Source organism: Salvia splendens, chromosome 17 (genome assembly GCF_004379255.2).
Source record: "Salvia splendens isolate huo1 chromosome 17, SspV2, whole genome shotgun sequence".
Classification (NCBI taxonomy): domain Eukaryota; kingdom Viridiplantae; phylum Streptophyta; class Magnoliopsida; order Lamiales; family Lamiaceae; genus Salvia; species Salvia splendens.
Window position 1 is genome coordinate 20,474,778 of NC_056048.1, and position 72,089 is coordinate 20,546,866.

Below are 72,089 nucleotides of genomic sequence, written 5' to 3' on the forward strand. Positions count from 1 at the left end.
AATAAGAGAGGGAGAATAAGATAGAGATAAAAATATTTTTATTATTAGTAATGAGTCATCTTAATTGGGACAAACCAAAAAGGAAAGTGAATCATCTTCGATGAGACAAAGGAAGTACTATTTAGCATCTTTGCGCTTCATAAGTTAGATCAATTTAACAATCATATGACCGTCGAAATATAAACACCATTTGATAATCTTTTTGTAATATTAAAAACGATAATTATTCAATAAAAATAAGAAAAAAAATAAAAAAATAAAAGTATCAAAGATAAAATAATTATTATAAAAATTTCATTTTAAACATCATTAAAAGATGACATTTTGTAAGTAAATGATATAAATTGAAACTTCATAATTTTATATTGTAATTTCAAATATAATAGGACAAACAAAAATTTTGACTAAATTCCATGTTTAATTTGAATGGCTATTATTAAAATACTATTATGCTATAAATTCCCTTAGCTTTAGTACAAAAGTTATAGCTATTGGATACAAAATGACAGTATTATTATTAACAGTAATTATGCTAAAGTTTTTTGGTGTTTTGAACAAAAATAATGTAAAAATGATTGTTCTCGTCGTAAATAAAAGTGACAGTAGGTACCACTAGCTATGATTAAAAGTGACAATTATTCTTTATTTGATTTTATAAAAAGAATTAAACATCGGCCATTTCGTTTTTTCTGTTTTGGTTTATATTTATGGTTGGAGTATATAGCAAAAATTGAGGGTGAGTGAGTGGCCTTCATTATTCAGTAAGAACGGGCCACGTGAACGGAGAAAAAATTCGGTGGTCCAAGTATACTACATCGCACTCCAATTTGATATGTCCCACCAATATAATTTTGCCACGTGGAAATATATACACTGGGCCCTGCTTCTAGCTGGAATTATAAAGAATTTAGAAAGAAAAAGGCAATCTCCAGTGTTATGAAACTATCCCAAATTTTTGGGCATGTATACAGACTTCTCAGTTCTCATATACATATATACACCTGGTCTTGTTAGATTGAGATTTTTGGGCCTAATTGAGAACTAAGATTCATTTTCAGCCACTCATTCATAATTTTTGCTCGATGTCAACCACGAAGACATTATGTCAACTAGGGAGTATAATTGTCATTTTTGCACGATGTCAACCACGAAGACATTATGTCAACTACGATGTCAACAGCAAACGTTAAAATGTCAATAGCTTTCATATCAAATGTCAACAACTTATATAAAAATGTCAACAGCTTGTCAATCTCTTGTATATTAAAATGTCAACATAGCAGTATTTAATATATATCAAATGTCAACAACTCAAAAATAATTCTTGCAATTAAAAACTAACAACTATTTTATCTTAATTTTTTTTATTTGACACAAGTTCTGGCATCATGATCATACAACACATGTCCCATGTCAATAGCATACATATCAAATGTCAATAACTTATAACAAAATGTCAACGGCTTCTCTTCACCGACGATGACTTCCATTGGCGTGCAATCAACGATTTCTCGGTCAACAAATCGAATGAAATTGAGCTGAATCAGCAGATGCTGAAGATTAATACGGCGCACGAAACAGAATTTCTAGAGAGAGAAACAATAAACTAATGATCTCTCCTACGAATTGAACCTTCACTCATAGGAAAACGCAACAAGATTTCTCGAAATCCGAACAACTGCATAAAAAATTCAATTCATCCAAACAAAAATTAATAAACAAAGAAGAAGGAATTTGCAGAAAGATCAAAGCGACAACAACTGGTATATCCAAACGAATAAAGAAGCCTCAGATCTCGGAAATTTATGCAGAAACAAAACCTCTCTTTACTGTAGAAGTATTCAATTGAAAACATAGGATACCTTCAAAAATCAAAATCAGTGAGACAAATCTGAAATTGAGAACAGTTGTTTCTGATGAAATTGAGATATAGTTAGATGGATTTAGTTGCTTCTAATCATGAAGATCATCAACTCCACATTATCATCATGGTAATTGATCGAATTAAACGATTAATTAAACTCCTAATTCATCAAATTTGAGATTCAATTTACAGCAGGAGGTGTTCCTCGTCGGATCGGAGACGACGAGCAGCACGATCGAGTTAGCGATGGTGGAGCTCCTCCGCCACCCGGCGGCGACGGAAGAGCTCCGCCGGAGAAGGCAACATATTTAAGGAAGCACAGAACGACGATCTGCCTTACCTTACCTGCAGGCGGTGGTGAAGGAGACACTGCGGCGGAGAAGGAGCCAGCCTCGGTTTCGTCGTCGAAAGAATTTGGATTGGAAGATTGGGGATCTGAATCGTCTCCTCCCTGCAATTACCATTCTGCCCTTTCATAATTAATTAGTCTAAAAATATTTTCTATGTGGCAAATTCTGGACTACTCATTTAATAAAAATGAATGGCTAATAATGCATCTCAATTCTACATTAGGCTAAAAAATCTCAATTGATCACAACCCTATATACACGTGTATACACACATTAACATGTAATGTATTTTCATAGTGAACACTAATTTATTCAAAAAAATGGTTATAATATTCCACCGCCAATTTTTTGTTGAGACTGCTTTTATTTTATATTGATATATATACATAAATTAAATTTATTTATTTGATGGAATTGTTTTTTTCTTTTTATTGATATATACATTAATTAAATTTTGTTAGCATTGCACACAATAAGTTAACTATACGAATGACTATACATTGTATCATTACATATTTTAATATCAATTTAAGAAACATCAACTATATAAGGATACTGATTCAAATATAAGGATAACAGTCTTATTTTTATACAATTAATGAGATTATGTTAACAATGAAACATCAACTATAAAACTAAGAAAATAAACTTTAGTAGACATAATTTTTTATATATAGTCTTTTATAGTAACTTAACTATAAAAAATAATTAAAAAATAACGAAGATAAAAAAAACTTGAACATGCATAAAGACATACTCAATAACATATTTGCTTAGCTAAAATTATGAACACCAAATTTTGATGCATACGATTCTACAAAATTATGACGTGAAGTACAAAATATGAATAAATATGTACTCAAGTTGTAACTTATGTACTGAAGTTATAAAATATGAATAAATATGAAGCTTGTGCATTTACTCCGTATGTATATATGGTTGTATACATAATACTATTAGGTGACGTTCGGTAGCCATGACTAATATTATGAGACTATCCATCTAGGATTAAGTTATGGGATTATTTTGTTAGCCATCTTTCGATGTTTTACTGATTTCTCTACCGAAATCACATTCTAAATTCGTATTAATTCAACCATAACATGTATCACATCAAAGAGATGATTTACCAACCTCCGTCCATAGCTTTTATTTGGTGTATGGTTGTATTACACATATTTATATCATCTATGCAAGGCAAGAGAAGAGGGTTATCAATACACCCGATTCTAATTCTTTAATCGAAACCGATCCATCACGGTATCGACTTTTATATTAGAATCCAACTGATATGTTTGAACTTGATCTTTACTATAAAGGTTGTGTCCATTCGCTCGCACCTTTTCATATATACACATCAGATTTATCCTACAGCTTTTCCTACAGCTTTTAATATTCTACACACATTAATATACACATATTTATATCATCTATGCAAGGCAAGAGAAGAGGGTTATCAATACACCCGATTCTAATTCTTTAATCGAAAACGATCCATCACCGTATCGACTTTTATATTAGAATCCAACTGATATGTTTGAACTTTATCTTTACTATTAAACCAATCCATCACGGAAAAAGGAAGGCACCGAACTCAGAATCGGGCAAAGTGGCTAAGGGAAAGAAGAAGAAAAGGGCAAACAAGAAGCCCCCGGGGAAGTGTTTCAAGTGCGGAGAAAAGGGACATTGGAAGCCAGACTGTCCTAAAAGGGGCAAGGCTACCGTCGTGTGCGCTACTGGCCGAGGACCGCGTCACCCGACGTGCCGAGATGGCCGAGAAGCGTCGGCAACGGGCACTCGCAGCTGGCCGAGACGCGTCGGCACCCGACGGTCGACAAGACCGAGACGGGCGCTCGCCGCTGGCCGAGACGCGGCGACACCCGATGGCTCAACGGGCCGAGACGCTGGCGCGCCACCTACGCGCCAGTGGCCGAGACGCTGCGTGCGTCGTGATTCGACGACGAACTCGTCGGATCTTCGTCGTTCATCGTTCGTGCGAACCTCGTACAATGAGATAACGATGAAGGATTATTTTAATGATTATTTAACTATTTTATTAAAAGATATCATTAAAATATTATTATTTAATGGAAATAAAATCTTTTTGAAAGATTTTTCTAGATTTTAGGAATATTTTTATTATTTTCTATATCTATGGAAATAAATAATATTATTTTATTCCTAGATGATATAGATGAGAATAATTTAATAGTTTTCTAATATTTATCTAGACTTAAGGAATATTTTTATTATTTTCTATATCTATGGAAATAAAAAATATTATTTTGATTCCTAGATGATATAGATGAGAATAATTTATAGTTTCCTAATATTTATATATCAAAGATCCTAAAAAGGATAGATACGTATGAATACATTAAATAATGAAATATCTCTTCCTAATCTTGAACAAGGAAATAATTTGAATTTATTTTTCATGTCTTATTAAGGATTAAATAATTTATTTATTTTAGATATACCTTATAGTAGACATGAATAAGAATTAAATTCTAGAATAACAGTTTCCTAAAGGAAGATAACAACATTAAACTAAAGATTTAATTATCCAGCAAATTAAATACCAACAGAATTTAATCAAGCATTTCTCTGCCCTAAGGCTAAGGATAATTAAAGAAAAATCATAACCCAAATATCTAAGCTATAATTACGAACTCAACGTTTGTATATGGTCTCCACCAATTGGTCTGCAATTTATGAAGCATTTTTCTAATATTATCGCCACCTGCACTGTGGGGACAATAATCCTAAGAAATAGCAAGTTCATATGGCGGACTTCTCAAATATAAATGGTATGAACTAGAATGTGGTTTCCAATATTATCGCCACCTGCTCTGTGGGGATAATAATCCTAAGAAACTACGAGATTCAAAAGTTCACACAGGATTTATGAGATAGCTTGATCTTTTTAGCAGCACATAAGCATTGTTATGGGAATGTATTGTAGAAATGAGATTCTGTAATGCTAAATTCGGTGGTCTTGCTTAGACAACATTAGGCGGCCATGCCACTCTGTGGTCTCTGGACTATTCGTCGGTGTTGTGACCAGTAATATTGTAAGATTTTAATGCGTATTGACTTCCTCTGGAGGGTACAAAATTTTAATTTTACAGTAGTAAGATTTTGAAAAGTTTTATGGTTAATCTAATCAAATTTCTTACATAAGTTTATGACAAATAGTAAAATACTTTGTTTTATAGTGCAATTCAAATCGTCACAATGTCGTTCAATCCTCTTTCTGCAATTCTCAAAGAAAACAAACTCGAGGGCCAAAATTACATAGAATGGAAACAAAATTTGGACATCGTTCTTACAGCTGAAGAGTACAACTTTGTGCTCACAACCCCGCGACCTCCAGTACCGGCGGCTAACGCTGCGGTAGGACTCAGAGATGCATATAGAAAGTGGCATAAGGCGAATGAGATGGCTAAGTGCTACATGTTGGCATCTATGTCTTCAGTACTCAAGCATCAGCATTCTGTCATGGAAACTGCCACTGAAATTATACAGAATCTCAAGAATCTTTTTGGTACTCAGAATCGAACGGCTAAGTCTCAAGCCTTTCGGAGTATCATGTCGAAGACAATGAAGGAGGGCTAATCTGTGAGGGACCATGTCCTCGAGATGATGGGCCACCTCAACCAGATTGAGGTGTTGGGAGGGACGATCGATCCCGAGTCCCAGGTAACAATCATCCTTCAAAGTCTTCCCTCTAGCTTCCAGCAGTTCAAGCTCAACTTTGAGATGAACAAAAGGAATTACACCTTGGCAGAACTATTGACTGAACTCCAGTCAGCAGAGGACCTTATGGTCCAGGCTAAGGCTGTCATGATGACTTCGGCACCTCGTTCCTCTGTCTTCAAGCCTAGCAAAGGAAAAAAGGAAGGCGCCGAACTCAGAATCGGGCAAAGTGGCTAAGGGAAAGAAGAAGAAAAGGGCAATCAAGAAGCCCCCGGGGAAGTGTATCAAGTGCGGAGAAAAGGGGCATTGGAAGCCAGACTGTCCTAAAAGGGGCAAGGCTACAGGTATGCACCAAGCTTTAGTAGTTGAGTCATGTTTGACTTTGACATCTACTTGAACTTGGGTTATTGACACCAGAGCCGCTGATCATATTTGTTTTGATCCTGAGTTAATGCAGGTAACAAGATGGCTGCATGATCGTGAGATCGAAGTCCAGCTGGGCGACGCTACCAAAGTGGCGGCCGTTGCAGTGGGAGACATTTATTTGCGTTTTTAGTAGTGATAGATTTTTTATTTTGAAGAATGTTTTGTTGATACCTTCTTTTAGAAGAAATTTAATTTCAGTTTCTAAATTGGTCTATGATGGATATTCGATTTCTTTTAATGACAACCGTGTTATTAAGAAAGATGGTTCTTATATCTGTCGTGGTATCATGGAAAATAATCTGTACACAATCATTTCTACACAATTTAATAATCGCAAATCAGAACTCAATACAACATCGAAAATTTCAAAGAAACGAAAGGAACCTTCAAGTTCAATGAACGAAACGTACTTATGGCACCTTAGAATTGGTCATGCAAATGAAAGGAGGATCCATTCTTTTGTTCAACAAGATCTTATCAAAGGTCTAGAGGAGGAACCTTTTCATAAGTGTGAGTCATGCTTAGAAGGCAAGATGACCAAGAGGCCTTTTAAGGCTAAGGGCAATAGGGCCAAGGAAGTACTTGAGTTCGTTCATTCCGATGTATGTGGACCAATGTCTACGGAGGTAAGAGGTGGTTTTCGATACTTCATCATATTTATTGACGACTTCTCGAAAATTGGATATGTCTATTTGATGTGTCACAAGTCAGAGTCTTTTGACAAGTTTAATGACTTTAAGACTCTTGTGGAGAAGTATCATGGAAAGAATATCAAAAGCCTACGATCTGATCGTGGAGGCGAATACCTCAATGCCGAATTTTTGGACTACTTATCGGAGTCGGGAATTGAATCCCAACTGACTGCGCCGGGCACACCCCAGCAGAATGGCGTGGCTGAAAGAAGGAACATGACCTTGTTAAATATGGTTCGATCGATGATGAGTTATGCACTTCTGCCTATTTCGTTTTGGGGACATGCCTTGCTTTCTGCAACCCATATTTTAGACAATTTACCATCAAAATCCGTACCTACTACTCCTTATGAGTTGTGGACTGGGCGCAAGCCCAATCTAGCACATCTCAAGATTTGGGGTTGCCCGGCTCATGTATTGGAAAAGGATCCAACTAAGCTAGGATCAAGGACGACGGTATGTTTGTTTATAGGTTACCCCAAAGGGACGAAAGGTTATGAATTCTTTAGTCTCCGAGACAAGAAAGTCATTGTGAGTACTCACGCGACATTCTTAGAGGAAGACTATGTAATGAATCATAAACCCAACAGTGAAGTGGCTCTTGATGAGCTAACTTCTGTCACAAGTTCCATTAACCAAGAACGAGTACCAAGTGTACAAACAATTCCCAAAACTTCAACTTCTACTCAAATTATTGTAGTGCCGTGCCGCAGTGGGAGAGTCTCGCATGAGCCCAACAGATACATTGGTTTGGGAGAATCTATGGATCACTCCTCGGACAGCAATGTATTAGATCCCTGGAACTTTGCGGAGGCGCATGCAGATGTCGATCATTGCGAATGGGTGAAAGCAATAGATTCAGAACTACAATCTATGATAGACAAAGACGTCTACGATTTGTCCGTCCTACCCGAAGGCTGTACTGCCATAGAGAGCAAGTGGATATAAAAACGTAAACATGGACCCGATGGACGAGTTAAACTCTTTAAGGCAAGACTAGTGGCCAAGGGGTATACCCAAAAGGAAGGCGTAGATTATGACGAGACCTTCTCCCCAGTGGCCATGCTCAAATCGATCCGGATACTATTGTCTATTGCAGCTTATATGGATTCAGATGTATGACAGATAGACGTTAAGACTGCGTTTCTAAACGGCGGTCTTGAGGAGACCATAAAGGGCAAAGAACACATGGTTTGGAAGCTTAAGAAGGCCACTTATGGCCTCAAGCAAGCATCTAGATCGTGGAGCCAATGTTTCGATCAAACTGTTCGCAATTTTGGATTCGAAAAGTGCCCAAGTGAAAGCTGCGTGTATAAGAAAGTTGATAAGGGGAATGTGGTGTTCTTAGTTTTATATGTAGATGACATTCTTCTAATTGGAAACAATAAAAAGATGTTGTCATCAGTACGAACATGGTTGTCGAACCAGTTCGAGATGAAGGATAAGGGAGATGCGGGACACATCCTCGGGATCAAGGTTCTTCGGAATCGAGAAAAGAAGATGTTGTGCTTATCTCAAGAACCTTACATCAACACAGTACTTAGTCGTTTTAGCATGCAGGACGCCAAGAAAGGTTTCTTACCTTTTAGACACGACATCCATTTATCTCAAGAGATGTGCCCTAAAACGCCGTCTGAGATACAAGCAATGAGAAGGATTCCATATGCTTCGGCAGTTGGAAGTCTCATGTATGCTATGCTTTGTACTAGACCTGATATTTGCTTTGTTGTTGGCATGGTGGTAAGATATCAGTCGAATCTGCCGTAAAGAACATACTCAAGTACCTTAAACGGACTAAGGACTATGCTCTAGTTTACAATGCAGTCAAGTTCTGTCCTTTGGGATATACTAACTCAGACTTTCAAGCTGATCAGGACTCGAGAAAATCTACTTCAGGATATGTGTTCACCTTAGGAGGTGGAGCCGTAATTTTGAAGAGTGTGAAGCGGAAATGCATCGCGGACTCTACCATGGAAACCGAGTATGTGGCCGCTTCGGAGGCTGCAAAAGAGGCTGTATGGTCCAAGAACTTCCTTATGGATTTAGGTGTGGTTTCGAATCTGCCCAAGAGCATCACCATTTATTGTGACAATTCTGGTAACGTGGCAAACTCGAAAGAACCAAGAGCTCACAAAGCGAGCAAACACATAGAGCGGAAGTATCATATCATCAGGGATATAGTGCAGAGAGGAGACATACAAGTGGTCAAGATTGCATCAGAGAACAACCTGGCAGATCCTTTTACAAAGGCTTTGGCGGTGAAACCGTTCTAGTGCCACGTTGAAGGGATGAGAGTTCGACTCATTCAAGACCTCAACTCGCTTTCAGTATAAGTGGGAGAAATTTTAGACGTGTGCACTACCATTTTATATACTCGAAAGCTGTTTTGAGCATAAGTGGGAGATTGTTAGGGTTTTGTATACTAGAAATCACCTTTCGAGTGATTGGATACTATAAAACTCTAATTGTTATTTTCCAATAAATGCAACAGATTATTTTTTGTCATAATGTTGTTATGTTTAACATTTAATGGTTGTTTATTGCATATTTAAATTTATAAGCAAACGTAACAAAGTCTAAGTCTTTGTTTTAGTAGACCGGTTGTGGGCGTCATCCAATTTCAGGTAACACGGTCAGTTCTAAACAAGGAAAAATAAGAATTTCACAACCTAGATAGGCCTAGACTACCTATCACGAAAGGTTGCAATGTCAGTCCGATTATTTCTAAGCCTTATTGAAATAAGATGACGTTGGTGTGGTATAGCACTGAATGGATCTAACAGCAAGACGAGTCTTTATGCTATCTACTGAAAGATGAGGTCTTGATAATTAATTTCTTAATCAATGTACGTTAGCATTGAGCATAAGATATAGAGTATCTACTGCTTTGACTTACCAAAGGTGCGGGTTTTTCGTCACCCAACGATCCAGGTATATTGGGTAGTGACGATCATTATCTAGCGGTGCTAGGATTGCTATTGCGTTGAATCGTGCACGAGGAGAGTCTCGTTTGATAACATCCACAAGAGGAGCTCGAAACAAGGTTTTATTATTCGGAACCTAGCTAGTTGGAGTTTAATTACTCTATGAATAATAAATAAGAGTTTCTTGCTAAGTCCACTCTTGGAGATTAAAATATGTTAATTAATTAAGTCCATAGGAGACAATAATTAATTAATGGATGTTTCTATCTTAAGCGCGAGAAATAAATTAAATGCAATTAAAGGAAACCCGGAATACTTGTAATTTCGGATTTGGAAGGCAGTGCAATATTATTTCTGTAGTGGCTGCTTGTAATATTCCAATATAATCTTATATTAAATTGTGGGATCAATTTAATTAGTAAAAAGCTAATTGGGTGAGGCCTGTTCCAAATTCTTCCTTAGATCCCTGACTGGGCCCAATATGTGACTTAATATAAATAGGAGAATAAAGGAGACAGAAAACACAATTATTATTGTTGAGAATTTTCGTCCCCCTCAGAGAAAGAGAGAGTTTGAAATTTTGCCTCCTCCGTGAGCTGAGTTATGTCTTCGTTATTCAAGTCCTAGTACGTTGGTGAGAATCCGCTAGATCACGAGGTCTAGGAACTCAGAGGATATCAGAAATCTCAGTCGTTGGACACACTGATTCCGCGTTCAAAACCCTCAACCCGCTATACTATGAATTAGTACAGGGAAGCAGGGATCGATCCCACGAAGATGGACACGTAAGAAAGCATTTATAAGACCTTGGAAATGGTGAATGGTTGCTGCCACGCAATTTTCGCTTGAGGTAAAACTACTACTAGACCTAGGAACGAATTAAACACTAGACCTGTGAAACCGAAAACATCATGCTGACATCGAACATCCTCATAACTACGAGATATTAAACTAACTTCTTAGACTGAGCAAATAGCTTCCTAATCTAGCTAGACAGAAAGTGAGTAAACAACGAGGACCATTTTTCCAGAAACAGCAAGTACGGAATAAAAGCTGCAAATAACAAACTAAGGATTTAACTAACAGCTACCTGCATTTCATTACCTAAATCACACGCGAACATGAAGAAAACAGAGCACATTTCCAGATTCAAACAGAATGTAAAAGTGCGGACGTCGGAAACTTGCTATTAGCCAGAAATAAAACAGATCTACATGTACTAGACGGAATGAAACGAAAACACGAAAACTAGGCATCAACTTCGATCACTCTGTTTCAGATCCAAACGTCAGATGCTTAATCCACTCCGGATCCAAGCATTCTGAACCCAACAACCAACAAAATCAACTCCATAACTTTTGATTCAACCGATCTATCCCGATCAGCACACGCTTTCAACAATTCTGTGCAAACTCAGTAAACCAACGCAAAAATCACAGTAACTACGGCAAACTCAAAACCAAATGCATCCATGATCGAAATCAACATTAGCAAAGTAAATTCAGAAATAGAAAATTGCATAGATAACAGAAATTCAACAGAAAACAGAGTCGAGCTTCGAACGGCGAAGCTCGGTGAAATTCACGATAACAAACTAAAATGAAAGCAATAAATTGTATCTTCGCCCTTTTCAAGGACGGTGTTACTCAACTACGTAACAACAATTGAAACCCGAAAACCCCTCAAGTTCCCGATAAAAACAAGTGTGTAGTGTATGGCGAGTGAGCTAAGAGAGCCAACAGTGTCGAGAGACGAGAGCTCCCTGTCTAAAGTCTTCTCCCTCGATAACTAACTCGCTTTTCCGATTCCCCCTCGATAACTAACTCACTTTTACGATTCCCTTTTAAAATGCATGCTATCCTTCTTATATAGGTGTGGGTTTGATCTTCTAGAAGCTTTCGCAGAAATCTCCGTTCTGCCCTTCAGCTTCTTGATCTCCTCCGTCTGGTCATTTTTCCACAATGCTCACTTTTATCGCCATTTCCTTGCGCCATGAAAACATCCTTCTCTTTTTCCTGGACCTGGCAAATTCTCTACACACCTGGCTTAAAAAGATGTGTTAGACCCCGTAAATGCATGAATTTAACCCCTTAATCAATGCATGAAATTAGTCTTATCACTGCATTTAACCAATTTTTAGAATTGTTACTTTCCATGGCTTGTTGGAATGAGATCGGGTCTTCATCAATGTTCAAGTCACATTCACTTTCAACAGAATATACCACATAGTCATCTGATATGGCCGACCGACGTTCCCTTACTGATCACCTTAAAGGTTCTACTGGTTCATTATTCTGTTCTTGAATTATGATTGGTTCATCTTCAATCTCAACAAGTGGGTTATGCACTTCATGTTGTTCAATAGGAACAACAACTTTAGGTGCAACAATAGGTGGATGAACAACTTTGTCTTGAACTTCATTAAAGTCCACTCTACGAAGTTCACCACTCCCACTAGTTTCATCGTTTTCAATAAACCTAGCATTTCCCGCCTCAACTATCCTCGTACTATGGTTAGGACAATAGAATGTATATCCCTTCGACTTATCTGGATAGCCAACGAAGAATCCACTGACCGTCTTTAAATCCAGCTTCTTTTCATGTGGATTATACAACTTTACTTCTGCAGGGTAACCCCAATTACGTATATGCCGTAAACTCGGTTTCCTTCCAGTCCATAGTTCAAAAGGGGTCTTTGGAACTGCCTTACTAGGAATCCGATTAAGCATATACGTTGCAGTCTTTAATGCAAAAATCCACAGCGAAAGAGGCAAATTACATCCACTTAATATGCATCTAACCATATCCAAAAGAGTACGATTCCGCCTTTCCGCTACACCATTCTGTTGCGAAGTACCGGGCATTGTATATTGTGCACAAATACCCTTACTTTCGAGGTACTTTGCAAATGGGCCCGTACATTGTCCAGACTCATTAAATTTTCCGTAGAATTCACCACCTCTATCTGATCTCACAACTTTTACTTTTCTATCTAGTTGTCTTTCTACTTCATCTATGAATATCTTCAAGACATTCACTGATTCAGCCTTTTCACGCAATAGATATATATAACCATACCGTGAGAAATCATCAATAAAGGTGATAAAATAATTTCTACCATTCCACGAAGGTGCATCAAAAGGACCACATATATCGGTATGAATTAACTCAAGAAGTTGAGAACTCCTTGAGGCTGATTTCTTTACTATGTGTTTAGTTTGCTTCCCATTTATGCAATCTATACACATATCTAGATCACTAAAATCTAATTGAGGAAGAATTTCATTCTTTACCAACCTCATTATCCTTTCTTTGGATATGTGACCTAGTCTTTGATGCAACAAGTAAGCCGAACATTCACTTGACATATTACGTTTTATGCCTCTACTTTCAATATTAAACAAGGATTCAGAAAACTTTGCATCAAGATTGAAACTGTAGAGTGAATCAAACAAAGTATCACTTCCATAGAAGTAATCATTCCTGTACAATGTGAATACACTATTTACAAACTTGATTTTAAAACCTAATCTATCCAACCTACTAACAAATACAAGATTTTTAGCACAATCTGGTACATAGAGACATTCCTTAAGATCTATATGACAGCATGTGTCTAAGATCAGTCTGTAGGTTCCGACGCCTTTAATTTGTGTCTTCATCCTGTTTCCCATGAACAAGTATTGTTCACTTCCTTTTATAGGCTGGATCGTACTGAATCCCTATTCAATATGAGACACATGAGTAGTAGCACCAGAATCTAACCACCAAGTATTATTAGGCACTTCAATAAGATTCGATTCAAAGCAAACGTAACTGTTATGTTTACCTTTCTTATCAAACCATGCCTTTCTTTTCGGATAATCCTTCTTGAAGTGTCCCGTTTCTCTACAGAAGAAACACTTTCTTTCCTTCTGGATCTTCTTTTCAGGGCCTTTAGGTAAAGAAGAATCTTTACGTTTGTCCTTTTTACTTGACTTCCCCTTACTGGTGCTTGCTCCTCCATGACCCATTAGATTCACAACTTGGCCACCCATCTTCTTTAGTCTCCCTTCCTCTTGAACAAATATGGCCTTTAGCTCTTTAAGGTCCCATTTTTCTTTTATGGTATTATAATTCACCTGGAACTGGCCGAATTCAATAGGAAGAGAGTTTATAATGAATTGAACCAAGAACTGTTCGTGAACCTCCATTCCTAAGGTCGAGAGCCTTGCTGCCAAGTTTGACATGTGTGTTACATGATCGTGAATAGGTTGGGACCAGTCAAACTTTCTTGTAGTGAGTTCACTCATTAAGCTCCCTACAATTGACTTATCGGCCAATTCCGATTGTGAACACTCCTTTATCTTTTCTATGAATTCCCTTGCATTCTCTGTCTTAGGCATGGATGGCTTAAAACTTCCCGTCATCGTCATCCTCATAAGATTTAGACTTAGCCTGTTAGAGCGCTCCCAAGTCTCAAATCGAGACTTGTCCGTTTCAGAGCTCTCTTCCGTAATGGCTGCAGGCTCATCTTCCGTAAGTATGGCATGGTCAAGTGCCATAACACCCAGTGAAAACTGGATCTGTTCTGACCATTCACCATAGTTCTTCCCATTGAACTTTACGACAGAGTTTGCAGATGCATATATATTAGATGAAGCTGCAACATTTATACATGCTTACAATTAGTGCTTTGAACTTTAAACACCGATTCAGATAACTGTAATAAACTTTAAACAACATACATTCAAGCAACCTTTGGGCAATACTTAAAACACACATACTTTCATTGATGCTAGAATAAACTTTAATGATTAATTATATCATACACATATCAAATAAGAATGTTGCCTTTGGGTATATATACTACATATGATACTGTAGACAAAATTAATCCTTTTCGTTTTATTAACATGTACACAATGATCCACCTTTGGGTAATCTCCAAGTATATAGATAATAAAATTATTAATCAATCAACTTTCATGTCATTTATAGCATTCGTTTAATCATGATCAATAAATAACCTTTCATCCTTTTCCATAATCATAATATCATACAACAAGACCACTTTGGTGAAATAACTCTCGAAATTTCCAGAGAGTTTGCCCGGTCGGGCGTTCTTATACCGACTGAACGCCCGCCCGGGCGTTGGCATCGGTGAGTCCAGAGAGTTTGCCCGGTCGGGCGTTCTTATACAGACTGAACGTCCGCCCGTGCGTCGTCAACCGACGTATCCAATGATAACGCCTGGCCGGGCGTCTGTTTGCTCGGTCGGGCGTTTTCTCTGTACTCAATTTATTCCCTTCGATTTTATGTTTCAATATTCCATGAAACTATCACCGAATGCGCAGCGGAATTATATAACATCAAAATGAAATAAAGACATTCATATTTCACTTTTGAACACTTAAAATGGTGAATTAATCAAATCTAGATTGGCTCTGATACCAACTGTTAGCCATCTTTCGATGCTTTACTGACTTCTATACCGAAATCACATTCTAGATTCGTATTAATTCAACCATAACATGTATCACATCAAAGAGATGATTTACCAACCTCCGTCCATAGCTTTTATTTGATGTAGGGTTGTATTCCACGAGTTGATGTTTCCCCTAAAAGCTGTGGTTGATATTATCGTCTCTTTCGCCTATACTTTTCGGATTCTTTTGATGGAGAAGAATCTGATATATTTATGACTTTTCTGTATACTTTATTTATGTGTATTCTGTAGATTTTCAGCATTCCAATCTGTAGAATCTGATAGCATATATATACAAGCAACTCACCCTTTTGTTAAAGGTTGTGTCCATTCGCTCGCACCTTTTCATATATATACATCAGATTTATTCTACAACTTTTCCTACCGCTTTTAATATTCTACACACATTAATATACACATATTTATATCATCTATGCAAGGCAAGAGAAGAGTGTTATCAATACACCCGATTCTAATTCTTTAATCGAAACTGATCCATCACGGTATCGACTTTTATATTAGAATCCAACTGATATGTTTGAACTTGATCTTTACTATCAAACCAATATCTACATAGGTCACATATAGGAATAAATATTCCTACATATTTTAGTTGGAGGGGGAAGGCTATGACTAATTATCATGAGACTATTCATCTAGGATTAAGTTGTAGGGTTCAATCTTATTAACCAAACATGATACATATTTAATCATGAGATTTAATCTTGGCAACCGAACACCCCATAGTATATGCGAATTATAGAAATTTCCATAAATAATCACATTTTTTTCCTTTAAAATCCATTTGGCCATGTATGCTATAGCTGGAAGTGGGACCTAATATAATTTCATTTGGCAAAAAAGTATTGGTAAGAAACATCAAATCAAATTGGTTATGTGGTATACCTAGATCATGTAATTTTTTCTCCACGTGAAGGGAATCCCGTGGCGTGCTAGTTCAATTATCTCCTCCCCACTATGCGATTCTCTACGGGACGAGACACCCGCAATGGAAATGAAGCCACCGTTGTGGATGCTCTAAGTAGCTTAGATAGGGTAAAACATGCGAGAGGCGTCATTGTACTTACTCTTAATTTAATGAAGGTGGCTTTACTTGTTGCCACGCCAATGGATACGTTAAACCATTCTTTTATAACATTTCTACAGTTTACCCTTATCGAACGACCGAATGTCCACTTTTAGTGCTTCTGTGATTTTTTTGGTCGCTCATATATACATCCACGCCCATAAATATTTTTATTTTCCTCATCAATATGGAGTATACTAGAGTGAAATAATATCTTTCACAAAGTGGATTACTATTATATATTGTATTTATATGGAAGAAATTATAATTATTAGAAACATCTATATCCAAGTAGTTAGTTTATATTCTTTCTTGGGTTGGGTTGGGTGTGTGTATTTTTTAAGCATTCAAAATTGTAATTTGATTGCGAAACAATCATTACAATTTTCTAACAAGATGATTAATACTACATCCGTCCCACGTTAAGTGTCATATTTAGTGTGGACATGAGTTTTAAAAAATTTAAAGAAAAGTGGGTTGAATAAGTTAGTGGATTATGAGTCTCATTTATATATATTTATTTTATAATAAAATGTGAGTAGAATTGATTGGTGTAATGTGGGATCTATTTACATTTATGGTAAAAGTGAAATATAACTTTTATTTTGTAACGAACCAAAATGACAAAATTTGACATTTATTGTGGGACGGAGGCAGTAGAATGAAGGATATTTAATTGAAAATCATTTATAAAAAAAGATCCTATAAATATTCTTCCGTTAAATTGGCGAAGGACATTTCCGTCCATCCACACGGATCTACACAGTCCTTCTCTTTTTGTTATTTAAACAGAACGCTTTTTTGATCAAATTCTGGATTTAGCACTCTTTCTCCATCAACTTGAAATCAAGAAATCTGTTCATTAAAAAAAATGTTGTCTGTTTTCGACAAATCGGTGGCGAAAAGCCCAGATGCATTGGCGCAGCACCCACAAAATGAATCGCTCCCCGCACTCGAAGACAAATTTTTGGCCACCTATTTCTCGTCCGTACATCCTGGCTCCGTCGTCATCAACCTCGCCTCCGCCGGATTCATGGCCTACTCTTCCGACAGAAAAAACCCCGTTCTCCCCAGGTTTTCTTTCTTTCCCCTTTTCGTTTTTCTGAGAAATATTGATTCCCTTTTGCCGAAGAGACTCAAAACTTGATCTTTACCTATTCAATTTGCGTCATTGTTCAAAGATTGGATTTTTTTTATTGCGTCTTTGTGAAGGTGGATTTTCTTCATGATTATATGCCATGTGTTTGTAGTTTTAGCTAACTGAATATTTAATGCTGAGTTTGTGGATTTTTAGATTTTCATCTTAGGAAGTTTTTATTTTTATTTTTGTTTTTTTCTTACCATTAGATTGTGCATGTTGAAGGGTATTTCTAGTGAATTTGATAGTCTCCCAATTGGCTAAAATTCTTGAATTTGATTCTGTTAATTTGGTTGTAGTCCAAACTACAGCAATGTTTAATTGCAAAAGTTTCTTACTTGAATTGTAGTTAGTTAATTCATTTTAGGTAAATTGATTTGTTTGGATGCCTTGCAGGTTGTTTGCAGTTGTGGACGACATATTCTGCTTGTTCGAAGGCAACATCCAAAACGTGGCTCACCTCAAGCACCAGTACGGGTTAAGCAAGACTGCGAATGAGGCGATCATCGTTGTTGAGGCTTACAGGACGTTGAGGGACAGAGGGCCGTATCCTGCTGATCAAGTGATCAGGGATATTGAAGGGAAGTTTGCGTTCGTCCTCTTTGATAGTGCTTCCAACAGTGCATTTGTTGCATCTGTGAGTAAAAAAGCTTTAGTCCAGCTGTCTTTACTACTCGTATCTTGTTACAATACATCTCAGGTTGAACGATTTGGGACAGGATGCTGATGGAAGTGTTCCCTTCTTTTGGGGGACAGGCGCGGATGGCCATCTCGTTCTCTCTACTGATGGAGAAGTCATGAAGCAAGGTTGTGGCAAAACCTTTGCTCCCTTCCCCAAAGGTACTCTTTTCAATGTCGTATACTTACATGTTTACATATGCCTAACCAATCTGGTAAAACTGGAATTTTTCGATAATGGAATGAGGTGAGAACTGATTATTTTCACACAACATGAAAGAGTTGAGAGTATTTGTTTGACACACATAACTATACTATACTGCTTAAGTTGCTGATTGATCGTCTGTCCCGTGCATCTCCGGTAAAATCAAGAATCGTATTGTTCTTATCGTCACTTTTGATTATTATCATAGTGATGAGTTTGTTAGAGTCGGATTTGTTATCACGAAATTGGTTCAAAAATATTCCTACAAAATTCCTCTTCTTTAATCTTTACTACTATGTATAATCAGGGTGCTTCTACACATCTTCTGGAGGTCTCCAAAGCTATGAACATCCCATAAACGAACTGAAGGCTGTGCCAAGAGTCGACAGCTCAGGCGAAGTGTGCGGTCTGACCTTCAAGGTGGACGCAGAGTCTCGCAAAGGGAACACGGGAATGCATAGAGTTGGAAGCGATGCGAATTGGTCCAAAAACTACTAATCTACTTACTGACTTCATCAAATTTATCTACTATGGTGTTATCAAATTGAGCAGTGTCACGTCTTTAATGCTTTGTAGAACAATGCCAATTTCTTACTGTTGCTGAAGCCATTTTGTTGGCATACACAAAAGCAATAATAAAGACTCTTTTCGAGCCATATTTTTGTTACAGATTTCAATTTGACATAGGACTCGAAATATTCAGCAAGGATATTCATGTGTTGATTAAATTATTAGAGAAGAGAGCGGTGGCGTTGTGTTTTGAGGAGAGAGATCGTTTCTCTATGTGAGACAAACCTTGAAAAATTAATGATAGTACCTCCGTCTCATAAAAATAGGCACACTTTCATTTTTCGTCCGTCCCATATTTAAAAGTAGTTTATTTTCATTTATAAAAAGTTATCCCAACTCATTACTCATATACATCACAATCATTAAACACTAAAAACAATATGGATCCAACTATCCGTTAACACTATTTTAATTACTCTTCTTATCCCTCTTACTTAACCAATTATGCATTTTCCTGTGTTGTCCTAAATGTTCATATTTTTATGGTTATATCTTCATTATTGTAATTAGATTCTACGTATATTTATAATGTGCAGTGCAAAACTTCTATAATTATAAAAATAAATCAAATATAAATAAACTAATCAAATTAAATTTTAACAAATTAGGGAAATAAATAATGGTACTCTCTTTGTCTCATTAAAAAATATAAACTCTTTCCACATTCGTATGTTTCATGTAGCACACTTCTATTTATTATAACTCCTTTCTCTCTAATGGGATGAGCTCCATTATCTACCAACAATACTCCAATTACTTTTTTTACTTCTCTCTAATAAGATTCATTTCATTCACTCTCGGCCGCCTCCTACACTTCCACACTCCATCAAGAACCCTTTTTGGTGAAGAATTAAAGAAGTTTCCACTATGAACATTTATCATGCAGGAGTATCTAGTTGCTTTTATTTATGTATTTGATTGAATTCGGTGTTTTAGGCTTGGTTTTCCTGAAGAACATCGGTAACTAAACCTCCATTGTAGGATTCTTGATGAAAATGCACTAATTTCATAGTTTTTCCAATTGATTTCGTATTTACCTTACTCTTGTATTGTTTGATTATTCTTGAACTTTATTCGTTCAATTGAGTAGCTAACTATTGAATGTGTTAGGGTTAATTATATTAATCGGGAGATGAAATAGTTAATCTTAAAATAAAAATAATTCACATCTTAATTCAATAGAGCTTGGAATAGTTGAGCTTTTGTGTGAGGTCTTAGATCTTTTTTATTCTTTTGGGAATTAGAAAGGGTTGGAAGGGGATTACAATCTTAACACATAATCTACGGATTTCTCACCTCAGGATGAGGTTTAATATACTATTGTGATCAACTTAACAACCTTAGAGACACTAAAAGGTAACACAAATTGATTGGATAAGAGCTTGGAGTTATGCATCGGATCGTCAAATTCTACTTTTCTCCATATTATTTTTCTCTTCTTGTTTATTTATTTAAATTCTCATTATTGCTTTAGTAGTTGAATTAGAACAAAATCCCTTTAGATTGTTTAGATAGTAGTCAAAGTTGGTTTGTGGTACTTAAGTTGGTACAGATTGTCTCTGTATGATATGAAGCTTACTATTTGCTACACTAACCTCATACACTTGCGAGTATTACTTGGGTTAAAAACTAAGATGAGTCAAGCTTATAATAGAAGGAAAGTTGGTGGATAAAAATGATGAGAAGTGGGTACCCTTTTTTATAAATTTGTTTAAGTAGTAATAAAATATAAGAAGAATAAGTTAGTGGAATGGTCTACTTACTATTTATAGTAAAAATGAATCGAGAATCATAGTCGCAGACAGACCAAAATAGCAAACATTTAGAGTATATAAGGTGGTGAGTTGTAGAGGAAAATACAACGAATAAAGCTCCCAAACACCTTTTATGTTTCATGCACACTATCATCAGCAAATTTTAGGAGAATTTTGATGCTCAGTTCTCAGAACCCATCAAGATCGACAATGCTTAACAACGTTCGATATGTTTCTACTCGCTAGGAAGAAGTCGTTTGTATCATCGACGACAGTACATCAATTTGTGAGACCCACATATTTCGTTTTGCCGATGGAGTGGTTACTTAATCAGACTCGACTTGTATCACCAATCAGTTTATTGTATTACATTTAGTTGGTTTTTTCAATTCTTTGTTTGTTTTTCTATTTAATTGTAACAATTTCTCACTTACATGTGCGATCGATACTAGGTTGCAAGCCCCTATGCACCAAACCGTTGCAACCCGTGAATTGCTGCCCTTGTCACTTTTTATCAGCTAGTAATTAATTTTGTTAGAACTTTTACCTTTGATTAATTAATATCTAAAAGAGCCCTTCACTTTAATCATGGAGATTCTCTTTTGCTTGAACCAATCTGCTCCCTCCAAACCTCTCATTTCTCAATCTAAATACATGTTTTAGTTAGTATCTTCTTACTTGCAAATTGCACAATTAATTGATGCAATTTGTTTGTATCTTATAAAGTCTAGAAGATTCTATATATATGCATAACCCACTATCAATATGGATAACATTTGTGGAGTATAATCTATTAATATGACGATGATCAAGATGCATTGTAACCAAAATGTGACGTGTTATCCTTTCGTATTCCATAAACATCAACATCTATCTTAAAATCCCTCTTAAGAGCTAGAACTTAAATAAAATATATTATAGTGTCAAGACTATATTGGTTTATGTAAAATCAAATCATGTGCAATCTATCGTGTGTGTATGATGATAAGAATCATTTTTGGGATATCATAATAAATGGAACATTTACAAAAGATCAATATTTAAGGGAGAAAGCTAGGTAGAGTAGGAAAGCAACGCGAGTAGAAAAAAGAACGTTTCTTAGTTCCAAACGAATAGAATTTGAATTAAAGAACAATTAGTTTAGTTTAATTATTCTTGAATGCTTAGTCCCAATCTGCACACCTAGCCTAGCTACATGAAACAAGTCATTTTCTTGATTTTCTAAATTGAGATTGGTCTAGCTGGATATATTTTGAATTTCTAACAAATTTTGATTTCTAATAGCATGAGATAGGAATAGAAACAAAGAGAAGATGCTAAAGCAACTGACTTAATTTGTACATCACAGTGATTCGGAAGGAAAACAAATTGAACGTTGTGATGAGGTGAGATGCCTTTTCAATTGCCACTTTTATGGGAACATTGCTATGCATCACTTTTAAACAAATTAAGCCATGAAAAAACTATATGGTCCCCCTCTTATTATTTTTTAGAGATGATTAGTAATGGTTCCCCATCTACTCCATGTGATGACTCAAACTCCCGACCTATTAATTGGAGAAGAAGTGTGTTAACAACTGAGTTGCACTTTCGTTATATGGTCCCCCTCTTTTTGCTAATATATGAGATCCCTCTTCTTTTAATGTGAGAATTGTGAATATAGCACATTTGATCATTTGTCTGAACTCAATGGTAGAGTTTGGGTGCTAAATCATTAAAAGAAAAGAAGAAAGCATAGATTAAACTTAATTGAAGGTGAAATGTGATTCTAGTCTTTAATATGATTCCCATATTTTTTTGGCAGTATTTCAATCAACTGATAAGATAGTTTTTTATGTGAGATTTCAGAAGTTATGTATAATTTTCTTCTAAATTATTATATGTTAGTTTATGTTCAATGTGGTTATTCCATGGATACAACAACAAAACACACATTAGTGATGCTTATGCATATAGGAACATGTAAATACATATTTATATACATATATGTCTCATTGTAGGTGTTTGAGAGAGAAAGGGTCCCCCACTCTCCAAGCCTAAAGTGAATAAATGCTCTTACAGAATATAGAAACTCTCACTAGCCTGTCATGGTGGAGGTGGAGGCGTGACATTTTTTAAAATTGCACCTAAATTTATATAAATATTGGGACCACTTACTTACTAATTCATCCTTCCTCACACTTTTATTACTAATTATAATATATTTGTTTATCCCATAGCTTTTTCCTTCACAAACATCTTATCTTTTTAGCCCTAAAACCATTCCCCCTCTTGATTCCTCTTACTCACCACCTCTACTTATACCCCCTACTTTGCCACTCCTTAATTCATCCATTACACAAACTCTCTCTTGATCACTTATTTTCCCGCTCGTGCAATCGAGTCGGGTAAAGCTGCCAGCATGATCTAAGCTACTCTTGCTAGTTTGGAAGGGAAGATTAGGTCATGTGGCAGCTTCATCCTACACCGTTTAGCACGAAGAAGCAAAACACACTTATTCTTTCTCTTTTTTTAAGAATTTTGTTGTGCATATCTCATATCTTGTGGTAGTTTCAATCAATTTTGTTTGCATAAGAAAACCCTAATTCTTTTTTTTCAATTTTAGGGTTTGTTTTTCAGGTGAACAAGTATGTGTAAGGCCCTCTTCTTGCCAAATATAGTTATTTTTCTAGACTTCAATGCTTTTGTTTTGTCTGCTTTATGTGGTTTGGCAGCTCAGCTGATTAGGGTTTCTGCTTTTGTTCCATATTTAATTTCCTACTTATTTCTTTTTATGGGAAGTTTAGGAATTCTCATGTATTCCAGAAAAATCATTTGATTTTTAACAAAAAATCTTGAATGGTTTTCCTAAAATTGTTCTAAATTCTTCCTTATTGTGCAGTAAATTTAATCTACTCTGGATTTGCTTCACTAATTCTTTATGTATATACGCATATGTTTCAAGAAACTCTTTGCTCTTCGCAGCTAATTCTTACCCTATTTCGTTTCAATCTTAATTTTACAGATTAGGAATTTCAAACAAAATTCAATCTTTCTATCTAGGGTTTTGTTAAAGAAAGATATATCTATTTCATATAATCTCTTGACTTGACAATTTTCTATGAAAAAAATAAATATTGAGAATTAATGTTTAAGATTTTTTTTTGGCTTCCATTTAATTCCAAAAATTGGATGGGGTAGCAAAATATATGTATATTTTCTTGTTGCTGCCCTTGTGCACTATATATAGTTAATTATATAATTTATTGAGCACATTCATAAATCATAATCACGGTTTTCATAGAAGTTTCTGCAGTCTGTGTTATTTAAACTGATTGATCAGAAAATTGATAAAAAGTAGGCACAGTCTGTCTTCTTCTCTCTACATTTTCATCTAATGCATCTTTCATTTTCATGTTCTATTTTTCACTTGTCACCATCCATATTTAATTGCATTTTAGGTAGCTTGATTTAGAAAACTTTTCAATTGCTCATTTTTGAAGTGGTACGTACAGTTGCTCAGACACTCTGTTCAAGAATTTTAATTTTTTCTTGATGGAGTATATCAGATCACTAGAAGAATTTAGAATTAGGTTGAAAACTGAATCTCATTTATCGAGAAATTCATTGTTTTTCAACTAACCCTTTTTACTTAAAAAAAAGAAAGGCAATGTGGCTGATTTAAGCTATATTTCCAAATGCCAATTGCGAGTGACTATATTCGTAAATATATGTTACTCATCATAGTGATATATTGTTATAAAAAGTTTACATCGATTTTTCCTAGCAACTTCAGATTGTCTTATATTGAAAGTTTCAATTGGTTATCAAGATTTCGTCCTTATTTTTGCATATTTGATATCAAAGGCATATTTATGTTTTGGCATCTATCTTCTATGTATGTTTCGAACTACTTTTAAACTTGATATGAGACTTCCTTCGATCCTCAGCTAATGTGATAATTAATATAGTTTCGGAATAATCAATACAGCATAACAAGATAATTAATATAGTTTCTGAATAATCAATATATAGTGCTATATGATAATCAATTACTCACTTAGTCCCAAGGTAATTGAGTCATTTCTTTTGAATACGAAATTTAAGATATTGATGTGGTAAAGGTTGAAGTGAAGAAAGTAAAGTAAGAGAGATAAAAAGAGAGTAAAGTATAAGAGAAAATAATTTTTTTATCGTAAAAGGAAATGACTCAATTACCTTGGGATAATCCAGAAAGAATTTGAGACAGAGGGAGTATATAGTTACAGAATAAACAATACTACTATATGATTACAAAATAAGTTGAAATATTGGTCACTGAGTTATGGCAACTACCAGATTATCGTGGATTATAATATTAATATGGTCAAATATACCCATATAATTTTGATCTAGTACAATTATAATGATGGATGATTTATTAAATCTCATCCAATCCGATATTCTAATCTAATAATTAAATTTGGTTTTAATTGTATCTAAAGGTCTATTTTCATCCTATGAACCCCTATATGTATAAAGTTTATAAACAATTATTATATTATTGACATTTTGAAGTTTGCGAGCACTCTTGAATTAACTTGCCAAATTCACAATTTTAATTTTTGTGTGACTAATTTCTTATAAATATATTTAATTATTTATAAATTTATATAATTTCAAATATATTTGTACATAATTTAATAAATTAATTACGAAATGTATTTGTATTATTAAATAATATGTACAACTATATACTATACAAAAAAAATCATGTGTGTTTGAGATTGAATATTAAAAATCATTTGAGCTTGGAGAGGGTAAATGGGCTTTCATCTTATCCTTTAGGGATTGGATTGGGCTTTCATCACGGTCATTTGCACTTCCGTGTGAAATAAGATTAGTTAAATTCATACTCCCTTCGTCCCCAAAGATTATGAACTATTTCGTTTTTCGTATGTACCTGAAAAGTATACACTTTCTAATTTTAAAAAATTCAAACAACATATTACCTCCACATCATTTTATTTACAACTTATACCATTACCATTAACAACTTATAACATTATAATAACGTAGACTCCACTCTCCACTAACATTATTTCAGCTACCCTCTCTCTCTTACTTTTCCCCTTATTTATTAAAACTCGTGCTGAACATATTGTTCATACTCTTTGGAGACGGAGGAAGTAATATTATTTATTTAAATAATATTGAATAGTCCTATTTATTTCTAGGTTGTAGTTGTAGCAAACATTTTTTCTTAAGATAAATTGAGATTTTTAAATTGTTTATTTATGAATAGGGATGTTAGGATTTATTTGAAAGAGTTTTTCAAGTTAGAATGTACGCTCCTTGGAGTATTCCTCTCCTTGTTAGGTTGAGATAGATTTCTTTAATTCCATGGTTTTGGTAGCTATGGTTAAAGTTTGCCCTAGTATAGTGTAATTACAGGTGGAGATTTGTATTACTTGGATGAAAATTGTCAAGAATTGTCACCATTGTTCTTGGTGGAGGTTCCTAGATCTTCAAAATGTCATTTATGCAACACTCTTTTCCCATTCTTTGTATTTTAGTCCATTCGTCCTATAAAAATTAGCAAAATTGTATATGACACAAGTTTTAATGTGTAATTGGTAAAATAAAAAAGAGACATAAAAAAGTTAGAGGGGGGAGGGGGGAAGGTAATGGAAGTAGTGTTAGTGGATTGTGGGATTCATGTTATTAGTAGTTCAAAACTTTCTTTATTTAAACTTTATCTAATTTTAGTAAAATAATCCAAAATGAAAAAATTAGTCTAATTTTTGGGAGGGAGTATTAATTTTATGTTTGTTCCAATTTTTTTTGGGTTCAGAACTCATATATCTTTTATATAGTTCTACATCTTATTGTTTCTTATAAGAACAAGTTTTGGTTATTTATCTGGTTGCCTTTATTTGTATCATAAGTTTGCATGTGTGTATATATAGCGATGAAATTAAAATTGATTTTTATATTATAACTATTAAATAAAGTTTTATTTTTAAACAAAGATAGTACTCAGCAGATCATTTTCATATAAATGCATAACTGTTGTTAAATTTCTTTTATCAGCAGAAAAGCCTGGCCAACATACTTAACTCAATCATAATATTTTTAAGGGTTACTAGTTCCTAAAATATAAACCTTATCTATTTTCTTTCACAAATTTTAAAAGTGATACCCCCTCCATCTCACTCTAAGCGAGACATTTATTCTCTCTCTTACCTTATTTTCTATTCACTTTAACTATTTTTTACTTCATTCATCTCCTAAAATTAGAAACTTTATATTTTAAGAAATGTATTTCTTTCTAATGAGGTGGGCCCATTTTCTACAAAAACACTTTTCTTTTAAAATGGTCTATTACTTTACCAATTTTTTGCATTAAAACTCATGTCGTTTCAAAAGTTCTTATTTTTAATGGACGAGGTAGTATCATTTTTTCAAAACACGTGCGAAAATGAAACGTCTCTCTTAGGGTGAGACGAAGGGAGCACTACAAAAAACTTATCTTTTAAAGACATAAAAATTGAAACGCAATTCCTTGACTTGGAAAGTTTTACAAAAGAAAGTGTACCTAAACTAAGGATAAATAACTTAATCTTTTACTATTTTTTTAGGACGCTTTCATTTGTTCGCACTAATTTTAGTTAGGACACTAATAGTAAGGAAGTTTTTTGAAGCGTTGGTGGTATATTTAAAAACATAAATTAGCATCTTTAATTACATTTGAAAATATCCTTAACAATTTTTTTACTCAAACCGACGTCGTTTGGAAGGCAATATAATTATAATCTATTCCACTTCCACTTCCACAAACATCAAACATGGGTAATTGCACTATGCATAAAGTCTAACGACCAAAGCACCAAAAGACCATTCTTAACGAAAACACCATCGTGGTTATATTTGTAATTTACTTATTTGAAATTCTATGTTAAGATGTGTATTCTGTACTACTACTACTATCTAATAGGCGGATGAATGAAACTAAACAAGGGATATTCAGTTTGCAAAACGTAACTCAGAATTAAATACTCCCTCCATCCCGCTTTAACAGTCTCAGTCACTTTTGAGCACTCATTTTGTAAAAATGATAATAAATAGTTAAAGTGGAGAAATGATAAAGTAAGAGAGAGAATAATGTAGTGAGGAGTAAAAGAGAGAATAATGTAGAGAAGACTCTTCACTACATTATTCTCTCTCTTACTTTACCATTTCTCTACTTTAGCTATTTATTATCATTTTTACAACATGGGTCCTCAAAAGTGACTGAGACTGCTAAAGCGGGACGGAGGGAGTACGTAGTTAGTTCATTAGCTTGAATCTCACAATTCCATCGTAGATAAATAATCATGTTATAAATAGTTAGCCAACCTCCATCAACTAAAATAATCTCAAAACTTCATTCTAGATTATATTTTGATACTATTTATCTAGAAAGCCAAACAACACCTTAATATACCTGAATGGGGTGGGTAAACGGTCCTCGGTTATTCGGTTAACCGAGAACCGAACCAAAACCGGTCGGTTATCGGTTAACCGATAACCGAAAATCACGGTGCTCGGTTCGGTTCCGGTTAGTAATTTAAGAAAATTTCAACCGATAACCGAAAAACCGGATAACCGAAAAACCGATTGCAATTATAATCAATATAAATATATGTAGATATATTACTATAAATCACATATCATGTAATGTAGTGGTAGGAATCTGCCTTGCATCTTTGAAGTCTAGTGTTCAGACCTGAGCTTTTAAAAAAAATTATTTTTTTCATCTTTTACATTTCTTCTTCATACCCTATTTTAAATCCACTTTTGTTTTTAAACTACATAATATGATAGACATTTATATCAATATCTAGAAAGAATTAATTGAAGTTTTCCCGTTAGCTGCCATCGATATCTAATTTGAGGAAATTTCAATTTGAAGTTTTATAGAATAGCTTATTCTTTAGATATTTAAAAAGAATGAATCTGTATGTGACAGAAGGTGTAGAAAATTTTTTATAATAAAATAGTGTTGACGCAGGTGTTAGTTTTGTTATTTAATTATTTTATTTTACATTTTAATGTATGGATCATAATATAGTACTCCCTCCGTCCCGCACTACTCGCAAGTTTCATTTTCGGCACGGAGATTAAGGAATGAGTGTATAGCAATGTCAAATATTACGGCTGTAGGTGAAAATTTTTACTAAAAATGGAAATAGTGCAAATAACTTGGGACGCCCAGAAAGTAAATAAGTGCAAGTAGTCCGGGACGGAGGGAGTAATATAAGTACTACCTAAAGTTCATATTCTTCTATTTTAGCTAGACGTCACCACGGTTCGGGAACCGGCGGTTCACGGTTCGGAACCGCCGGTTCCGGTTCAAGATTTTCTTGAACCTGAACCGGCCCGTCCTATCTTGGACGGTTCCGATTCCTGAACCGTGAACCGGCGGTTCACGTCAAGGTCCGGAACCGTCGGTTCCTGTCCGGTTCCGGACCGGTTCGGCGATTCATGTTTATTTTTTTTGTTAAAATTGTAATTCAAGTAAAAAATGTAAATATACTTGCATAAATAAAATTAGAATAATGCGATGTACAAATGCAATTTTATTGATACAAATTTCAACTATATTACAAATTACAACTTTAAAATTACAAATTACAACTTAAAATTTACAAATTCCAACTTAAAAATTATAAATTACAAAAGACTTAAAGTCTTGATTACGATTTAAAAATTACATATTCGAAACAAATAGGAGAAAAAAGAAAGAAAGGAAAAGGACTTGAGCTCAACTTAAATTTAAAATTTAAGTTGAGATGCCTACGTATTCTCAATGCTCAATTGCATTTTGGAATCAAAGTCCACGTAGTTCTCTTACCTTGCTTACCTATTTGGCTTGATCGGAGGAATTGGCCTACTCTTCGTCAGGGAAGTAGTCTTGGTCGGGTTGTACTACTTGATTGTCCCAATCCGGTTCTTGGTCTCTAATTTCGGCGGAGCACCAATCATCAAGTAACATGATGGCTTCCATGTTTTTCCCGGTGAGTCTACTTCTTCTGTCATCCAAGACGTTGCCTCCAACACTAAAGGCGGACTCGACGGCGACAGTGGAAGCCGAAACCGAAAGATCTCCTTGGCCATTGATGCAAGGATGAGAAAATCTTTCTCGTGTGATCCACACCAATCTAGGACGTCGATTTGTTGGGGAACGAGACCTTCTTCTTCATCATTGAAAGAAAAGTGTGAGTCAAAATATAAATCTAACTCACTTGCCGAATTTGCCGTCCTTCCTCCGCGGCTGTAGTTGTATAGGTCCGCCAATTGGGATTGGGCGTCAGGGTCATAACTTGGAATAAGCCAAAGTTATGTGTTTGACGGGGGGTCTAGGTCTCACTTGGTGGGTACTGTTGTACTTGGCTTCGTAATCGTGAAAGAGAGCCCGCAAGTCGAACTCAAAACTTCTTTGCAGGGTTGAGAGGTGGGGGAGGTTTATTTGGAATGTTTGGGCTAGGTTTATGTTGTTGTCGTCATCCTCGTCATTCGATTGCAAAGCCCGGAGTGGTTCAAGATCAATAGAAGCCAAATTGTTGTAATAAAATTCTAAAATTTTTAAAGTACCAACTAGTCTCCATTTTGGATCCAAAACTTTTGCAAGCAAAAAAACCGTTGGGATCTCATTGAAATACTTAAGCCATTTTTCAATCATATAATATAAAACACACATTAATTCAGGATTATTTACGGAATTTTTCATTGCAGTTTTAGAACCAAGTGATATATACATGCAATGTTCTAAAACACGAACGGATGTGCAATAATACACACCCGATAACTCAACGGTGGCATTTCTAAAACCTTTGAATAATTTAAATAAACGCATGCTTTGATCCCAACAAGAAGAGGTTAGATATAAATCATCTACATGGAAAGTTCTATAAAAATCAACCAAATATTCTATATGAATGTAGAATGCAATATATCATATGTAGAGTTCCATCTAGTAGAAACATCTAAATTAAAAGTTGTGTACCTTATTTTCTTCAAATGACAATACTTCTTCCACGCCTTGCCAATATGAGGCTTCCAGTGGATCAAGAAACAGCTGTTGTAATAGGTTGAATATGTCTTTGCCATAAAGACAAAGCATCTTGTACACATAAATTTAAAATATGACATATACATCTTTGGTGAAAATACTTACCACTTATCACCGGGGAGCAAGCCGCAATTAATTCGGGTATACTTGCAGTGTTAGTGGTTGCGTTATCAAAACCAACCGAAAATATTTTGTTGCATAAATCATAATCATTCAAAACTTGAATAATTAAAGATGCAATTGCTTGTGCGGTGTGTGGTGAAGGAAATTGTCTAAACCAATTAAACGTTTATTTAAAGTCCAACTATTATCTATAAAATGACATGAAATTCCCATGTAAGAATTTCTATGGTAAGAATTCGTCCACACATCAGAGCAAATATTAACTTTGTGTCCCAAGTTAGATAAAAAATTTTCTACTTCTCTTTTTTTATCAAAAAACTGCCGGTTGTTAGATCTTTAAGCAGTTGAGGAGGGAATTCTTTTTGTAGCAACATTAAATGCGGTTTGCATAGTAACTTCATATTTTTTGTCATTAAAAAATTAAACGGAAAATGTTTCATTGCCGCCCATCTTACCATAGCATCGATAACATTTTTGGGATCATATTTAAATAGAGGCGTACCTGTTTGAGACGATGAGCCGACAGAGAAGTTTATTTGGCTTTGGGACTGAGTATGCCCATATTCCATGGGATGTTTTACCTTCAAATGGTGATGGAGAGTACCATATCCCCCACCGGTTCCAAATAGATAGACTTTCTCGCAATAGTTATAATATGCTTTGAACTCATTTGTCTCTACGGTAGTGGTCGGATCATTAGGATTTGAAATTACCACCGGGACCTTCTTGTAATGTTTGGTGAAAATATCAGATTTGAACTTTGCAGGCATCTTCTTCTTTTGTCGTCCTGAAGGAGGAGGAGCATCGGCCTCCTCATCATTTTCGCCAACTTGGCCGGCGCTAGAAGGGGGGAATTGATGCGATCCATCATCGCCTTCGTCCGATGATAGATTCACATCGTATTCGAAATGCGAAGCCGAATGTGAATGCCCCCCTTCTTGGTCGGCTAGGGCAAGTAACAAGGCCGCATTTCGATCTTCTTCCTCCTACGAAAATTATACAATTAAGTAAAAATACTAACAAAAATAAAATACATAGACACAAAGATATTAAAAACTGAAATTATGAATTTAATAAAAATGAATTTAAAAAAACAAAAACATATTAGAACTTACTTGTGCTCAAAGAGCGGCTCGCCTTCCCACCTCCTCCGTAACTTGTGCTCTAGTAGGGGCACGTCGACGACGAGTATCACTTTGATCGTGGGCAATTCCCTTGCCCCGATCACCACCACGACGAGATGGAGACATGATATTTATGGAAATTGAAAGTGGAGAATAAAGAGTAGTGTGATTGTGTGAATATGATAACGTACACAACGTGAGTAAATTATGAGCGCAAATAACATAAACAACTTGAGCAATTAGAGAGAATGGGGATAGATAATAGAGAAATTGAGATTGAGAAGAGAAAGACTTGTTAACACAAGAATGGGGTGAGTAGAAATGAAGAGGAATGGGGTATTTATAGGGGGAAAATGTGATTAAATTAAATTAAAAAAATTTCAAAAGTTCAAATTTTCGAAAAACCGGCGAAACCGCCGGTTTACCGCCGGAATCCGGTGGTTTTTTGGACGGAACCGTCGGTTTCGTCAACAGTTTCTGACGAAAACCGGCGGTTCCGCTGACGGTTTCTGAAAAGCCTAGTGTGTACGTCGGAAATAGGTACTGGAACCGCCGAATCGCCGGTTCGGAACCGGCGGTTTCGACGAAATCGACGGTTCAAAACTGCCGGTTACGGTTTGCGCACAATTAGAACCTGAACCGGTCCGGGGGAACCAGCGGTTCCGGTCACGGTTCGAACCGTCGCCAACGGTTCCGGTTCGGTTTGGTTTGGGGACGTCTAAGTTTAGCAATGGAAGTGAGAATAAGAGGTTATTTAGTTATCCCACATCGAAGTAGAGATAAAGCGAGTAGAGAGATGAGATAATAAAAGAGCGTTTAGCATAATGAAAAAAATACTTACTTGAGCTTTTGACAACTCGTCGACCTTAAAATTGGACCATATGCTGTCTTAAAGTTAATTTTAAAATTTGTTCGGTTATATTCAGTTAACCGACTAATCGGTTGATTCTAACCGACCCAGTTAGGGACCGACCCGAAACTCTTTCGGTGTTGGTTATGGTTAATAATTTTGGCTTTTTTTAACGTCGGTTACTCATCGGTTATTGATCGAACCGACTGAATACCCACCCGAATACAGTTGATATTCATCGTGGGCGGATGTCATATAGCTTAAGCCCAATTTACAAACTTACATGATTAAAACCATGCCCACCGCGGCCTACATAAAGTGGCGTTAATTTACTTCATTCTCTTTAGTTTTTACTCAAAGTAAATCAAATAATATAATCATATTTTTTTCTCTAGTTTGACGTTTAATGGAGTACTAATGATTTTACATGATAGCTCAGGCAAAATACAAAACAAAAATATGTATTAATAATATTTTCTATCTAAAGACCAAGTTATAGATATTGACAAAAAAATTAGTAGAAAGTGAAAATTTTGACATTAACAACTTTATTTGCTAGTATATAATAATAATAATAATAATAATAATAATAAATATATATTAAATAATCATTGATCCATACGATTAATCAAAATTTCTAAAAAGTTAAATTTAGTTGAGAAGAACTATGCTTATAGTATTATTGTACGTACTTTGGGAAAATAAAATAAAAAAATAAATAATTCAAGTATATTACAATAAATTTAAATATCAAAGCATGTACTCCCCCTCATATAAATAAAAATATCAAATTGTGTACTCGAGCTATTATAAAATCTAAAATATTCTTAAGGGAGGTTATGCTATGGATTTTCACGATTGGATCCATAAAGAAAAAGAGAGAATGAAAGTGTATAGAGGGAGGAACCCTCCTTGGACCCTAAGACATTTCCCAAAAAGATGAAGATAACCTTATACCACTTTCACCAAGACAAACATTCTATTGGCTCCACAATCCATTGATACAGATATACTAAACCATAAATACATATCTTTACTTAAATAAATCTGGATAGAAATAAACAAGCTACCTAGATATTGGATAAAATCACACAAAGAAGAATACTCTCAAAGGAATCTTATAATTTCAAATTCATCAAAGTCTAAATGACAAAAATTACTAAAAAGGGTCTCTTCATACGACCATTTTATGGAATGAAAAATAACAAAGAAAATGCATGAAAATCTTGCACGGGACCCGGCTCGGGTAAGAGTGACACTTGAGTCACCCGCCCGGGTCGGGCTTCTGGACTCGGCACCCTAGGTGGTGGGACCCAACCTGAGTGAGTTTGGCATGGACACAACCTGGCCCGGGTGGCGACACTGACTCAACATCCTTCTGTTGGAACCGAATAGGGTGAGGGCTGCGCGAACACGACCCGACCCAGGTGGGCGGGCATGACTCGCTTGGGATAAAACAACCCTCCCGGGTGGATTTGGCACAACATCCACCCAGCCTCGGTAGGCTTTCTGAACTCCCTCTTCGAGCCCCATCCTCGTCTCTTTCTCGTTCAGGAGTTCCTAATGAACATGGTCGAGTTTTCTGCTTCTTCCTTGTCATTGCTTGTGTCATTGGCTTTCCATATACCTTTAACAAGTTCAGGCTTATTGTTGGCAATTGAAACTAAAAAATAATCATATCGGTGTCAAGAGAAAAACTGAAACTAGTAAATCCCAGGGGCCATTCCTCCTATCACCAATTGGTTTTAGGATGGAACCTATGAATTTCTATCATGGTATCAGAGCGGGTCACTGATTCTAAAATTAACTGGCCCAGCAGTATATCTGGGCTGAAACCGAAAAAATGACCGGATCAACAATATATTTGGGCTTAAAATTTGGGCTAATGGTCCAACTGACCGGGAAAAATATTGGGCCAACATCCAATCAATAAGATAAAAGTCCAACTCCTCCAAGGTTCACTTGAAGGGTTTAAAGGAGGGTGTTGGCAATTGAAAATAAAAAAATAACATATAACTATCCCAAGTCCTTTTATCAGCAATTGGTTTTATTTCTATCACTTATGGGCACGGATCGTATCATATGTTGTGTTTATCATTCTAAGGAGTCGTTTGGTTGTAAGGTTTCAGCTAGATTATAATCTTTATCTGCAATATACTCATTGTTTGGTTACTTGAGCAACATTGTTCATGGCCCGTTTTTAACTTCTGAGGCCCGCACTATTCATGTAATATTCGACTGGTTGGAATCGAGATTTTTTCGGCAGTTTATTAGCTGACATCGAACGGCATGCCTGTTTAACACCCTTTTTCCCCAATTGTCCATCCCCATTTCAAATCGAATTTGAAATCTTCGCAGCTCAAATTGAGAAACCCCTTTTTGAAAACGGGAAGAAAGTGCTACTCCTCACCACCCGGAGACGGGAGCCAATGCACAAAGGTCTGATTTAGTCTGCTCAAGGTAATTCCGTTCTCCGTCGACTACCTTCAAACAAATCTTTGACGTTTATGTTGGATCTTTCCCCAATTGCTTATCCTCGTTATTTTATGTCAGATTTAGGGAAGCAGCCCAGAGCTAAAGCCTCGTAGCAGACGAAATTGGTAATCCTTAGTAGTAGTCGGCAGTATTTTGTAGGTGACAGGGGAATCGATTTAGCTCGTAGAAGGTAATTTCATCTTTTTGCAACCCTATTGTGATTTTATGCTGACGTCTCAGATGTATTTTTTGGATTAATTGTTCGGATCTGGATGTTAAAAATTATCGCGTGATTTTGTGTGTTTCCTTATACCGCAGATCCTTTTTTACAGTGCGACATTTATTTGCGATTTCTGTACATGAGAATTTTCGTTTGTTTATGTGTGATTATCTGCAGAGTTTGTTGTAGTAAGTTGTTGATTAAATTGGTGATTTCTAGTTCGTAACCACCGTGATGATAATTTCTTTGCTTGTTCTGATGTCCTATTTGGATTCTTTTATGGTGCAGTAGCCTGATTTGTTTGCTAGTATTACCAACTGTGGTTATGGCTCGACAATTTCATTTTTCCAAAGTCTTTTACCTCATGGTGGAAGGTGTATTGCATCTCTTACATATGCACACGCTTATCCTGTTGCACTTATATCTGAAAAGACACCCACGATGCGGCCGACGTACTAGGCATAATCTAATTAGGTATTCACACAAGGATAGGATGCCCCAACAGGTGATACACATGAATAGACTCACTAAAATTAGTGACATAGACTGCTTTGTGAACCTACGTATGGATAGGAATGCATTTGGTCGTTTATGTATCCTGTTGAGAGACGTGGGTGGGCTGCGAAATGGTAGATATGTCTTACTAGAGGAACAAGTAGCTATTTTTCTAAACATCCTAGCACACCACAAGAAAATTCGTCCAGCTGGGTTTCATTTTAAGCGGTCCGGGGAAACAATATCGCATTATGTTCATCTTGTGCTGAAAGCAGTTCTCGGACTTCATACCATTCTTTTGCCCCAACCTGATCCAGTAACGAATACGTGTGTTGATAATCGGTGGAAACATTTTAAGGTAAATAACGAAGTCTCCAAATACAGGTAACATTTTTAAGTCACGAGGTTCATGTGGAATTTTTATAGTTATATGTGATTCGTCCTAGGGCTGTATTGGCGCATTGGATGGGACCTACATAAATGTCCTTGTAAGTAACGTGGATAAGCCATGCTATCGATCTCGCAAGGGGCAAATCGCAACTAACACTCTTGCTGCATGCGACCGCAACATGAGATTCATGTATTTTCTACCCGGGTGGGAGGGATCTGCCGGCGATTCTCGAGTGCTAAGGGATGCCATTACAAGAGACCGGGGATTGAGGGTGCCCAAAGGTTTAAATTCACTAGAGTCTTTGACACTAATTGATTTTTCCAGAATTCATTATTCTTTCTGTTTAAATATATAAATATCCTGACCCAGTGTGGTATTCTTAGGAAATTACTACCTATGCGATAATGGATATGCCAATTGTGAAGGATTCTTGACGCCGTTCAAAAATGTTCGTTATCATTTGAAGGAATGGGGAGTCGGTAACCAAAGACCCCAAAATGCTCGTGAATTGTTTAATTTAAGGCACAACAAGGCCCGTAATATTATCGAGCGAGCTTTTGCTGTCCTAAAAATGAGATGGGGAATTTTGCGAAGTGCTAGCTTCTATCCGATCAAGATCCAAATACGGATGATAATGGCTTGCTTTTTACTGCACAATTATATTCGTGGTGAGATGACCAACGACCCAATAGAGGAACAAATTACGGGTGACACACAACTTGGTGTTGTAGAAGATGCTGATGGTGAAATTGAATATGTTGATCAAGTTGAGACATCTGCTGCTTGGACTCAAATGAGAGAAGATTTGGCTAACTCTAAGTGGAACAATGTGTGTATTTCAGTGTGGTTCATTTATAATCTGAGTTATATAATTTGTTTTATTGTTTGATATGTTTTGAGGAAATTGAAATAAATATAACACAGTCTGATCATATAATATTTGTACTTGTTTTACAACCTTCTAATGTCGACGACAACAACCGACAGTGACATGATACCCGAGTGTGTTTGCGGTGTTGGGAAGATGAAGTTGTTGTGTGCCGGGAAAGAAGCCAAACACTGCGGTAGATGGTTTTACAAGTGTCCGACTAATGCAAACCACTCGGGGTCTTTCTTGTGGTGTGACGATTATCATAGTAGGATTGGAGACGGCAAGCTACCAGCCTATGTCTTGAACCAAACTTGGCGCCCTGCAAAAACAGTACGCAACAAGGAGGAAGATAAGAATAAAAGGAGATCTGGCAGCGGTCATGTATGTGGAGCTTGTGGCCGATGCCAAGCTGAAATTAGAATGAACTTTGTGTTGGTTGTCATAGGTTTGGTGTTGTTATTGTTGGGGATTGTGTTAGGGAAACTATTCTAGTTTGCATTTGAGCTTATTTTCAAGTTTGAACTTTAATCAACCTTCACTCCATGAACTTATTAGCCGTATTTTATGTAGCCGACTTCCCTGAACTTATTAGTAACAACTCATGCCTTTTTGAGCTAGTATTTTTGGATTAGTCTTTGTTTCAAAGCAAGCATATTTGGATTGTTTATATCTAATTATTTTTGCTAATGTTGCGTTGAACTACTGTTATTTATCTAGCCAAATATATTAGCTGCCTACATGATCTACAATAGATAAAATTTAATTTTGAATACAACACCAAATTTAAATTATCAAATTCAATTTCTAAATAAATAATTTCTCTTTTAGTCCTTTCATCAAACAGTTGATAGGCATATTTTAGTAGAAAGTTTGGATGAGTTTCTTTGATGAATTCGATCAGCCTTCATTGACACATAGATTAGGAATGCAAAAATATATACATTTTTTAATTCAAGAAATAATATTAGCAGCCTACATGATGTACAATAGATAAAACGACAGTGGTTGGAACATTGAATGTGAACTCCTCAAACTATCATTTTATGATGCAAAAGTATCATTTTATCATCCAAAAAATCTAAACTATCATTTTAAAACAAAAGTATCATTCTATCATTTGAAACTATCATTTTATCCCCTCAAACTATCATTTTATGATGCAAAAGTATCATTTTATCATCCAAAAAATCTAAAACTATCATTATTAAACAAAAGTATCATTTTATCATTTGAAACTATCATTTTATCCCCTAAAACTATCATTTTATGATGCAAAAGTATCATTTTATCATCCAAAAAATCTAAACTATCATTTTAAAACAAAAGTATCATTTTATCATTTGAAACTATCATTTTATCCCCTCAAACTATCATTTTATTATGCAAAAGTATCATTTTATTATCCAAAAAATCTAAACTATCATTTTAAAACAAAAGTATCATTTTATCATTTGAAACTATCATTTTATCTCCTCAAACTATCATTTTATGATGCAAAAGTATCATTTATCATCCAAAAAATCTAACCTATCATTTTAAAACAAAAGTATCATTTTATCATTTGAAACTATCATTTTATCCCCTCAAACTATCATTTTTTGATGCAAAAGTATCATTTTATCATCCAAAAATCTAAAACTATCATTATGAAACAAAAGTATCATTTTATCATTTGAAACTATCATTATATCCCCTCAAACTATCATTTTATGATGCAAAAGTATCATTTTATCATCCAAAAATCTAAAACTATCATTATGAAACAAAAATATCATTTTATCATTTGAATGTTGAAGTTTTATTAATTTGAATGCTATGAACAAGATTTGATTGTGATGAAGTTTTATTGTTTGGGCTTTTTTAAATAGTTGAACACTTGAATTGTTATTTTAAATATTTTGGACACAATAGGTTTTTTAAACAATATAATTCTATTATATTAGAACAATTCATTGTTTTGAATTTATATACAAGTCGACGAGTGTATCCACTTTTTGTTAGTGTACTTTTATTATTTTCAATTCATGAGTCAGTGTATTACCCACCTTCAATCTGGAGTTCTTTAATGGGGAAAGTGAGATGGCCAACATATCGTTCACATCAGTTAAATAGGGACCAAATACGAAAATTCAAGTTAATCAAACTAGATATGCATAAGTCATCACGAACGATTAGTTTTTAGAGGTCTTAACGTCGCCCATAATTACATTCCCAACTACAAAACGATTACCATACTACACCATCGGCTAAGAAGTGATGAAATTGTCCAAAAGAGCATATTTTTCATAAGACAAAAAATAGCCGATGTGCACAGCCAGCTAGGTGCGACCTTCTTTCTCCAAGACACGCTTCGCATATCCGGCCTTCGAAGCATCAGGGAGTCCTCTGAAGATCTCTAGCCGGGAGTTCTCCTTCGGTATTGGCTACCCCCTGGGATAAAATGAAGTGTAAATGGCAACAACGTAAAAAAAAATGTACGAATGCAGACGCGGCCGGGATTTGGACAGGAATATGTTCATACAAAACCCAAACCTTGTGTGTTCTGGCTACCATCGCCGGAAGGTACAAATCTTCGAGGATCGGACATAGCTTCGAAGAATGAACGAGCAAGAGTCAGACTCAAGGAAAATTAAGTAAATCTATTTTATCACATAACACACATCTACACATTTGCAGCAAAGTTCGTTAAACAAAGTAGAAAGAGCATTCATTGCAAGAAATTCAGCCAGAAAATGTAAACATTCAAACAAATATTTTACATTGACATTGTAGTAACAGACACCCATTTCAAATCACCACCACTAGGTTTAACTCGTCAATGAAATTAGCAGGGAACAAAGAGTGCATAACGGAATGGAAAACCGATTCGCAAAACATAAAATCAGATTTCAATCAAGGAGTGAGCGACAAACGGTCGAATAATCTAACTTGTGTGGGATTTAGCCCGTCAAAATAAGAGGAATTTTGCAGTAGTCGCCGCTTTACAGTGGGAGGCTGCTCCGAGAAACACCGCGCGAATGACAAAATTCACAAAGGGGTTCGCGGTTTTATTAGACTGCAATCTTGAAATTCCTCTGCAACCCTAGGGGCAAAAAAGGGATCACAAGTATACAATCTCTTTGAATACGGTCAACCAAATGAGGGAATTGGCCTTGTTTGTAATTGGACCTATATTCAACCAAACGGCCGCATTGTGAGTAGTCACGACTTCCACAGATTATATACCCAAATATACCCGGTTTATAAACATTACCGCCTTAGTAACCAAACTACTCCTAAAAGTGAAAAAAAAAACTTCATGTACTATTGAATAGTCTGGTGATCAAGAGCCGTGTGCATCCAAATGGAATAGTCTCGTGTTTAGTGGCCGAAATTTGATAGTCTTATTTGGCGGATCGTTAGAGAACACACTACCCCTAAATCATAATCCAAAACCACCCACTCCCCAAAAGGCTAAAGTTCCTATTTTTTCTCCCCTCCTTTTGTGCTCCCTTTTCTCTCAATTAACTATTTTGAAACAGAAAAAATCCACTAAATTCTAAGCTTTATTGTGAATTTTTAAGGGTAATGATACAGCAATACAGCTGAACATCTAAAAAGGTAACATCTTTGACTCCTCCACGAATTCGGCATCTCTATCTGATTTCTGCTTTTTTTCTCACAAGTATTATCTTTGGTGTTTGGTTTTAGCAAATCAACAGATAAATACATTGCTAAGATTAAAAAAAGAGAAACAAAATGCAAAGTGGGAATGGAGTGGAGGCAGAATCAGTGGCGACAGCAACAGATATGAGAGGGAAGCACTGGGTTTCTGCTGAACTTAAGAGACTTGAGCAAGAAACTCGATTCTTGGAGGTTCTATACACAAATTGGAGTTGTGTTAAATGATGTTTTCTTTTTTTGTTTTCTTGTGTTTCTGTTATTGGGATATTGAGTTTTTAGTTTTGGTTGTGGTGAAATGTGAAATCTTGATGGTTTTTGTATGGTGCATTTTTATCATTTCAAAACTGCATATACAGGAGGAACTGGAGCAGCTGGAGAAAATGGACAATGCCTCTGCTTCTTGCAAAGAGTAAGAATTTATTCATATACGATACATATTGAAACTCTGATCCATTTTTCTTTCCAGAATGCTGACTAACGTTCGAACCAGACCGGATCCCTTGCTCCCACTGTAAGAGATTTTACTGACTTAGAAGTATCATAAAATCAACCATTTATATGCCCTAAATCCTTTGAATGTATCTATTTTTTCAGAACATTAGGGCCCATGAATCCAATCTGGGACAGATGGTTTGAAGGACCACAAAATTCTTCAGGATGTAGGTGTCCCATACTATGAAAGCACCACAGGCAGAAGATGTCATTTTAGTAGATCTATAATATTCTTTATCTTTATGAGTGATTGGGAACTTGATAGTATAACATTTTCACCAAAAACATCAATATGATGCCTTTTTCATTAACATTATCTGAAGGCATCAACTTTGATCTTTGATAAAGACATAAAAAACTTGGCTCAAATCAAGAAATACATAGCAAATAACAAGCCAAGTTCCTGCCTTTAACAACGAACACCTGGGATAGGTGTATTCAGTCTAGCTTGTTGCTTTTCCAGCGACTCTTTGTGCGATCCAGCCCAAACCATCGTATAGGCCTTCACCAGTTAGTGCACTGCTAGCTTGGATGTGCCAGTCGTGATTCTTGATACTGTGAAGGGATAAAGCATCGGTTATCTCAGCAGGGGTCATGGCGTCCTTCAGATCCTGTTTGTTTGCATATACGAGCACTACTGCACTCTGTAGATCCTCGTTTGGAAGCAGCCCAAATAGCTCGTCTTTCATTATGGAGATCCTAGCTCTATCAGTGCTGTCTATCACTACTATAACCGCATGTGTCCCACAATAAGTTGTCCACGACGTCCTAAGCCTATCTTGCCCACCAAGATCCCACACCTGATAATGAGAGGGGAAGATTCAAATAATATTAGATCAAGGAAAGTCCTATTTACTAAAAAATTGAATGTCTGAGTAGCTTTTACAAGGATCAAGCAAAATATAGGCGCATATATATGTACAACAGTTTATAGCATGAAAGATTATTGAAATATTCTACTCTAGCATATGCGAAGAAGAAAAGTACAGTAATTATTAACAGGAGTCTCTCTCAGACCTAAAAGCTCAAGTTCTCCAACTCAATATGTCAAAGGTCCAAATAAAAATGAGGGTTGTAGCCTAGTTATAAGGATTCGTCTCTGTTACTATTTACACCCTAGATCATATACGATATTTGAGTATATCCAGTAGTAATAACTAAACTGGATGAAAAATCAAACAGATAAGCAAAAATGATTCCAGAATTCAAATGCAGGCATGGAAATCAAACAGTCCTAAGAAAAGAGGAAATCTGATACATACTCATTTTGATAAAACAGGCAACTGTAGGAGGAGCCAAAAACAATAAGTTTTCACCATCATCAACCATCCAGATATTAGTTCATATGGTTGATCAACTTCAGGTTTTGAGACTACTAGCTTAAATATTTACATAATACTTTATCAAATGTAGCTAACTAAAGGCAGCACACAGATACCAAACCTCAATATGTAGCCAACTGAGTAAATGCAAGTGTCATCATCCATTCAGGACAAAAGAAGACTACAGCATTCATTTGTGGAAGCATAAAATCCCAGATATCAAGTCTATAATAAATATGTCGATCAATTTGATATAATAGGTGTCCAAATAAACCACAAACGAAGAGAAACAGAGCCAAAGAACAGCCCAAAACTGTTAAGAATTGAGTTAAAAAAGCAACTAACAACTCTCATATCAAGTAATGTTTCAAGAACAACAACATTCATGGTAAACCCCATATACCGACTGAATATGTGAATACTTTATACCCAAAATTATCTTAAATCCACAATCATCATAAGGCCAGAATTAGGGGAATCGAACATGGCATTAACAGACATCAACCGCTACCAAAAATTCCAACTTGCATTCCAAACCCAATCGCTTCTGATCAACAATGAAAATTAAAATTAGAGCCTTCAAATCGAAGAAATACGCACCTCAAATCGAATATTTTTGTAGACAACCTCTTCAACGTTGCTGCCCACAGTTGGATGCGTGGTGACAACCTCTCCCAAATGGAGCTTGTAAAGCGTCGTCGTTTTGCCGGCGTTATCCAGCCCCACCACCACGATCTTGTACTCTTTCGCCGGAAACAACATGAACCACATCCTCGACATCAGCGCCCCCATCGATCCCCTCAAATTTTTCAATCCAAGAAAGAATTCAATGTATTCAGATCGGATGCGAACTACTATTTAGATTGTTGAGAATTTACTGAAATTGGAGTTAAAAATCTGCCGATTCTGCTGAGAGATAATTGTGAATCGGTTAGGACTACGCTGGGATTATGATGCCGTGAACGAAATTGGGTTTTAGTGATTTTGCTTCAGGACCCGCCCCCATCACAACTGAGAAGTTTCAACCATTGTTTTCGAAAATGATAAAGTAAAATAAAAAACAGAATAATATAGAAGATAGTCTATATATATTGTTCTCTTACTTTAATTTCCCATTAATAAGGCAAGTTTCATGCATCTATTCTTTGGTGGAATTCTATAGTTTTTGGAGACTAATGTGCGATTTTGAGCCAGGTGTGTAGAAAATCTATCGAAACAGAAGATGCATAGAGCGATCAGGCGGACAACAGATCAAGGAGGAAAATGGAGCATTTTTACACTATGCTGCGAGCTGAACTAGTAAACAAGAGCGGAAGCAGCAAGAGCAACAAAAGGAGATAGAGCATATTCTAAAGATCCTCATGTGAAGGGCAGAATCGATCTTTTGGAAGGAGATTACCCTAGGGATCTGAGCCTCAAGCCTCCCTATAAATAGGGAAGGGAAGGAAGAACGAGGCAACTCTTATCATCAACTATCTCCTGAGCTGAGTCTCAGAAGCGCACATTTACTCTCCATTCCTCCAAATTTCATTCCACACTTGGCAGAGGGGTTTAGCGTCTGGCTGTGGTGGTGTTTTTAAGTTCATCGTGTTAGTGTCCCACTGTCTGCTAAGGGCGAAGAAACAATCGTTTTAATTTTCCGGCAGATACAATTTCATTTGAAGTGTTCCTAGTTTTAGAACTCGTTTGTTGAAGCTAAATCTAAATCGTTTAATTAGTACCTGATGCTATGAAGTATTTTGCTGTTCAGTTTCATTCTGTGCGTGCTATCGTTGTTTTGGGCTAATTTTGTTGGAAGTTATTGAGTTCAAGTCATGAATGTTCTCGCTGGACTTGGTTGGTTTACTTTTCAAGGAGTTTTGTTGAATTTTGATGGGATGCTTTTCGCAATTCGTAGTGTAAGAGGATGAAATCTGGGTTGTTGCATTGCAATTCACAAATCTGCTTTGGATTGTGTTGAATTTTAGGGATCCATGTTAGATTACGTAGACCTGAAGTTTCTGTTTAAGTTTGTATGAATTTTGGTTTACTGCTGTTCATGTCCTGTTTTAAGTTGATCAAGTAAGTTAGATTTGGTAGCTATGGTTGATTTTTCTCTTTATATTCAATCTGCAGTCTGTTCTATTCTCTAAATGTTCGAGTCTCTTGTTATATTCTGTTGTTAGCAAATTTGGTGAAGAAGATGAAATAGTTAGTTGTTCAGATCCAGATTTGCAGCTTTACTCCCACTTTACTTTTTGACAGCTTTTCTAATGTTGTTAGTTAAGGGAATTGGTCCCCACTCTGCGTTACCTTTTGTTTAGCCATTTCGGGAAAGTTTAGTATAAATCTCTCAGTTTAATCCAGTTAATTTCTAGGTTGATCAGTTAGGAACTATGAGTAGTCAATCAGTTTAAGAGCAGTCTAGTTTAAGTTGATCCGTTAGATAGAAGTTAGTCTCCGAAGTCCAGTCCAGTAGATTAAACTTAACCCACTCTTGAAGCGTGGCAGCAGCCATCTCCCAAATGTCAACAACAAATGTGAAGACACTTCATCCCCGTGTGATTTGACCCTTACTTTCCTTTACTAATTAATAGTATTGTGGGTTAAAGTTTTGAAAGCCATTCTCGTTCTCGTTTGCACACCCGACGACAAGTGGATTGTCGAGAAGTTGTCTTGATCAGTTGGTCAGCGCCTTCTCGATCAATCTGCGTTTATTTGTTGTTTCGTACTTGAGTGAGAATCGAAATGAATCAAGCTTTCACTATTCATTCTAACTATTTATTAGTATATCATTTTTGCAAAACAACATCCGAATTGAAACGTCTCACTTGTAGTGGGATGGAGGAAGTACTTTTGTAAGCTTAATTGGATCGTCTGCAGGAAAGTATGATTATACTCCCTCTGCCCGCCATTAGAAGTCTAATTTCTTAGCGACGATACGAGTTTTAAGAAATGTTAAGAAAAAATGGATGAAAAGAAGTTAGTAGAATATGAGTCTCACTTGTATATATTAATTTTAAATGAAATATGAGTGAAATAAGTTAATGGAATGTGGAACCTTATTACCATTTATAGTAAAAATGAACTGGAACTTTTATTTACGGATGAACTAAAATGGAAAACGAACTCCCATTCGTGAATAGAGGGAGTAATAATTAGATGCGAGAGATAGCATCTCCCTCCTCAAGGGGTTCCTTCTCATTTATTAATGGGTTGGGTTTTAGGATCTGGGCGGTTAAGGATGTTAATCAAGCATTAATCTAATTATATATTTTGATAAGTTGGTGAAATTATCCAACATAAAATTATTAGCAGTGTTAATTATAATGTTGAATGCATGTACGAGGTTATTAGCTGAACTAAACTAAATTTCTGTCTTAATTATGAGCTAAATGTACACATATGATCAATAGAATACAAACAATTTAAATTAAGGGAATGGAATATTCATTACAAATATGGATATATACCATCATTATATAATAAAATTATTCTTATCTGAAATATTTGACACAAATTATATTTGTAGAATATCACAACTTTATTTTAATAAAATTCTAAAATATGTGTTTATTATTAATTACATTTATAATTTTAGATGTATAGATTAACATTAGTTCCTATTTTAAATAAATATTTGATAATTTACACCGGGAGTATAATATGATAGTTGGTTTAATTATATGCATCACGATAGCGTTAGTTGCCTTAATTAAATTCTTGCACATTCCTTTCCAAGATCTAGCAAGCCACACACCACTTTCCTTTCAAAATCCAGTCAAAGTCAGGATTATTTCATCTATATATAGAGCGCGCATATTCAAAATTCTCGAGTATAACTAGATACACAAAATTACGATATACTCAATTTAAGAGCATGGAGAATACCGGCTATTCGTCTGAATCTTCTGAGAGCCAATTCAAATCAAGGAAAAGAAACGAAAACCGACAAATCGAAGAAAATCCATTTATAATTGGGGAGGCGAGGAGCAACACGCGCAGCCTATGATTCGGTCGGCGTGGGCGGGGCGTTTCGTGGTTTACTGTGACTTGGAATTCACTTGTGAGGTATTTGACGGTTTGCAGGGCTGTGTCTCGAGCAAGGCGTGCGATCTGCGGCGATGCGGCTTCCGGCGTCGATCAATTGGGAGAAGGTGTGGAGAGAGTCGGCGTGGGCCAAGAGTTTCGAGCGGAAGGGGCCCCCGTTCCCCATCGAGAGGTTTGTAGATCACGCGAAGATTGAACGGAGCAAAAGAGATAATTCCCTAGGGTTTTCGGAACAAGAATGAGAATAGAAGTTTATTTATATTTCTCTGAAAATACTATAGAATTCTATTATTTATATAATTTTAAACCCTAAAAATTATGCAAGATAAAAAAATTACAATAAATAAGGATAACTAACTAAAATAAAAGATATTGGATCAAATAAAATAAAAGATATTGAAGATGATCTTCGGCGAGATTCACTAAATCGAGGACCCTATCAGCCACCGATGATGATGTGGCAGTCTTCTTTTTCCCATCGGCAGAAAAGCACGAGAGCGGGTTCGAGTCGCTCATGTTTGATCTGATCCGCTAGGATGCAACGCTCACGGCGGAGGTCATGGGCTCGGAGTTGCTGCTCTTCACTTCCGTTGATCTACCGCCGCTCTTCACCAGATTCCAAGGAAACCTCTATCTGTGGGGAGTTTTCCGTGGTGATCAGCCTTGCGTCTGAATACCTACGGAGTACTTAATTCCTTCTCTCCAACAAGTGCTATTCTTTTATGGCAACGAGGGAGTATATAAATTGAATATTTTATTTTATGGGATCTAGATATGTGAATTTTTGGATTTTCAAGTTTTTTTTTCGTATTACTTATTTATAAAATTTATGAATTGGCTAAATTACCCCTAATTTTCAGTGCAAAACCAAGGCCTCGTGTCTTCATGCCTCTTTGCATACTCTTACCTGCAAATATGATAAATTAACTATTTTACGATCGCAGTAAATTCTAAAATCAAACGCATTCATTCATGCGATAGCATACAAACATGCTAAAGAGAAATGCACAACGCCTAAGACGTAAGAAGAAGCAAATTCCACTGCGGCAACTGAGTCTATTGATTTATAGTAGCATAAAGCATTGATTATTTTAGTAAATTCAACCGCAATACCATCACTAGAATAATATATCGAAGTAATCACACTAAACGGATTAACCAAATTAGGCGAAACGATTTTTTTTTTAGTTATAGTCAAAATGCTAACTGTAGTTTCTGTTTTCCCAAACGAGAGGTGGAGTGAAAATATTATAGGATAGTTAAGAGCATCCACAGCGGTGAGCAGGACGCTGTACGTTCGTCCGTGCCAGCGGCACGACACCGCTGTCCGCCACTGCGCTCTTGCCGCTGGCGCGGCGCTGCTCGATGCATCGAGCACGTCCGTGCCAGCGAGAGCTGACGTAGCGCGTTCTGATTGGCCAACGGCATTTCCACTTGAAATTCATTTTTTTAAAATCGAAAGTAATACCAAAAGTAAAAAAAATATTTTCAGAATCGCAAAAATCTGGCCGTTTTTTTACCGTTTTTCTGGATTTTTTTTATTTGTATTATCCCCAAAATCATCTATAAATACACACATTCATCATCCATTTTTCACATGAAATCATCTCTCATTCATATTTTTTCATACAACTTATATCTACATCTTCCTCTCTCACTCAAACCCTCAAATGGATTTCACCCATCTCATTGCGAAAGCGGAGCGCGAAGAACAAGAATACTATGAACAACATCGTGCCGCATATGAAGCCTATGTCACAGCGAATACCCCCACCCCTGCTCCTCAACCAACTAGATCAACTCGCCGATACATCCATCGTGACCGAGAGGGAGCCAACGAAAGGCTCGTTGCCGACTATTTTTCTGACCAGCCGCGATTTCTGGAAGATTACTCTCGGCGCTGATTTCGCATGTTAAAACGCTTGTTTATGCGTATTGTCAACACATTGTCCGCCCGTGTTGAATACTTTCAAACAAGTACAGACGCAGCCGGTCGGCAAAGTCTCTCAGCGTTGCAGAAGTGTACGTGTGCCATCCGACAACTTGCTACCGGGCAAACGACTGACCTCTTCGACGACTATTTGCATATCGGTGAGTCCACTGGAATCCTTTGCCTTAAAAATTTTTACGAGGGCGTTCGTTCAGCTTTCGGGGATGAATTCCTTCGGGCACCCACCACCGATGATTGTCAACGGTTGCTTCGTCTTCACGAAACAGTTCATGGTTTTCCCGGTATGCTTGGCAGCATTGATTGCATGCATTGGAGGTGGAAAAATTGCCCGACTGCTTGGAGGGGGCAACACTTAAGCGGCCACAAAGGCGGCGGCCCAACACTTATCCTTGAAGCGGTCGCCGACTACCACCTATGGATTTGGCATGCATATTTCGGTGTTGCCAGATCCAACAACGACTTGAACGTGCTTTATTCTTCACCACTCTTCAATGATGTGTTGAATGGTGTAGCACCGGCGATCGACTACACCGTCAACGGAAATACATACCACATGGGTTACTATCTCGCCGATGGTATCTACCCAAGGTGGTCGACTTTCGTGAAGACGCTCAGCAACCCGCACGACCCGAGACAGGTTCTTTTTTCGCAGCGTCAAGAGTCCGCTCGTAAAGACGTCGAAAGAGCTTTTGGGGTCCTTCAAGCCAGATTAACATTATGAAGGACCCGTCTCGGCTGTGGTACATGAAAAATATCACCGACATCATGCACACGTGTATTATCTTGCACAACATGATTATAGCCGACGAAGGACAGAGGGCGGCTAGCTTTTACGACGAGGATGAAGCCGGAAGCTCAACCGCGAGGTCTCCCCCACGCCGAGGTGTGCATGCGACGGTGGGTGAGATGATCGAAATAAGGCACACAATGCGCGATACCCGAACACACGTTGAGCTACAAGAAGACCTAATCAAACACATTTGGGCGAAATTCGACCACGAGTAGTGGGTTTTTTTTTATTTTATGAATTTAATTATGTAATTTTTAATTTTTAGGATTTAAATTATGTAATTTTTAAGACTTTAATTATGAAAATTTTAATTTTTAGGATTTTAATTATGTTATTTTTAATTTTTTTGTAATTTGTAATATTATTCCAGTTATTTTTAATGCATTTTTAATATTGTGGAAATGTTTTTATTTAAATTAAATAATAGAATGGTGGTACCCTTGAGCTTGTCCTTGCGGAAGAGCACGGATGTGGGTGTTGTGCTCTTGCCTAAAAGTAGGGAGTAAAAGTGGGTCCGGGCCCACATCCGTGCTCGCTGGCAAGAGCACGGATATGGATGCTCTAATAGTTTGCCCAATTCATAAATTTTACTATGAGGGAAACAACAAGAAAAAGGAAGAATAAAAAGAGAAAAACTCAAAATTCCCTTATTCCAAAAAATTGCATGTCTTGATCCCATATTCCGATATGTCAGCGAATTTAATCTTCTTTTCTGAAATCTCTCTATCCTACAAGTGTATAAATTGAAAATTTTACTTTATTTTATTTTTATGTAATTATTCATTTAATTAAAATTATCATTGAAGTATTGAATTAGTTTCCAACTTATGCCAACTTATCTTGGGGCCAAGATCCCATGTTGTGCACAGCCGAGGCTGTGCCAAATATGCACACACATTTAATTGTTTTATAATAGACAAACTTAATATTTTAATGTTATAATTTAAAAATTAAAAAATATATGTATGGAACAACATCCCCTGCTGTGCTAACAGCCACAGCAGGGGATCCAAACCCCTTGAACATCAGGTATCCGGTAAATTCTACTTGAACTGCAGGCTAATTGTGTACCAGCTATATTCAGCGACGAAGCCACATTGGGGCCTGGGGGGCTACTGGGCTCCCCAGCTATTGAAATTATTACTATATATGGAGTATACATTCCTAAGATGTACAAGCATGTTGGTAGCCGAGTTGGTTTGATATTCCACATTTCCTTCATGAAGTCAGTTGTTTGTTCGAATCCTGAAAACAACAGGGTTTTTGTTCCTTTTTATTTTAGTAGTAGTATTTTATTTCCTCAAATCAACTCATTTCAATTACTCTTGAATCTTAATATATACCATTTGTATAGACTTTTGAAAGCTTTATCACTATTAAATATTAGACTTTATTTATAGTCTATTTTTTAATTTAGTACTTTATTTATAGTAGTTATTATTCTGGCTACTTTATTTTTTTAATACTTTAACTATAGTTATTATTCTAGTATATTTTTTTAATTTATTTTGAATGATAAATATGTAGTAATTATTTTAAAACATAAATACATTGTTAGTCCACTTCTTAAATCACAAATATTTGATTAATTTGAAACATAAATTGATCGAAAAATATGAAGAGCTCTACCGAAAGGATACTATAAGCTTTCGAATAATGATATGTGTGAAAAATGATATTATATGCTTTATTTGATGTTACGATGTATAATCGTTAATAAGAAATGTTATTAATAGTATTTAAGATGCAAATACGATCATTTTCACGACATTGTGCAATTTTAATGTCGGGATTGATTTTTACTAAAGTTGTTGTATATATCTCTAGTTCTATTACTACTATTTATTTCATTACCATCTCCATCACTCACTATTCCTTCCACTTATGTTGCAGTTGTTTACGGGGATATTGATGTCGATGTGAAAAATAACTCACAATTATAAACAGTTTTTGAGCCCCCAGACAAAAAATCTTGGCTTCGTCATTGCAGCTAATGATGCTGATTTTTTTTTCAACCCTAACCCATTTTGGATAGTGAGCTATTCGGTTCATCCCATTTGGGCTGCATTTCATCCCTTTGTGTATCAAATACTATTTATTATGATTAAACAAGTAACAAGACCATCCACAATCAGGTTCCTTTAACTGTTCTTCACTATACTATTTATATTTCCACGATATTATTTTATTATGTTTTTTATTTTAGAAATAATAGCCACACTTTCTAAGAAAATGATATTTAATGAATTAAATAGAAAGAGTATAATGTAGAAGAGATAATAAATTGCTCAAGTGAAAGAGAGAAAATAGTGTAAAGTAGTTAAATATATTACGGCGTACTAGTTTTTTAAAGAAATAACTTAACCATAGGCCAACAATAAAACAAACTCAATTGCAATGTGTTATCCATAAGCCCATAATATACCAAGAATGAATCCATGGTGAAACGCAGAAGCATAAGGCCCATGAGAAAATTAGGCCTGCTCTATTCGACCTAACCCAAAAGCTTGCTTCGGCCAGACGAATTTGCCACGTGTAATTTTTAATTAAGTTGTGAATCTTCTACATACTTAATTGCCATATTTGGAAAGGTTGATTTGTTCCTTCAGCTTATTTATAGCACTGGCAAAGAATTTTAATGTAGGTACAAGTTGGAGTTCTAAGAATCAGATAGATTCAGTCATAAGATCAAATCTAAGCTTCTCAACTTGGTATTCTATTAGGCAAATGCATAACTTCATCGTCTTCATGTCCATTTTCTTCATATCGAAGAAAATAGTGAGCAATGGACTTATGATCTGCATACATTTTTATCGGATTTAAACTATTAGTATATGAGGTGAGTTCGGTTGTCATGACTCATTATCATATGATTATCTATTTAAGACTAAGTTGTGGGATTATTTTGGTTGGAGGGAGTTGGTAATGACTCATTATTGCATGATTATCCATCTAGAATTAAATTATGAGGTTTAATCTAATGAATCAAACATGATACTCCTTATATTTAATCATGTGATATAATCTTGCAAATCTAACGCTTTTATGTGTCAATCTGACTGTAGCAAATTTAAAACCACTCCACCTTTTATTTAAGATATATGGTATCAACATCATGTAGATTTATTTATAAATATCTATAATTAACTGTCAATGTTGGTGACTTCCGTGACATCCTCCATAGGCCATATTTTACTCCTCTTCAATTTTGGCTTTTCCTCATATCTCTTTCTACTGACCAAGTCACACTTGATATTTTTTCTTTATACATGCATTGATAGTATTTTACTGTAATTTCAGTTTGACATTGCAAATATTGATCAAGTCTTGATGTCACAAGCCAAGAATTGGCAGAGGAAGGTGAATTTGACAGGTTTGTCATTTTGCTTTGGTATTTTCTTAATGAAGATAATGTCTCCCTTTTATTCAGTAAAAAACAACAAGGTTTTTGTTTCGGGTCGTAGCCCGCTCGCCCACGTGGGCCTAGAGGTCGGGGCGGGGCAGCTACTTGACATCCGTTGTCGTCTCATCAAGTGGGACACTACTAATGTTTCTTCTTATCAATGGCTAATCTTGTTTAAGGCTGTTAGTGAATAGTGATTGATGATGCTATCTTCATGGAGTATTTTATCATTTGAAGCTATTATATGGAGAATAGTTTTTGTGTTTTGGCAGATTGCAGTATGACTCTTTCAATGATTTACATGGATGCATTATATTGCCATTTAATCCTAGAATTCAACAAGATCCTATATCCAAATAACCAATTTGTAGTATGATTCTTTCAATACGTTACACTGATGCATCATAATTTATAGACTATAGTAGTATTATCTACTATGTTCATGAGTTGGGGGAAAAGAAGATGGCTCCACTGATCCATGGCTACAAGATTAATTATTAGTACTAGCATTTAGTTATTCATGTAATTCATAACCAAAATGATTATTTGAAAAAACGACCCAAATTATCATCAGTATTCATAAATCACAATGGCATGGTCCCTGACTTTTTCCATCTTTCATTGCTCAGACCAATCTCACAAAACTATCCTATATAACACAATTCACAAGACCTAAAAAGTAACTCTTTGTCTTTTTTTTTATTTGATTTTTTAGTTAGTGCTTACATAGCTGATAATTCGTGCGTGTTGGGTCGTTTTCGGGTCAACCCAATATCAGTCCAACCCAATAAGGACTAACCCAAACCCAAATCGAAATCATCGGGTTCTAGTTGATATGACACGATAACAACCCAAACCTGATATAACATGATTAAAACTTGATATTACGTGACAAAATCCGATATTACACAATTAAAATTTTTTATCAGAATTTAAATCTAAATAATAAAATTAAAGTATAATATTATTTAAAATAATAAAAATAAAAATATTATTTATCCGAACCAACCAGGAATTATTGGAATATTATTGGATCGATCAGATAAGAACTCAAAATCATTAACTTTGTGTGAATTTGTGTCAAATTTTTGTATCATACTATCTGTTGAAAGATATGAGTATTATTCATTCAACTTGTTCTGAGAATTACAATAGGTACGCCTCCTTTAAATAGGCCAATGGTTACATAAAATTGGCAAGATTTGCCATAATACTCATTCCCTAATTAATTTTTTTTCCTTGCTTACCTATTTTCCTTACTTATATATTTTCCTTTCTAACACTCCCCCTCAAGTTAAGTAATGGGATTACCGATACTTAACTTGCCCAATACCTCATGGAAGCTTCTTGCATCGACAGCTTTCGTGAGTATATCCGCCAACTGATCTTCAGATCTCACAAAAGGAAGTTCTACCGTCTTGGCCTCTATATTGTCCTTGATGAAATGTCGATCCACCTCGACATGTTTTGTCCGATCATGCTGAACTGGATTTTCAGATATACTGATTGCCGCCTTATTATCACAGAACAACTTACATGACTTCTGTGAGTTTAAGTTCAACTCGGTCATCAATTTCCTCAGCCACAGAATCTCAGTCAACCCACTCTTAATCCCTTGAAATTCAGCTTCTGCACTTGACAAGGCTACCACTTTCTGTTTTTTGCTTCTCCACGTGACAAGATTTCCTCCCACAAAGGTAAAATATCCAGCAGTTGATTTTCTGTCATTTGGGTTCCTTGCCCAATCAGCATCCGTGAATCCATGAATCTCTAAATGTCCATGATTCTCGAATAGAATCCCATGGTTCGCTGTCCCTTTCAAATATCGAACAATCCTCAGTGTTGCTTCCCAGTGAGCTACTTGAGGTGCATGCATAAACTGACTAACTACTCCAACTGCATAAGCTATGTCGGGTCTAGTGTGGGATAGGTATATCAATTTCCCAACTAAACGTTGATATCTCGTGCGGTGAGTGGCTTCAGCTCCTTCAACTATCCGCAGACCATGATTCTGAACCATAGGAGTATCTGCTGGCTTACAGTCCAGTAGTCCTGTCTCGGTTAACAAGTCAAGTACATATTTCCTCTGACTGATGAAGATCCCCTTCTTTGACCTTAGCACTTCTATACCCAGAAAGTACTTTAGTAATCCCAAGTCCTTCATTTCAAACTCTGCAAACAAATTCTTCCTTAGCTTGCTTATTTCCTCTTCATCATCTCCCGTGAGAATCATGTCATCTACATAGATGATGAGGCATGTAATCTTTCCTTCTCTTTTCTTCAAGAATAATGTATGATCAGAGTTGCTTTGTTCATACCCATACTTCTTCATTGCCTCAGAGAATCTCCCAAACCAAGCTCTAGGTGACTGCTTTAGCCCATATAGTGTTCGTTTTAGTTTGCAAATCTTTCCTCCTTCGAAATCTCCAACAAATCCAGGTGGTGGCTCCATGTAAATGAGCTTCTTCAGTTCCCCATGTAAGAATGCGTTTGTCACGTCGAACTGATGTAGTGGCTATTCCCTGACTGCCGCTATTGAGAAGAGCACTCGAATAGTACTCATTTTTGCTTCCAGTGAGAATGTTTCAGCATAATCAACTCCATAAGTCTGAGTGTATCCTTTGGCCACAAGTCTCGCCTTATACCTTTCAATCGACCCATCTGGCCTCCGTTTGATAGTGAAGACCCATCTGCATCCCACAGTTCGAACTCCATCAGGTTTAAGACATACTTCCCATGTATTGTTCTTCATCAGAGCCAGCATTTCTACTAGCATTGCTTCTCGCCAGTGAGCAATTTTCATAGCCTCCTCGGCCGTATATGGGATTTCTTCTTCTTCGTAAAGTGCTGCTTCAAACGCCCTAGCCATCTCTGTTAGATTTGCTTTAGCCAGATTCGCCATAGAATATCGGCTTCTACTAATCCTCTCAGGACTGTATCTCTTAGCCGGGACCCCACGAGTAGTTCTGTTGGGGAGTATATAGCGGCCGGTATCACCATCAATTGCTGCATTCTCATTCTCGTCTACACCAAAAGTGTCAGGAGTAATAACTGTATTATCTGAGCTAGTTTCAGGAATTACCTCGGATATCACTGGAGGAGGACTCGATTCAGGCGTAGGCGGTTGAGGAGGCTCTACAGCAGATGTGACTGACTCGGCAGTGACACTAGCTTGTTCTGTTGGTTCCACGTTCGAGATACTTAGATGTGGCATCGGAAAACTGAGGGGTCCAATTTTATCACACTCCCCCTGAACAGCACTCTCCCCCTGACCCCGAGGTTGGGTGTGATAGAAGTATTCACTTTCTAGAAAATTACAATTCATGGTTGTTATAACCTTCCTAGACCCCGGGTGATAGCATCGATAGCCCTTCTGATTTACCCCATAAGTAACGTACAGTTTAATTCTTTCGTCACGTGGCTGATAGACATAAGTTTATGAGATAATTTGGGCACATAGAGGCAATTTGTAAGCTTCAGGGTTGGGGATATTTCAATGGTTCCACTCCCACCCACAGCGGTCAACTCTCCATCGGCAGTTTGAATTTGGCTTTTAGTTGCCCCATTAAATTCACAAAAATCTTTCAGATCGTAGGTCATAGTATCAGTTGCCCCACAATAAAAAATCCACTCACTCTCGTTAGGGTCAATTTAACTTTGGGCAATGCATGCAATAGGTATATTTTCCAAGGGTGCAAAACGATTTGGGCTTAAGACGGAACTTTCAGACAGTTTTGGGGTCAAATGTGGAATATAGTTTTTCTGGGGTCCTAACTGTAATTTTCCCGGGTCATATTGCATATATTCTGAACTATAAGGACCAGAAATTAAATTACTCATGCTTTGGGGTTTATTCTGAAAATCAAATTGGGGATCGGGGTTTCTCAACCCCAATCCGTTACCTCCATATGACCCGCCTCCTTTCTTCTCCGCGAAGGCTGCCTCGCCGGGCCTGCCGCCTCCACCCGGTTGAGCACCGGTATCTCCTGCTCTCCCACGGGTGTTAGTCCTCTCCCTATTCCCTGCTCCTTGCAGAAATAATCCGCCTCCATCTTCGACTCCGATGGCTAATCGAGCTTTAGCCTTTTGATTTTCATCCCACCATTCCAGAAATCCAACGAGGAGGAAACATGTATCTCGAGTATGTCTTTGTTTTCCGCAATGAGAGCACCAAAATTTTGATTTGTCGGGTTTGAAACCGCCTTGGCGATTGGGCTGTTGCGCGGCGGTTCGTGGTGGTGGCTGTTTTGGTCGCGGTTGTGGCTGGTTTCTGACGGCGAACCCGTGTCCGACTTGGCCCGATGTTGATCCATCGTTGATTGCGCCGGTCTGGAGATCGATGTCTGCTGCCGGCATGATTTTCAACCGCGTAGCTTCTCATTTTACCAGACCGTATGCGGTCTCGGCTGAGGGCAACGGGGTTTCCTTGAGAATATCCCTTCGGATCCCGTCATATCTTGCATTCAAGCCTGTTAGGAATTTGAACAGCCGTCTTGTTGCTACATACGTTCGAAGTTGGCTAATCCCTTTGTCGCAGCAATCCACAGGTTAATGTTGGCATCGATTTCGACCGAGATTCCGTGGAGATGTCGCCAATATGTTTCTAGCCCATGTTCCCCTTGCACGATTCGGCCTGCCTTTTCCTCTAGATCGTACAACAGATATGGATCTGCAGTACTTTCGAATGTAGTTTGTAGGCTCTCCCACAGAGCTTGCGCGGTTTGGTGATGTGCAAAGTCGTCAACAATTTCTGTTTCGACGTTGTCAATTATCCATGAGAACACTGTCATATCGGCTTCCTCTCATTCTGTGTACCCCTTCATTCCAGATTCCGGCGGCTGCGGTGTACCGGTGATATACCTATTTGCTCGTCTTCCCACGATGGCTACTCTCATCAGCCGTTTCCATAGGGGATAATTCATCCCGTTGAGTTTAACGGCTAGAGTAACATTCTTACTCATCTTTAATCGTGTCTCCTCCATATTTGGTTTCTCTTCATCGTCTGACATGTTGCAAGTTGAAAATAACCGTCTTCTTGGTCGGGAAATGTATTAGGCTATGATGATTTTGTTATTAGCCTTTGCTCTGGTACCATGTTGAAAGATATGAGTATTATTCATTCAACTTGTTCTGAGAAATACAATAGGTACGCCTCCTTTAAATAGGCCAAGAGTTACAGAAAATTGGCAAGATTTGCCATAATACTCATTCCCTAATTAATTTTTTTTCCTTGCTTACCTATTTTCCTTATTTACATATTTTCCTTTCTAACACTATCAAGATAAGAATTCAAAAACATTAACTTTGTATGTGTTCGTGTCGGATTTTTGTATCACACTATTAAAATTTGTCAACCCTACTTTCATATACATCTAATTCTGAGTTCATAATGGTTCTTGGTGAAATAAATTTATAATCCTTTGATCATGAAGTTATTGTGTTATTAACTAAAACTAATTATATTACTACATGTTTTAGATCTTTAAGTAAAAAATGGAGTTCATTTTCCTTTTCTTTCAAACAAATCTCTCTCGTCCATAGATTTTGTTGAAACATAAGAGATGTCACGTTCACATAATTATTCAAATACATGATTAAGAATAAGGGTGCATATCTACTAGGCATTGTACTCGAATGTAAAACTTTGAGGTTCATGAGAGAGAGGATTAAAAAGCAAAAATAGATTCATAATTGCTAATACTCTCAAACACCTTTCATAATTGCCTCAAAACACCTTTCTGTCGTTATCTATCACTATCCTTGTTAATTTTAATCATAGTATTTATTTATTTACTTATTTCCAATGTTATGTCACAAACATTATCAAATTCGGTGCATAAAAATAAGCGTATTAATGTCTTTAATTGTAATCATACATCATAATGTAAAAAAAATATATATATAAATTGCTGTAGCGATTTTTTGAAACTCAAATCATTCATAAGAAAAATTTACCTGTCCATGCAAATAAAGTTGAAAAAGGTATTGTACTACGCACTGTAATATTTAATTAGTTAAAAACTTTTTTAATTCATAAAAGAAGTGACTCTTTAACTAAAGAATGAGTTTTTTTTTTCTCTACCACAGTTGGATTTTTCAAAAATTACTTTATTCGTGTCCATCCATGACGAAGTAAATATTTGATCCTTAGGCAAACAAAATATGAGATTCCAACAACTGCATCTATAATACCATATGCTACAAAAATTATGCAACTAAAAATGATATGGTCTATTGTTTCGGGTTCCTCCTTTGACAAGACACAAAGCTCCTCTATGATTCCAAGAAAATCAAATTTAAAGAGTCTCTCTTTGGTGTTTAGTTTGCTCAGCTAGACAAACCAAACTAAAAGTTGTGCATGCGATAGGGCCACATTTCTCCATATCAACTTTTCATTACCTAAGTGGTTTCTTTCTTGTCCCATGATATACGAGTAGCCTACAAGTAAACATTAGAAACGTAGAAAGAAGCTAACTTTTTATAAGTCCAAATCCTCACACTATCAATTTCACTTAGGTATCTATGGTCCATGATTAGGTAGAGGTCCTTCTCATAATCCTCCTCCCAGAAAAAAAGTCTTCTTCTCCCGGTAAAGTTTCAACGAGAATGACACCAAAATAAGAAAGTAAAATCAACTAGTAAAAAATACCACTTGATTTGACGGCAAGGAGAATCTTGAACACCTTTCTTTTAGATCTTATGAAATGCTGTCACCTTTCAAAGTACTAAAAAAGCTAAACAAATTGTGCATAAAAACCGTAATTTCGTTAATATTTTCACCAAGTAAACTTGAATTATATTTAATTTCAATAGAAAGAAAAACAAAAAAAAAAAAATAAAACAAGACACTTGAATATAATGCCTGAAAATAGTTTCTGGCCAATAAATTGATGGACATCATTGGTGGGCAATAATTGAAGGCTCCTGATTATATCAATTATCAATGTGATGTGATTGCACTAAATATAGCACAACATCTGTATTACTCATTTATCAACTTGCAATTTCATGTCCATTCATATTATAAGATAAGCAAACATATGCCCCACCGCTACACACACACACACACACACTAATTTCAATTCCAATGAGCTATTATAGAATATGACATTGATTTTGATTTTAAGAGTATTTGAGACCCCCACTACCACCCTTTTTATGGTGAAGCAATTTTGTGTTTTAAAGAATAAAGTTGGAATATCTCCATGATTATAGGATATCCACACAAATTTAGGTAGTAATAATAGTAGTAGTAGTAATAATAATAGTAGTAGTAGTAATAATAATAGTAGTAGTAATAATAATAATAGTAGTAGTAATAATAATAATAATAATAATAATAATAATAATAATAATAATAATAATAATAATAATAATAATAATAATAATAATAACAATAACAATAGTAATAGTAATAGTAATAGTAATAGTAATAGTAGTAGTAATAGTAATAGTAGTAGTAATAGTAATAGTAATAATAATAATAATAATAATAATAATAATAATAATAATAATAATAATAATAATAATAATAATAAAATTGTGCTAAATGCATTTTTTTTTATTTCTTAGGATTTTGGGGCTTATGGCTTAAAATAAAATTATTATGGATGCTCTGTGTTATTTGAGAAATAAAAATATATAATTATTAAATTGAATTGTAAAGCTAAATGATTGGGTGCTTATATACTCTTTATTATGTATACTCTTTAAATAGATATTCTAATTAATTTTCAAACTCATATATATCTGTATCTTTATTATATATAGACTCTTTAAACAAATCTTCTAATTATTTTTCAAACTCAGATCTTAATGTGGACTAAGTTTATTAAAATAGAACATGACTTAAATAGAGTAGAGACAGAATCCTATCTTAGAGAGAATAGGAAAAATCGGTTATATCTCAATAGGAGGAACGAAAATTTGAGTAGTAAGCCTTATGTTAATTATGGAGCCTAATTTATCTTCTACCATGTTTAGGATTTGTTTCCTTGAAGTATTTTTTTCTTGTGATATATGCTTCCTAGTTTGACTAGAATTAGGACTCTCTAGTTGCTTATAAATAGAGGTGCTCCCTCATTGTTAAATTATTTTGAAATTATATAGTGAAATCCCTGGCTTGGCATCGCCCCCAGACGTAGATACACATTGTATCGAACTGGGTAAACAATTTCTTGTGTTTATTCTTTTTCATATTCGTGATTGCCTGTGTTTATTTCCCAACAACTGGTATCAAGAGCCTAGGGTTTAAGAGGCAGAAATCACGATGGGGATCGACGAGAAAACTGCTGTAGAGAAGTGGGAGCTGCTGGACAGAAAAGCGATGAGCGCGATTAGGCTATTGTTGTTCAAGGATGTGGCTTATCACACGACTGCAGCAAAGTCGACAAACGAGATGATGAAGATCTTGGAGGACATGTATCAGAAACCATCAACGGCAAACAAGGTACATCTGATTAGACGATTGTTTAATTTTAGAATGCAAGAGGGAAAGCTGGTGCAACAACATCTCAACGAGTTCAACATGATTACTTCGCAACTGAACTCGGTTGATATAAAATTCGATAATGAAATTCGTGCCCTGATTTTGTTATCGTCTCTGCCTGAGAGTTGGGCTGGCACAGTGACAGCAGTTACTGCTGCAGAGACAAACCTAACAGTTGACAGAGTAAGAGATCTGATGATTGGTGAGGAAGTTCGCCGGAGAGAATCAAGATCTTCTACTTCGGGATTAGCACTGAATACAGAACAGAGAGACAGATCGAAGGGAAAGCAAAATCGTGGAAGATCAAATTCCAGAGGAAGGAGCCAATCCAAGAAGAATTTGGATAAAGTTAAATGCTGGAATTGTGATGAGTTTGGGAATTTTAGAAATAAGTGTGAGGCACCGAAGAAGTATAAGAATAAGGATCAGAAGAACAAGAAGACAACAAACGCTACCATGTCTGATGATGATGGCGAGGCGTTGGTCTAGAGTGTCAGTAGTCCGATGGAATCGTGTGTATTGGATTCTGGACCGTTGTTCCACTCCTGCAGCAATGTGGAGATAATGGAAGACTACGTTTCTGGTGATTTTGGGAAGGTACATCTGGCTGATGATGAGCCCTTAGATATCGTGTGAAAGGGAAACGTGAAGGTAGTGACGTCCAATGGATCCGTGATAAAACTGAATGGAGTCAGACACATTCCTAGATTGCAGAGAAGTTTGATTTCGATTGGGCAGCTTGATGCAGAAGGGTACACCGTGACGTTTGGCTGCAACAATTGAAATATTACCAAGGGAGCTATTATAGTAGCTCGAGGTAAGAAGGAGAGTACATTGAAAGATTACCACAACTAACTCCAAAGATTGCATTGATATTGCAAGTGAGGCAAATAATGCAGATTTGTGGCACTGTCGTCTTGGCCACATGAGCGAGAAAGGGATGAAGATAATGTTCTCAAGAGGTTTACTGCCTGGCCTGAAAACTGTTGAAGTTGGCCTGTGCGAGGATTGCGTGTTTGGGAAACAGAAAAGGGTGAGTTTCTCAAGAGGAGGCAGAAAATTGAAGACACAGAAGTTGGAGATGGTCCACACTGATCTATGGGGACCAGCACCTGTGAAGTCCCTAGGAGGCTCTGAATATTATATGACTTTCATCGACGACTCTACTCGAAAGCTATAGGTTTATTTTCTGAAGAGTAAATCCGATGCGTTTGACGCTTTTAGTAAGTGGAAAGCCCTTGTTGAAACTGAAACCTGGCTGAAGGTGAAGTGTCTAAGATCCGATAATGGAGGAGAATATGAACTTGCAAAGTTCAAGGAGTTCTGCGCCGAGAATGGAATCCGCATGAAGAAAACTGTGAAAGGAACTCCACAGCAGAATGGAATCGCAGAGTGCATGAACAGAACGTTGAATGAGCGAGCAAGATGCATGAGGTTGAAAAGTGGATTGCCAAAGAGTTTTTGGGAAGATGCAGTCAACACAGCTGCATTCCTAATTAATAGAGGTCCATCAGTTCCCTTGGAGTTTCGGATACCCGAGGAGGTTTGGAAAGGAAAAGAGGTAAATCTATCTTTCCTACGCATCTTTGGTTGTGTTGCTTATGCTCATGTTAGTTCCGTTGAGAGAAGTAAGTTGGATGTTAAATCTATTAAGTGTACGTTCATTGGTTATGGAGGCGATGAGTTCGGTTATAGACTCTGGGATGAGCAGAACCGTAAGGTTATTCGCAGTAGAGATGTCATTTTCAATGAATAGGTATTGTACAAGGATAGATTAGAGGCGTCGAGTCCCAGCAGTTCTGAGCCACAAGTGGTCGAGCTAGACATCTCAAACTCGAGTGGGAACAAGGAGAGTCAGAATGCTGAAGAGGTGCTTGAAGAAGAATCAAGCACTCCACCACCGACTATTCCGCTGCCTAAATCGACTAGAGAGCGACGTGCACCTGATAGGTACTCGCCCTCTAATTTCTATTTGTTACTTACTGATGGTGGTGAGCCCGAGTGTTATGCAGAGGCAGGAGAAGACCCTGATAAACGAAGGTGGAAAATTGCCATGGATGACGAGTTTGCCTCTCTTCTCCTGAATGTCACATGGGAGCTTGTAGAACTTCCTAAAGGGAAAAAGGCATTGCATTGCAAGTGGGTCTATCGAATCAAAGGTGAAGCTGATGGTAGCAAGCGCTACAAGGCTAGGCTGGTTGTCAAGGGATTTGAGCAATGATACGGTATTGATTATACAGATGTGTTCACTCCTGTTGTGAAACTAACTACTATTCGTTTAGTGTTGAGTATGGTAGTTGCAGAAAATCTATTGTTACATCAGATGGATGTAAAGACGGCATTCCTTCATGGTGATTTGGAGGATGAGTTGTACATGACACAGCCTGAAGGATTCGTAGTAAAAGGAATGGAAAACCTTGTGCGCAAGTTGAAGAAGAGCTTGTATGGTTTAAAGCAAGCTCCAAAGCAGTGGTACAAGAAGTTTGATGGATTCATGATGGAGATTGGCTATAAAAGATGCTACGCTGACCATTGTTGTTACTACAAGAGGTTTGACAAGAGCTATCTTATCCTGTTATTATATGTTGATGATATGTTGATCGCAGGAGGTGATCAAAAGGAGATGGATAAGTTGAAAAGACAATTGTCTGAACGATTCTCCATGAAAGATCTTGGAGAGATTAATCAAATTTTGGGCATGAGAATCGAGCGTGACAAGGCGGCAGGAAAATTGTATCTTTCGCAAGCTGCTTACATTGGTAAGGTTTTGGAAAGATTCAACATGGATAATTCGAAGCCAGTAAGTGTGCCTTTAGGCAGTCACTTTAAGCTGTCAAAGAAGGAGTCGCCGAGTACAAAAGAAGAACGTGCTGAAATGAAGAAAATTCCTTATGCTTCAGCAATTGGCAGTATTATGTATGCAATGGTGTGTACGAGGCCTGATATTGCACAAGCAGTGGGAGTAGTGAGTCGGTTCATGGGTGATCCGGGCAAGAAACATTGGGAAGCACTTAAATGGATCCTTCGATACTTGAGAGGTACTACAGAAAGTGTCTTATGTTTCAATGGCAAGAATGTCGAGCTGGCAGGTTATGTGGATGCAGACTTGGCGTCCAATAATCTTGATGGGAGAAGAAGCACAACCGGGTATGTATTTACTTATGGTGGTACTGCTATTTCATGGACTTCTACGTTGCAGAAGACCGTTGCTTTGTCTACTACGGAGGCTGAATATGTAGCTGCGACAGAGGCAAGCAATGAGATGGTGTGGTTGCAGAGTTTCTTAGATGCACTTGGGAAGGAGAACAAGAGTAGCATACTCCACAGTGATAGTCAGAGTGCTATTTTCTTGGCGAAGAATCCAGCGTTTCATTCTAGGACAAAGCATGTGGAGTTGAAGTATCATTACGTCCGACACCTAGTAGAGATGAAAATCCTGCAACTTGTGAAGATACTTGGAAGTGGGAATCTTGCAGACATGTTTACTAAGGTGGTGACCTTAGAGAAATTGAAGCTATACATAGTTTCAATTGGCCTTGGAACTTGAAGAGAAGGTTAGGCGATTGATAAGGCTAATTTCATGCATAGGTCTAGGGGATAAATTCGTGAATTTGCTGGGTCTAACACATGTTTTAAGCCAGGTGTATAGAGGAAATTCGCCAGGTCCAGGAAAAGAAGGAGGCAATCACACGCCCGAGGAAACTGGCGAATAAGTGAATATTGTGAAAGAAATTGCAAGACGGAGTAAATCTCAGAACTGAAGGGTAGAATGGAGATTTCTACGAAGGTTCTAGAAGATTATGTCCTTGTCTATAAAAGGAAGGTTGCATGCATTCTGGAGGGATCTTCTCGGTGAAGACCTCACTAACAGTCTGCAGCTAGTTCACTTTTCTATACACTTGGGTTCTTCGAGGGAAATTCAGGGGGTTTTGCACTTGGGTTCACTCTCTGCTTTCTCGTATTTTCAAGTTGGGTTGTAACTCCGTCCTGTTGAGGGTGAAGAAACAAGTTCCCCGTTTAATTTCTCGCATTTTGTGGTTTCCACCGAGCTTCGCTGTTCGAAGCTCGGCATTCTGTTTTATCGACTATTCCCATGTTTTATGCAAGTTTAATTTTCTGTTATGTCGATAATGTTGATTTCTATTTTTGCCGTTGTGATTTTCTGGAGTTTGAGCTAGCTTACTTGTTTTGGATGCGTTTCGCAATTGTTTACTGAATCTGTGCAGAGTAATGGCTGGATCGGAGTGATCGGAGTTTGTTGGTGAATGAATCAGAGGTTTGAATTTGGTTTGTAGCTTGATTGTGGAAACGTTTAAATTCGGTGTTGATCGGAGTAGATCTGTTAAATCAGAAGTTATGGAGACGAATCGAGTTATGGTTGGTTTCGGATTGCTTGGATCCGGAGTGGATTAAGCGTTCGATGTGAGATCTGAGCAGAGTTGGTTTATTTTGATGCCTAGTCTTCGTGTTTTCATTTCGCTTCGTCTGGTATATGTGGATCTGAGTTATTTCCAGTTTATCGTAGGTTTCCGACGACCAAACTTTTACATTCTGTTCGAATCTGGGTATGTGCTCTGTTTACTCCATCTTCGTGTTTAATTCCATTGAAGAAATGCATGCCGTTGTGAGTTGAATGCTCAGTTAGTTATTTGCAGCTTTTCTGCCGTACTTGCTATTTCTGGGTCATGGTCCCCACTGTTGGTTGGTCTCTGTCTAGCTAAATTAGGTAGTCGTTTACACGGTCTAGGAAGTAAGCTTAATATACCGAAGTCTTGATGATGTTTGATCTCAGCATGTTTACAACTTTCTAGGTCTAGCGTTTATATTTCTTGCCTAGTTCCAGCAGTAGTTATACCTCAACCCTGTTTGCGTGGCAGCAGCCGCTTAGTCAAGAGTCTCTAAATTCTCTCTTACGTGTCCATCTTCGTGGGATCGACCACCCCTGCTTCTCTATACTAATTTATAGTATTCGGGTTGAGGGATCTTTGAAGGGGAGTTTTGTGTGTACAACGACAGAGTATTCTGAGTTACATTGAGTTCCTAGACCAAGTGATCTAGTGGATTCATAGGACTTGGTGTCTCGACCTCACAACATATAAACACACGCTACTCTAAACTCCTCCCTTCAAATGGCGCCGTTGCCGGGGATGGATGGCGTATTTTGTGATTGTTTTTAGAGATTTTTGGCGTACATAGTTCTGATATATTTTTCTTTTCTTTTCAGTTTATGAGCAGTGGCTCGCGGACTGGATTCTGGAGTAACTCATCTGGGTGGAGGGACGATAGATTTATTTGGCAGATCAAGGATACAACATCCACGGTCACCACCAGATCAGGGTTATCTACGGGAGATCCATTTCCGTTCGGTTCGGAAAGTGAAGAGGATTGGAGTTCATCCGGAAGGGAGGATCCCAAGTCACCAACAGAGTCGGAAACAAAGTCAGAAACAGAGGAAGTAGTCATGACGCAAGTAGTAGATCCAGATCCAGAGATCGGTTCGTTAACCACCCATTTAGATGGAGAACCAGCTCAAGCTATAGTGATGAATCCAAGCCAGCGGACTATTGAGATCAAGACAAACGTACTCGGCATCTTGCCAACGTTCTCTGGTCGTAGAAATGAGTGTCCGTATGAGTTTTTAAATGAATTCAGTAAGTTGTGTGGTATTTAGAAGAGGCCGAATGATGCAACAGAGGAGGATTATTGCCTACGTGCAATTCCGTTTGCCTTGAAGGGGGAAGCCAACACGTGGTTATTGAGGTTGCCTCCGGATTCTATCCGCACATGGAGGGATTTCAAGTTAGAATTCTTAGATTATTTCTTCCCATCCAACAAGACGAATGCACTGAAAAAAGAAATATTAGAGTGTAAGCAGGATTACGACGAATCTTTGAGTCAGTATTGGTCGAGATTCAAGGGGTTGTTGGATGCATGCCCGAATCACCGAATGATAGAGGCAGAGACCTACTCTCTGTTTTACGAAGGGGCGACTCCGGAGTCGAAGGACTTTATGAATTCCTCGAGTGGGGGAATTTCACAAGAAAGAGGGGAAGTGAAGCAAGAGAAATCCCGGGGAAGTTGATCGACGCTAAGAAGGCGTACGGTAACCCTAGGAATGCAGTGAAGAGAGGATCGGTGAATGCCATAAGAGAGCAAGAAGATGATAAAGTAGAAGCAAGGATTGACAGGCTCGAGAAGGCTCTTTTAAACGCGATTGAAAAGACAATTCCACTAGCTTCACAAGGGAAGGGGAAATCTCCTGGTCCAAGAGATAATCAAATTCAGCAAAATTACGGGACCCAGGAAGGAGATTATCAAGCCCAAGTCAATGCAATGGGAAGTTGGAATCCCGATGGGAGCTGGAATCCAGGGACACAGAGAGACGCACCCTGGAGGAACCATCCAAATTTCAGATGGACTGACAACGAACAAAACCAGCCAGCACCACAACAGAATCAGCAGTTTGCACCTCAGCCCGAGAGACAAGGTAACTGGTCAGGAAGGAACCAAGAGGGGCAGGGCAACTGGATCAATCAGAACCAATGAGACCACTCGAGCTGGGGAAACATAAATCAGAACAATCAAGGGAACTCTTATGTACCACCGCACCAAAGGAATTTTCAAAACAATTACCAGGGTCCAGGAAATCAGTACAACAACTCTTCAGGAGGTCAAGGAAATGCCCGTCAGAATCAAGTGAATGGACCGACTCTGAGTATAGGGCCAGGGCCCAGCCAGCCACCAAAGCCACCAAAGAGTATCGATGATATGGTGCACGACCTCGTCAGTTCTCAGCAACATATGCAAAACAACCTGCAATCGAACAATGACGTAGTGCACAAGCTTCAAGACGCTCAGCAGGAGCAAAAGGCAACAATGGATATGCTGGCAAAACAATTATCCCAGATAGCCACTTCTTTGAGTGATATGAGGGGGAATGAAGAAAAAATTCCCGCCTCAGTAAGGCCACCTGATAGAGCGAATATAAGTTAGATTACCTTGAGATCCGGGAAGGGATATGAGGGGCCAGTGGTGAGAACGAGGGAAGTGACAGATCCCAAGGAAGGCAAGAAGAAAGAGGATACCATTCCAAGGCCCGGGAACTTGGAGGGCGATAATTCCTTGCTCAAGGATGACCTTAAGGCACGAGACTTGGAGAGATCCTTGCCTAGGTCAACTGAACCATTCTTCCTCGATTCAGAGCCGGAGTTGGAGAACGAGGCAGTAGGGGGGAAACTGGAGAGTTCTCGGCTGAAAGTTCTACAGGAGCAGGGAAGCGACTGAAGCCTTTCCCAAGCCGGGGGGAAGCCAAGAAGAAGAAGGAAGAGCCGGTAGATTTCATTGATATTTTTGGGAAGCTGGAGATTAATCTACCAATCTTACAGGCTTTGAAATTGCCGGTGTTTAGCAAGTTCATCAAGGAATTTATAGCTGGGAAGGCTAGACCCAGTGGAAAAATTTTGATAGGTGAGAACGTCTCCGCAGTGATTCAAAAGTGGAGGATGCATTCGAAGTGCAATGATCCATGTATGTTTACTTTGCCCATCTCTATTGGTGATGTAAAAATCGAGCATGCTATGTGTGACTTGGGTGCATCCATAAATGTGTTACCACTGTCTATATACAAGAAGTTAGTAGGGGTAGGCATGGTGGACACAAAAGTTGTGATCCAATTGGCAGACAGGTCATGCATTTGTCCTGAAGGAGTGCTTGAAAACGTGATAGTGAAGGTACATGACTTCTTGTACCCAGCTGATTTTCATGTGATTAAAATGAGTGATAGTGAGTCTGCAGAGTCTGGCGGAGTACTTTTAGAGAGACCTTTCCTATGTACCGCTAAGACTATCGTTGATGTCTTTGATGGCACCATCTACCTTGATTACAATGGGGAGAAATATACATTCAGCATCGATGAGACGATAAAGAAACCTCTTGACGTTGAAAATTTGCATGTTATTGATGTTATTAACCCCTTGGTCCAGGAGTATCTTGAGACCGAATTAATGCAGGTACAGATCGAGAATTCCGAGATGAGTTAGGCCATTGATAGAGAAGTAACCAGTTGGTGTGAAGCCATGAAGACGAGTGAGTTATCAGATGAAGAACTAGCTGAAGCGATTCTGGAATTCTGCACGAACCCGGAGCTAGCTAGATCAAGGAGGACACCTTGTGTGGTGAGCATGGAAAATTCTACTGAGTCTACGAAGGGAATAACAACTGAGTCGACAGAGAAAAATCCCTTACCCCAGGAAAAGGATGTCCCCAAGAAAGAGTTGAAAACACTTCCACCTGGGCACAAGTATGCGTATCTAGAGGAGAATAAAAATTTCCCGGTGATTATTAACAACAGCTTGACCGAGCGACAAGAAGAGTAATTGTTTAAGGTAATTCGGAGGAACAAGAAGGCTATTGGGTGGACACTATCTGACTTGGTAGGAATCAGTCCAGATCTGTGCATGCATCATATTAGGCTAGAAGAAGGAGCAAATGCCTGTAGGGACCCGCAACGCAAGTTGAATCCGAACATGAGGGAAGATGTGCTGAAGGAAGTATTAAAGCTACTATCCCTAGGAATCATTTATTCCATACCAGATAGTGAATGGGTTAGTCCAGTACATATGGTGTCACGCCCGCGCTTCCTAAGGATAGAAAACACGGGGAATCGTGACTAGTGGGGGAATTAAGAAGCGGGGAAGAAAGGGAAACAATCAAAGAAGTACGACATATCGGTCGAAATACGAAATTTCATTTATCAACAGGGTTCCAGATTCCGAAGGTACATAACGTGAATGACATAGTTTGACAATTCAAAGGAACTCAAAGAAATTCCTAAACTTGGCATAGCGGAAGCATTTGAGAGTTAGATACTACTATGTATGAAGACACAATAGCAACCGGATCATTTATTGAATACTGTCTCTGTCCAATGCTCAACATCCTCCGTCCCCCGTCCACACTCAACCTGCACATAGGAAAAACATATGCAGGGGCTGAGTACTTGATGCACTCAGTGAACTCATGCCCGGAATACATTCATCGTTAAGATATGTCAAGCCATCATTGAGTGAAACTCGGGTTTTACTTTAAAAGGCCGAGAAACACTAAATCATTTCTTAAAAAGGTGCATGCGCATGCAAACATCATCATCATCATCCCTCATCATGTACCATATCTGAACCATCATGTGAAACGAGAATGTGGCCACAAACCCGATCACTGGACCGGCCGACCACAAAGGACGGCTCACGATCCCCATCAGTGCACTAGTCTGAGTAGGGACTCACTCCCTAGTCAGACCCGAATTCGTTAACCATCAAAGTCTAGTAGGACATTATCCTAGTAGACAATCAGATAGGCAATTCAAAACATAAAATACGGCATGACATACTATTTTAACCGCCCTTATCTCACCATAACATATCATTTCAAATAAAAGAGTTTAAGTAATAAAGCCCACCTCAAACGCTTCGGATTTCCGTAAATTCCTCGTTCCGACTTTTAGCGTGAGTGCGAACCACCTTTTCGGAAAATACATAAGATTCATATCAATCTCGGTAACGAAAACATTTTAGAATGCATGCACTCTAATTAAAGTCTTTTATTTCGTTTTCTCAGTTTTCGTGCAGTTTCGATTATTCGGCGGCCGCCCAAGGCGTCGCGTGCGACGCCGGTCGGCCGCTTACGCTCGTTCTTTTCCTCCGTTGGCTCCTTGTATTTTCCACGACGTCGGAATAACTTTCCAAATCATTTAAGTGCACAATTAATTTTTTTTCGCAATTATTTTCCTTCGCAATTATTTTATTTCGGACTTGGGATTATTCTGAAAATTACTTAAATACCTTCCCATCGGGCCAACTTCTTTCTTTAAACATAAGCACAAGCCCAAGCTTAAATTAAATCCCCCAAAAATATATGAGGCCCAAATCTTTTAAAACAAAAGAGGCCCAATACTCCCATCCACCACATTCTCTCGGTCAACTCTCTCCCTCATCCTCTCTCTCTTTTCTTCTCTCTCTTTTCTTCCTCTCTTTCTTTCTCTCTTTCTTTCTCACCGAAATTGGTCGCCTGCCACCGCCGCTGCCACTGTCTTCACCTCTGTCGAACACCACCGCGCTGTCCCGTCGGCGAGGAATCGACGTTCACTGCAGCTGCCGTCGCCGCTTCTGTTCGCGGCCGCCATCGCTGCTGTACCGTCGCCGCCGTGGTGCTGCTGGAGTCGCCGGACAGCGCAGCTGCTGTCACCGGACAGCAAAGCTGCTGTCGCCGGCTCTCCCCCTTCCGCCAGCCGCCGCTGCCACTAGAGTCGTCAGGAACGCCGCTGCCATTGTTGCCGGCAGCTTCCTCCTCCCCGAAACCACTCCGAACCCGCCCGGAAACACTCCGCAAGGACTCGCAACACGTGTTATTAACATAAAGCTAAGTTCTTTCTAAGCTTCGGCAATGTACGGCGATCGTTTGGAAGGTTCTACGTCGATT

General features: G+C 37.2%; 3 protein-coding genes across 6 annotated transcripts; 2 read left to right on the forward strand and 1 right to left on the reverse strand.

The window, feature by feature from the left end:
* Positions 1–17,301: 17,301 nt before the first annotated feature.
* LOC121773673 (stem-specific protein TSJT1-like) lies at positions 17,302–19,186 on the forward strand. Its single transcript, XM_042170579.1, has 4 exons — positions 17,302–17,583; positions 18,044–18,284; positions 18,367–18,487; positions 18,838–19,186. The coding sequence occupies exons 1-4, from the start codon at positions 17,381–17,383 to the stop codon at positions 19,026–19,028; spliced, it is 756 nt and encodes a 251-aa protein (XP_042026513.1). The 5' UTR covers positions 17,302–17,380; the 3' UTR covers positions 19,029–19,186.
* A 21,625-nt stretch (positions 19,187–40,811) lies between these two features.
* On the forward strand, positions 40,812–44,632 carry LOC121774075 (guanine nucleotide-binding protein subunit gamma 2-like). 4 transcript variants are annotated; one of them, XM_042170993.1, is made up of 6 exons: positions 40,812–41,075; positions 41,166–41,330; positions 41,495–41,547; positions 41,605–41,649; positions 41,733–41,797; positions 44,147–44,632. In XM_042170993.1, exons 2-6 carry the CDS (start codon positions 41,214–41,216, stop codon positions 44,152–44,154), a joined length of 288 nt encoding a protein of 95 aa, XP_042026927.1. In that variant the 5' UTR covers positions 40,812–41,075; positions 41,166–41,213; the 3' UTR covers positions 44,155–44,632. The 4 variants fall into 4 exon arrangements, with proteins under 4 accessions (XP_042026927.1, XP_042026926.1, XP_042026924.1 ...); XM_042170992.1 differs by lacking the exon at positions 44,147–44,632 and having other exon boundaries at positions 40,814–41,075; positions 41,177–41,330; positions 41,733–41,941; XM_042170990.1 differs by lacking the exon at positions 44,147–44,632 and having other exon boundaries at positions 40,817–41,075; positions 41,733–41,941.
* On the reverse strand, positions 41,888–43,980 carry LOC121774073 (ADP-ribosylation factor-like protein 5). The gene is made up of 2 exons (XM_042170989.1): positions 43,553–43,980; positions 41,888–42,430 (listed from the first exon to the last, which is right to left on the reverse strand). The coding sequence occupies exons 1-2, from the start codon at positions 43,742–43,744 to the stop codon at positions 42,074–42,076; spliced, it is 549 nt and encodes a 182-aa protein (XP_042026923.1). The 5' UTR covers positions 43,745–43,980; the 3' UTR covers positions 41,888–42,073.
* Positions 44,633–72,089: the final 27,457 nt, after the last annotated feature.

Coding starts and splice junctions, on each gene's coding strand:
- LOC121773673 (XM_042170579.1), top strand. CDS start 17,381: ATGTTGTCTGTTTTCGACAAATCGGTGGCGAAAAGCCCAGATGCATTG. Junction 18,285..18,366: donor ACAGTGCATTTGTTGCATCT/GTGAGTAAAAAA, acceptor GATTTGGGACAG/GATGCTGATGGAAGTGTTCC. Junction 18,488..18,837: donor CTTTGCTCCCTTCCCCAAAG/GTACTCTTTTCA, acceptor ATGTATAATCAG/GGTGCTTCTACACATCTTCT.
- LOC121774075 (XM_042170992.1), top strand. CDS start 41,214: ATGCAAAGTGGGAATGGAGTGGAGGCAGAATCAGTGGCGACAGCAACA. Junction 41,331..41,494: donor AAGAAACTCGATTCTTGGAG/GTTCTATACACA, acceptor CTGCATATACAG/GAGGAACTGGAGCAGCTGGA. Junction 41,650..41,732: donor CCGGATCCCTTGCTCCCACT/GTAAGAGATTTT, acceptor CTATTTTTTCAG/AACATTAGGGCCCATGAATC.
- LOC121774073 (XM_042170989.1), bottom strand. CDS start 43,744: ATGGGGGCGCTGATGTCGAGGATGTGGTTCATGTTGTTTCCGGCGAAA. Junction 42,431..43,552: donor ACAAAAATATTCGATTTGAG/GTGCGTATTTCT, acceptor TCTCATTATCAG/GTGTGGGATCTTGGTGGGCA.